Below are 72,089 nucleotides of genomic sequence, written 5' to 3'. Positions count from 1 at the left end.
ATATAGTTATATTGATACTGAAGAGGGACAGAAACTGTTGTGTTCCCTTTAAGAAACTGTATTTCCTCTTGTTCTGTGATCCCTTTGGAGTCTCAGCCCCTCAGGAGGAAGGCATATTCTCGCAGATAAGTTTTCTTTCCGGGATGCCAGAGCCTTTGATTCAATTAGAAATCCTGGTCAAAAAGAACCTCTTTGAAGTGTGGTTAATTCCAATAGGAGATCCAGGCTGAAAACTGATAAGAATATAAGACTGGGAACCTCAGCTCCTGAAGCCTCAAGACTCCTTAAAAAGGGCAGTATCTGGACTAGCTCCTTGCAGATGGCCCAAAGTAGTTTGCTCAGCTGCCAGGACCCTTCTGCCCGCTGAGAAAGTATTCTCAGTGCCAAATTCCATTTCCCTAATAGGTCTTTGTCACTATAGAAGTCAGTCCCTTAGCAAACTGATTTCTATCCAACAATAAACTTTCATTTTGCAATTAATAATTCGGGAATAAGTGAATTCTTTCACTTTAAACCTGCAGCCAATTAAAGGGGATTTTAAACAACTTTCTTATTGCTACTAACCTCATGACCACCAGGAATTGAGGTCATTAATACCACATCAATACTAATTATAATTATATTAATATTAATTAAATCATATGTTACCAAAATATTTTTTAATTCAAATTCATGGATTCAAGTCAAGCTAAAGTGAAAATTCAGCTTTGGCAAAGAAGCTAAATATAACTATAGAGTACTGTTCCAACTCTGAGAGACTATGAATCACTGAATCTATTAATTAGTAGTCTTAAATATTATTAAATCTAATCTACATAGATCAACTAGAGAATTTTATCTAAATTGAACACAAGGTGCTTCTTTAAGGTGTTGCAGTGACCTTAAACTTCCATTGCTTGCTGCTATTTAATGGATTATAAAGCAATTAACATTAATATGATGGTAGGTCACAGACATTATTATTATTATTATGGCATTAACATGAGCAGATATTATCACTCTTGTATGATAGGTACTAGCAGCCATTGTTGGAGGAAATAATATTCTTGGAGAAATGACTGATAATAACTAAAAGTGTTAAGAATGAGGAGCTATCTAATAGTTAGTTCATTGAGTGTCATTTAGCTCCTTCAGAATTCTTGGCCTGCCATTCCACCTACTGATATAATCTAATGTCCTCTGAGACTTGCTGTTTGCCTTACTACTTATAGGGCAATGCCTTACCGTAATGTCTAAAAAATCCCAGGCTTTTACATTTGCTTTGAAATTGCCCTTTCTGTTATGTGTTATTTTAATAATAATGATGATGATAATAGCTGGCATTTACATGGTGCTTTGTATTTTGCTAAAACTATTTTGTTTTTATGATCATCCTATTAGTATACCTATTTTACAAATGAGAAAAAATTAGTTATACAGAGTTTAAGTAACTTTTCCAAGGTCACACAACTAGGAAATGTCTGAGGCAAAATTTAAACTCCCATATTCTAGATTTTAAGTCTTTTGCTTCATTCAGTGCACTACTCAATGAAAGTGTGAACATCTTAGGAGCAAAGATTGCCTTCTGTATAAAAGCTTTTTTACTTAATTCACTGATTAACTTAATTCACTCATTCATTGATTCCCATTCTGCATTATAATCCAAGCAATATGAAGAAAAACAAAGGAAAACACAGGGATGTTTGGTGGACCTGCTGTGGAAAATTTAAGGAAGGTCATAGTACAAGAATGGTACAGGATAGGGAAGAAAATGTGTGTTGTGATTTGCATTGTTGGAACTACCCATATAAATAAGATTAACGATTTGTAAAGGTATTGAAGGACCTCTGGGATATCTATCATTGTAGTATATCACAGACACTGTCATCTGGCATTCCATGACTATATATTATTACCTTTATTCAGAATGGTTGATTCACTTGAAAGAATACTAGAGTTAGGAGTCTGGAGACCTGGATTTGAATTCTGTTTTGGATGGCTTCTAACTTCAGAGCTTCAGTTTCTTCATCAACAAAATTGGAATAGTAGATCTTACAAAACCTGCCTCCTAGGGTTGTTGGGAGGAAAATACTTTGCAAACCTCAAGATAGCACATTTGTGCAAATTCTTAATATAGTTATATAGTACTGATAGTTGGGTTTTTTATTGTATGCCACAGATACTAATGCAACATTATATAAATTACAAATGGTGCTTTAGCATATTACTGATGGCCACTATTGTTATAGTGAGCTTCTATCAAACATATGATTATGTTACAAAATCTGACAAAGCATTATTATTGCATTATTGACAAACACTATTTGTACAGGACACTAGCTGACAGATATATAATTATACTATACCTTTGATATATGTCTAGGATCCCAGTTTACTCTATTGATTTTTAAAATATCATTTATTTTATTGTTGAAAATTGTCAAGTTGCATTTGAAATGGTAGGGTCCTGATGGTAGGGACACCAGATATAAAACAAGCTAGGGAAGGGGTCTATGGAAAATTTCAGAGCCTCAAAATGGGTATTTGTGATGCCATGTCTCAATGCATTCTCTGATATTCAGAAAGTTGACTGGAATGAAAAACTTGGTAAGGAATCTTGTAAATTCTTCCCTGATAGATAAATTCCTTGCATGATTAGTGCTTCTTTGATGCTACTATATTCACAAATTCTTCTATTGACCTTTGGAAACTAGACAGTGAAAATAGGAAAATACATTAGCTAATCTGACTATGTGAAGTCCTCTAATTTTTGGAAGGATTACTATGATAATAGGTTACCACACAATAGAATAACTATAACTATAATCTCACATTTGAATTGGTAAATAAGTGTCCTGTTTCACTATTTCCCAGAAATAAAAGAATGAGAAAACAAACTGTATTTCATTTTATGCTTGGTCTTAAATGCTCCCCAGTTTATCAGAAAATTGTTCAGAGTTGTGGATGAGGTTCATTGTGCTTTAAAGAAACACTTTTGGATTTGTTAAATGAAACAAATCCTTAATTGGGGGTGGGGGAACAGCATTAGAAGTGTAGGTTGGAGGAATCAAAGTGATTCCATGCAGGAAATTTTTGATTAATTGATTGAGGGACAGCTATAATGATCATATTGTCTTTAAGTGAGGCAGATATCTGCATTACCTTCACTCTGTCTTCATAGTCATCAAATTCCAGTGGCAAGAAAAGAATCAGTATGAATGGTGATGATCCAAGATACAGACTTTGGTGTTTTTGATGTCTGACCAAGCTCTAAGTACTTTATTTTGTCTGCTTTACTCACTTTCATGGCCACTGGAACAAATTGTTCTTTTCCACCTAGCCCTTCATAACCTGGGGTAGATATCCCTCCTTACCAACTCACCTATGGGTTGAGGCCCATCAAATATCCTCAACTAGTTTTAACCTGTCTGCAGAGACAATTGTGTGTCCCTGCACACGCTACAGTTTTTTGGAGTCCCAATTGAGAGCTGGGGCATAGGTGGCAACCAAATGTGGGCGAGCAGCCCTGAAAAGGACTCAACAAGCTCTCATATCAGTGTTAGTCCTCTCTTAATAAACCATACACCCTTATAAAAACAAGCTAGATATATTCTAAGAGCTTTTGGAAACTTGCTCTGACATTTCCCTTGTACCTTGAAGCAGAAGGTAAGGAATGGGGATTTATTTTCTTTAACCACCAGCCAGAAGCTAAAGTGCAAGTTGCTTCAGGTATATGTGGTATTTTTAGTTCAGTTAAAATCTATCCTCTGCAAAAAAATAAAGCAAAAAAACAAAATAAAACAAACAAAAAACACTTTTCCCGATGGCCCTAAATGCTAGTGCTTTCCCTCTGTTGACAATCTCCCATATATCTTGCATATATTTTTGTTTATTTGAATATGTTTACATCATTATGAGTTCTATTACAATGGGGGACCTTTTTTCCTGAATAGCCCCAGAACCTAGTACAATGTCTGATATATAATAGGTGGTTAATAAATGTTTGTGCAGAAGTTATTTATATGAAATTGTAGGTTCAGTTAGTCAGCAAACAGTAATGAGCTTATTCAATGCAATTTATAAGCATTTATTGAGAATCAACTCTATATAAGTTGATAAATCTCCATAATTTGGGGAGATAAAAAGGAGATTATATTCAAGAAAGAAACTAACAAGCAATTAAAGTCAAAAAATAAATATTTAGGATATTTGCCAAGACAAGGGACAAGATATGAAGTAGCAGAATAAAATTATAAAGACAATTTAACTAGGCATGCCATCTCTCTGGTTCTATATTATTGGAATCCCTGATTTAAGTCTTTTTCTGCTTCTTAAGTGTACTATCTATCTTTCTAAAGCATGGGTCAGATGATGTCACTTCCTCCCCTCCTAGACATTCCCTTTGTATTCTAGTGACTCCCTGTCATCTCCAAGATCAAATATAAAGTCCTTTGTTTGATTTTCCAAGTTATTTACAACCTGGCTTCCTCCTACTTTCTAGTTTTCCTATACCTTACTTATCTCCATGTATTCTGTGATTCAATGACATTGACATCTATGATTCCTAGCATATGACACTCCATTGTGCTGACTCCAGGCATTTTCACTGACTGTACTCTGTGACTCATTTCTCATCACTGCCTCTTATCTTCTCTTGAAACCCAGCTTAGATCCCATCTCTTTCAAGAAGCCATCCCGGGTTTCCCCTTACTGCTGCTCTTTTTTGTTTTGCTTTGCTTTTTGGTGGGCATTTGAAATTTATCCTTTATATATCTTGTTTGTACACAATTATTTTCATGTTGTCTCTCCCATTAGATTGAAACATTTTTGAAAGCAAATATTGTCTTTTGTCTTTTTTGTATCTCTATTTTTTAATACTATGCCTAGAGTAGGGGCTTAACAAATGCTTGTTGATTACTGACTGCTAGGAGCAAGTATCAGAGGAGAAATTCTCAATTTATTTGACTGATGCTTTTATTCTTTACAAGATAAAAGAAACAATGAAAGGAATGACTAAGTTAGATTTGATTATAAGGGCAAAAATGCCAAATAAGAAATAAAGTGAGACTTAGGAGAGAGTAGCAACTCCATCATAGAATTTGAAGTAGTTAAGAACAGGGAAGATAAATAGAGCATGGCATATACCCTAGACTTTGTGAGAGACTTTTATATTTGAGTTCAGAAAAAGGTTAGGTGGAATCCCATGGCTTAAGATTCTGTAGGGAAGTTAGCCCATGCCAGATGGGAGAGTCTCAAGAATGAATTCTGATGACACAAATACAAACAATTCTAAAGTTGGGATAGTTTATTGCCTGGCTGGCCCATTTCTCTAGGGAGTAGAACCAGCTGTTGAGAGATATAGCACTGCTTCTAGCTGTTCCCTAAACCAGTTCTTTTTCACTTTCAAGGTGGAAGCCTACCCCTGGAAAGATGCTTTTTCTATTGGTCTGTGCAGCTGTTATCACAACTCTGTTCAGGGCATGTACTTTTGACATCAGTTACTGAAGAACCACTAGGTTTGCTGTCAGATGGCCTATGGCCTGGGGCAGCAGGTACTGAAATATGAATGCACTTTCCCATCCAGCTGCCCTTCATTTCAGGGTTGATCTCAGCATGTGTGAGAGGAGAGCTAGATAGAGGAGCAAAGCTTACCAATACATGGATCCATGGATCTAAATATACTGTCCCCCTCTCAACGACAACAGCAACAAACTCCACAAAGATAAAATGATCACTGGCAGGATTAGAGAGAGGCTTTCTACTTAGCTTTTTATTTGGATCCTAGAAAATGAGGACTGCTGGCCACTATACTAGTTGTGAACCCCTTCCTTGTATATAAATATATTCAACTTCATGATGACTCAGCTATTTTTATTTTAACAGAAATATTCTTCTCTTTTTTATTAGTGAAGCTTTTTTTCATAACATATGCATAGATGATTTTCAAATTCACCCTTGCAAAATATTGTATTCCAAATTTCCCCCCTTCTTCCCATGCTCTCCCCTAGAATCAAGTAATACAATATATGTTAAACATGTGCAATTTTTTATACATGTTTCCACAATTATCATGCTGCACAAGAAAAAAAAGAAAACAGATCAAAAAAGGAGAAAGAAAATGAGAAAGAACACAAAGTGCAAGCAAACAACAACAAGAAGAATGAAAATACTATGTTGTAATCCACACTCAATTCTCACATTCCTTTTTCTGGGTGAAGATGACTCTCTTAATCGCAAGACTATTGGAACTGGCCTGAATCATCTCATTGTTGAAAAGAGTCACATCCATCATAATTGATCACTAAAAAAATCTTTCTATTGCTGCGTACAGTGTTCTCCTGGTTCTACTCATTTCACTCCACATCAGTTCATTTAAGGCCTCTTTGAAGTCATCCTGCTGATTATTTCTTGTAGAGGGCCACAGATAGTGGGGGAACTCTGCATAAGGTATAAGACCCTTCAGCCTAGAAAATATCTGATTTGGCTCCCCATTTTCCTTAGGTGCCCACATCCCTTTCTGAGACTTCAAGGAGGGTTTGATGCAAGGGATACTTATAGCAGGGTGCTTATAATTAACAGTTACTCAGTGTGATTGATGGTTCTCTAGTTTGCACACGCTTAGTGTACTATAATGATATAAATACTGAAGTATTTAAGGGCTGAGAGGACTAGAAATGACACACTCCATTTTCAACCATCCTTTTGGCTCTCCTGCTTCATTCACTCCTCCACTAAGACTAAGGCTGGTCCTGAGATCCTCTACAAAGCTAGTCTAGACACTACATTTTGGGGTCCAATGTGGGGCTTCCAGAAAGACACTACAGTTTGGCAACAAGACAAGGACTTCCAGAAGGACACTACAGTTTCTTATAAAACAATACAATTCCATAACATTCAAATTCCATAACTTATTCAGCCATTCTCCAACTGATATGCATCCACTCAGTTTCCAGTTTCCAGGGAAAGGGCTGTTTCATCTTTATTATTTAAATTATTGCAAGGTATAAGAATATGGTTGTACCTATTGGTATTTATGTATTTTACTTATCATTGTGAGGATGAAAATTTAGATAATAGATGATTATTAAGAAATATAGGTGAAGTACAATGTATCCACTTTATTTTCAGACTTTCTTGTTATTGGAGCATACACCTGTGATTATAGAAAGGTATAGGGCTTCCAACGTCAGTATGTCCAGATCGATAAATCCAGTTATAGGTATTGGTTATATTTAAGATATGGTCGTTCACTCAAATTTTTGAAGTACAGAGATGTCCATTAAAATGTGAGCTTCTTGAGAGCAGGGACTATTTTTTGCCTTTCTTTTTATTCCTAATACTTTCCACAGTTCCTGGTATCTAATAAATACTTGCTGATTGATTTTTTTTTTTTTTGAGAAGATCATGAAATTTTAGAAGACTGAATAACTCTCAGGCCAGAATGATTGTTTTCCCACAGGAATACTACAATGGCCATGTATAATAATAGGTAACAGAATGAGGAATAAATCATGATTTAATTGCTAAAGTCATTAAGGAAGTCAGTACAATGTACTGGAGTTCAGAGATGATGGTGACAATATTTGGGAGAGGTTGCCATTGACCTCAAAGGAATTAAGGTTATTGAATGATGGTAGGAGTGGGTGGAGGGGACCTAATTTTATCATTGAGAAACAAGGACAATGCCAACTCATCCTTTTTGGCCTTGTGAATTAGGAGCATAATTATGAATGTCTTGTAAAAGATTATACAAATGAAGTTTGAATTCTTAATTATTGTAGGTAATCTACGGCATAGCTTCTGACATCATTGATGATAATTTCATTCAAATCATTAATGGAATTAGATATTCAGCTGTTTTTATTTCCTTTTTTCCTTAAAAGATTAATTAATTTAGACCATCAGAGAGGTATTAACTATTACAATAAAATATAAAACACAAACACTTGAAAAAATTGTCTTGATCTATCTATTATTTAGTAAAATTACATAGTTAACTTTGCCATTAAATTTTGTTTTGCAAATTTGAGATTATATATTTAAATCCAAGAATCAAAAAGACCACACATTAAGAGGATTGTTGGCTTTGGAAAAAAAAAAAAAAAAAACTACTTTGCACTAGGCTGCCATATATGTGTCAAAGTTACAAGGTTATAATGCATCTGGCATTTCTTTCAAGATCATCTCAACATCACTTCCTACATACAATATGGTTGACATTTGGAAACCTGAATGTTATGTGGTATCCTGAATAATATCCCTCTGTCTGCTATTTTCTTTCATTGAATAATGTTGGTAAAATGAAATAATTAGTAACAGAGAGGCTTTATTGTGCATATTCTTCAATTAATTCTTACTTCATCTAATTCATTTCTTTATTTCCTTTCCATTTTGTCAGGTTAGTAGCAAAAACCAAAAGATTAAAATAAGAGCCATTTGTGTAGGGGCATGTTCACACATGTTTACATGAATATATACAAATTCATTCAATTCAGTAGTTATTTATAATTGCCTATTTTCAGAAAAAAACATTGTTCCAGGTGCTGGACACAATGCAAGGTTCAAGAAAAAATATGATACTTTGTCAACATGGAATTTATGAAAATAATATTATACATAAATTGATATTTCAATATTTCCAGGAGCCATAATTTCATCTGTGTGGGCCATCCTTTTACATCCTATTGTTAACTCTTTATATTCTAGAATTTTATCTTTTTAAAAGCTTGTGTGGCCTGACTCATTCATCATGATTTACAATTTTTACCTCCTATCCGAAACATTTCCCATTTACCCAAGTTGTTAGCATTTTCTCTCCCTTGAAATTCTTTTTGTATTGTTTCATATATATCCCATAGAAGAAGGTAAATTTCTTGAATGCAAAGACTTATTTTTTTACTTTATTTTTTCATTTTATCTGGCATGGGGTCTTGTAAGTAGCAAGGTCTGAGCAATGGTATAGGTACTAGAATTGAATATCCTGGTGTAGCTGTCAAGACCCAATGCCCTAGTGTTGTGGCTATGGCTCAGTGATTTCTGGGAAAGACACAACCAAGAGAATAGGAAAGGATTAAGAAGGATGATGTCAGAGAAGTGACTATTGATTACTTTGTTACACAACATCATCATTGCTAAAGATAGAACTCTAAAGAAATAATCCACTGACAAGAAGACTCTCTAGGGACACAAACCACAATGAGACAGAAGTGTATATAGGGAAAACCTCCAAGATAAAATGACTTCTCAATGTGGTACCAATTTTCTAAAACCTGATTCTCTTTTCACTTCTGAAAATCATCAATTCTGAAATGAGAGCTACTTGAGAAACATCAGCTCAGAATGATGGGCCAAGTTAAATCTGCCCTCATAAGACTTTAAGGGAAACCAAATATATTGAAAGATGTACTTTTTCCAATCCAAATTCACAGATTTTGGGGGGTTTGGGGATCACAACAATATCACAGTGAAGTTTAGAGGAATTTTAAAAGGATTTGGATATAATATATTATTGACATTATTATGAAATGATATTCATTAGAAGCAATAGTCCTCAGATTTCACATAATCTAACTATTTATCATCTACTCACCTAGCAACATGTATATGTATATTTATCTTCTCCTTAAGTATTGGTTCAGTACTATTGATGATGGTTAAGAGGTAAACTTGATTTCTACCAGATTCTGCTAGAAGGCATGAATTCTGGTGGGTCCCACTGATTTGGAACGACTAAATGAGATGTGGCATATGATAGTGATAGAGAATGATGGAGGACACTGAATAATATCTGGCATTTGTATTTAGCTAAGTACAGAGAGGCTCATTACCAGAGGGTTGAATCCTGATGATAAATTTTCTGGATGAAGAAATTAATGAAAAAAAATATATATGGCATTAAGGGGTCAGTGGATGGAATTAATACACTGAATACACATGCTATTTGAATGGAAAGTACTTTGTTTTAAATTTCCATAAGGCAGAAATAAAAGAAAAGGGAAATCCCACAGATGAAATATAATGCAAAATTTGATTAAAAATAGATTTAGAACAAAATATGTGGCAGTAAATGACCTAGTTTAATTAGTCCTGGATATTACTTATCTTAATATAATCTCATGCAAAGAAAATTTATGAGTGCTGAAAATTGACTAGTTATATAAAAGATAATTCTCCCAATTGTTAAAAGGAATGAAGTGACTATATGACTATATTACATGTTTTGCCATATTTTAAATTCATAAATTTCTGATGATAATTTTGGTGCTCATATTATTATTTTCTTACAGTATGGTTTCTTATTATCTAATTATATATAGAGGTTATACATTATCTATCTTATGCTAACTACATTAGTGTCTTCTGTGGAAATTCTACCTTCATGGATTCTACCTCTGTAATCTACCTTCTCCTTTGTATCCCCATGATAAATACCTTAATTCAAGTCCTATTATCTATTGAATGGATTGTAATAGCATCCTAATTGGTATCACTTGGCTTCTTTTTTTAAATTTTTTTCTTAAATGTTGCTAAAATTATTTCCTTAAAATAAATGTCCAACTTCACTCCTTTATGTCAAAGCCTTTAATACCTTCCCATTGACTACATGATAAAATACATTCTCCCTAATCTGCCAGTCAAGATTGTCAACAATCTAATTCTAAGCTGCTTTAAAACTCTGATATTTTTGGTGGAATATCACTTCCAAATAAATTAATTGTGTGACATGGCAGCCCCTAAAGCTAATATTCTCTGAAACCATGTTATGAGAGATGTAGTATCCAGAGCCAGGGAGTGATTTTAAGTTCAGTTATCATCTGAACATATTTGCGATATTGTGTTGATTTCTGGATTTCAAAATTGTTGCTCATCCAAAGGAAGACCATCAGAATGATGAGAAGATTTGAAATCATGTTATTTAACAAATGAAAAAAGAAAACTGACACAAGATGGTGAGACAGGATTTCTGATTTCAGGTATTAAAGGGCTATCATGTGAAAAAGGGACTAGATTTATTATTCTTGCTTCCATAGGGCAGGACAGGATCAATAAGTGGAAGTTAATGAGCAAGAAATTTTGGTTCCATTCAGGGAATTAATCTGGGCATCTGTGCAACAATGCATAAAAATTTATCAATGACTTGAATAAAAGAATAAATGATGTACATGTCATATTTGCAGATGATTGCAGGAAGGTTGGAAGAAAATAGCTAGCACAATAGATAACAGAATCAGCATCCAAAAATATTGAAGGAGTATAATTATTTAATCTTATTAGATTGTATCTAATGAGATGCACTTCTATAGGGATATGTTATATTATTTGGTACCCAAAGAAACCTCACAAGAGGGAGTAGAATGGAATAAGCATTTATTAAGCACCTGGTATATTTCAGGTACTTATGGTAAGGATTTTTTGAGTCCTAAGCACTTTTACAAATATTATCTCATTTCAACTTTAAAACAGCCTTGAGAGATATGTGCTAATTGTATGTTCTTATTTTTTATATTGAGAAAACTGATGACACAAAAAGAAGTTAAATGACTTTCCTCTGTCACACAGCTAGTAAGTTTTTGAGGTCACATTTAATTCAGATTTTTCTAACTCTGGAACCAGAACTCTATTAATCAATCAGTCACTAATCATTTATGAAGTCCTTAATATGTACCAGGTACAATGCTAAGCAATGGGGATGTAAGATGAGACAAAACTTAAGATCTGTCCTTAAGGAACTTATATGGTGAAATAGCAGTATTGTAGAAAATAAAGATGGTGGTTTTTAGTTGACTATGTGAAATATGAGTCAGTGGTATGTTTAATTCTATCTTGGGCTGCCTTTAAAAGAAGACATAGCTTCTAGGAACAGAGAGGTGATGATGATAAATTTTCTGGATGAAGAAATTAATGAAAAAAAATATATATGGCATTAAGGGGTCAGTGGATGGAATTAATACACTGAATATACATGCTATTTGAATGGAAAGTACTTTGTTTTAAATTTCCATAAATTTCCTCTTTTTTCCACCCTGGTGCAGTCTTCCTTCTTGTGTTTTGTTAATTCTGAACACTATAGTTCAAGGAAAACAGTGATAGAATGAAGAATATTCAAAGGAGGGCAGCCAGGATAGTGAAGGGACTTAAATCCACTACATGTAAAGATCAGTTAAAGGAACTGAGGATAATTACCTTAGAAAAAGAGAAGAGGAATAGGGGGCTATAGTAGATATCTTTAAATATTTGGAGAGCTATCATGTAGAGAAAGATTTATACATTTTCTTTGTCCCCAGAGGGAAAAATCAAAGGAAAAAGTTACAAAGAGGAAAATTTAACTTTGATTTTTTATGGGAAAAAAACAAAACAAAAACAAAACTTCCTAATAATTAAAATTGTTCAAGGATGTTGGAAATGATTGAAGCTAAAAGGAAAAGTGATGAAGAGATAGTTTCATGGAAATAATGACATTGAATGTGGAGGAACTTGGATATATAGTGAACAATAAAAAGGTCTCTGGCCAGCTATGGTCCATGGGAACATAAAGACTGGGACAGGACTGAATGACTAAATAATAAGAATGAAATGCTTTGCCCCAGTGGGAAATGGATTCTCTTCCTTGGAAGTCTTCAAGCAAAGACTGAATAATCTATGTTCAGTTATCTCATAATATAGATTCCTTTTGAATATGAATTCGTCTAAATGATTTTTTTCAGTTCCTAAATTCTGTGATTTTGAAGGTAGTTCCTTAGATGTATGTATCGCCATAATTCATCAGAATGACTTTATTGCAATTAATTCCAGCAGATTTTTTTTGGGAAAGGCCTAGAGGTTGAATCAAAAAAATTTAATGTGACTGAAGGCAAGACCTAAACAACATACCTTATTAAATAAGTGGGTGTTTGGGTGGTGACTATGTTAATCTGAACTGTTTGAAAGATAGGCATGGCCATACTGATCTATCATTTTGGAAGATTTCATGCCAAGAATTTAAGATCCAACAAAAGTTGATCTATTCTAGTATGGCACTTTGCCTCTGCTGAAGCCAGAAGAATATGCTAGCTAATATATTTCATTTTAAGGGAAATGTCAAAAATCTTTGTGAGTTTCTAAAGAAACCTTTTTTTCTTCTCTCCAGATATAATTGTCATACTTTCCTATCAGAGTTTTGGAATTCTTTCTCATGGGCTCTGGTCTTGCCAAGTAAGCTTCTGCTTTATATTGCAGGGTCAAAATTTCTTTATCACTCCATTTTCATGTCTTCTCAGAATTCACACCTCCCTTTCTAATCTTTCTCTGCCTATTGTCTTTCCCTCCCCACTATAATGTGTGCTTCTACCAGACAAAGACCATTCTTTCATTTGTTGTATTTCTATCCTCAAAGCTTAGCACAGACCCTTGCACAAAGTAAGCATAATAAATAATCTATATATTTTATAATCTATATACCTAGTAAGCTTAATAAATGCTATATTTTTATCTTTCATGAAAGTATTTTTTTTAGTGGGAAGAGGTAACCTTTCTTGCCTGGTGGTCTACCAAAAAGACCATGTGATTTAGTCCATGAAGAATCCCTGCAGATCAAGAAAAAACAATATTCCTATTCCCATAATCTTGGAATGTTCTGTTTGGAACCAGAGTTTGTACCTACAAGTACTATGTAAGCTAGAAGCTTGCAGCCTTCCTTAAGATATTGTTAGGTTTTTAGAGTATATAGGAATGAATGAATGCAGGTGAATGAAAAGGGGACAAGAAGAGAATAAAGGAGAAAGCACATAGTCAACAGAAATATGCTTCCATTGCATAATGTGGGTAACCCTTCACCCTAGGTGTACTATTCCTGAATTGTAATGGCCAAGTCTACTCAAAGATTGCTCTAAGTGCCTGAATTATGTACTACATTTCTTGATAGAACTCCTCTCTATATTCTCCAGCAGAAGTAATTTTATACCCCAGGGATTCTTTTACAATTGGCATCAGTGTGCTTTGGCAAGTTCCACCCAATACATTGTGCACATACACAGATTTTCTTCTTAAAAACAGTGCTGTATGTTTATTGAGCACACAAGACTAAAATATAAATTCATAACAGGAATTTTGGTGAAAACACATATCTGAAAAAAGTAGTTATATTGGGAAATATTAGCTCAAATGAAAAATATTAAGTATTCATTTGTACAATGTGCAGAAAAAAGATGAAGTGGAATGTCATTATGTCTTTAAATATTATTGATACACTGAAATCAGGTTTCTGGATCCAAGGACCAAGAATCCAAAATTAGGAAGTTGGCTGCCAAGTTACAGTAGTCTCATATTCCAAGAAGAAGCTCTTCACCAATGACAAAGCTCTTGGGTGCAAAGTGAAGCAAGTCTTATCTCTTTTCATCAGCATTATATTAACATTCCTATTCTACCTAGCTTTTAGGTCAAAAACTCAAGTTCTTTTAATCATTTCATGAGGTTACCAAAAAAGCAATTAAGTGTTACAGTAACTAGAATGGTAACACTAGAGTCAGACAGATTTATCTTCCTGAAGTAAAATCCAGTATCAAGACACTTGCTAAATGTGTAACCCTAGGCTTTGTTCACCTCAGTTTTCTCATAGTGTGTTGATAGATTTGATCAGTGAATATAGTACATAATTTACTTTCATTAGATTTACTTCCCTAGCTATGTTTTCTTAGGCTAACTTTAAAATAGTATGCTATTTAAGAAGGAAGAAATCAGCTCATATAAAATATTCTCTGGATTTATGTGGTCTACAATGTCTTAGTCCTTTTGGGTTTATGACCTATAATTCAGTATTATTACTAGATTATATAAGCTCTAAATGTAAGTCTATATAGGTAGCCTAAGACTGTTACTTGTTGAGTATTATGCTGGAGGACAGTGGTAGTGGTTAGCTTTCCCCAACTCTGTATCCACCTGTAGTGACACCACATAAAAACTAGATTCTTTTCCTGTGTTACCTGTTTATGTATTCCTATGGTGTGTGGATCCACAAAGTAAAGGCTAGGCCAATTTTTCCATCCTCTAGATAATTCTTTGTTGCAAAATTGAATTAGGCCAAGGAAAATTTTATTTCTGTTTTGGTTTCAGTAAGATATAGTTTATGCACATAAATTACTTTGCAGATTGAATGCCCCTCATATAAAAGAGAACACTTATTTCTGAGACATATGCTAAACCCACATGAAGGCCGTAATGCATGCATTTCTTCAACAATTTTGGAAAACATCAAAGTATATGACAGGTACTGCTCAATATCTTTCAGCTATGATTATGCAGACCTGTCTCCCCAAACATCCATTTTCATATATATAAGTCAAATGATTTGCCTAAGTTAAGCTGTCTGTTACCTCTTTCAGGGATGGAGAACATCTTTTAAAAAAATTCAATATTGAGGAACAGTGATCTATAATTTTTCTAAATTGCTATTTTGGAATATTCTCTTTGAAAATGCATTTTAGGTACCAGTTCAAATAATAAGCATGATGTAGACAGACTAATTGAAATAGATCCATATGGTACACAAGGATAGGGACTGGATCTGTAATTCTATTGGCATTTGATACTCCCAGGTGAGGAAACTTCCTTCACTAATGCAGGTGAACATTTTTTTCTTCCATTTAAAGTACAGAACACTAAGACATTTAGTGACTTGATTAGATTCACATGGTCAGTGTGTATAGGTCCAAATGTTGGTCACACTCTTACTTGGAATCTGGGTTGTATAAAACCAAATAGAAGTTAGGTGGCCTAGTGGATAGAATCTAAATCTGGAGTTAGGAGGAATTGAATTTAAATTTGATCTTTGATATTTAGTTGTTGTATGACCCTGAACAAGTCACTTAATTGCTATATACCTTAATTTCCTAATTTTTAAAACAAAAATAACAATAAAATATAAGTCCCAAGGTTGTTGAAAAATAAAAAGGGGTTGCTATTTGTAAAGCCCTCTCTAAGTCTTAAAGCTCTATATAAATGCTAATTATCATCATCATTACCCAATTACCCATATTTCACAGCAGAGAAAAAAGACACCTAAATAGGAAAAGTGGATTTGTCCAAAATAATAATGTTAGTGCCAAAGCTAGCATTAACACATGTCTCCTAATTCATAGACTACTTTTTGGTAATCCACATGCCATTTCTTTGGACAAATCAGAGATATTTTTTTAAAAAAGATATAAATGAACATTTTACGTTGAATTTTGTTGCTTCTACAATTTGATAACATGATGGTCATTATGTCATATATGAAAAAAATGTTGGTATATAGTTGAGAAGACTTGTGAATTTAGTCCTAGATTTATCACTAATTAGCTACATGTCACTGGGTACATTAAATTACCTATGTGGACTTTATTTATAAAATGACTTGTTTATAAATTTCCTTATTTATAAAATGATAGGTTTGGGCTTGGTGATTTCTAATGGCCTTCCTAGGTCTGATATTGATTCTATGGCTTATATTTCTGGAAGCTGAAATATAATTTGGCATTTTAGTTGTAGATGTACTGAAGTATTTTTTTGGGCAAAACCTTGAGGCTTATGATAAACTTCCTAGAAAAAGGACTCCAAATGCTTGATTTAAAAGACAAATGTTGAGGAATTCAAAGTATTGAAAATTTTGGAAAATAACCTGTAATAATACATGTATAATAGATAGAAACAAAATGGAAACAGTTTAAAATCATTGTAAACCATTAGAATATTTGTGATGTGACCATTGAATTTCCACAGGTATTAATTATTAGAATGTATAATTTTATCTATCCAAAGTATCATTTCTAAACAGTAGAAGCTAGTGATAAAAATGTCATTGAGTGTTATCATAAATGGCTTTGTTTTGATCTTTTTTAAGGAGTTGGTCCTTTGAAGTCTAGGACCTAATTATGGGACAAAAACTAATAATAAGAATAGTAGCTAGCTTTAAGGTTTTCAAGATGTTTTATGTATGTTATTTCATTTGGTATTTACAATAATCTTGTGAGGTAGATGCTATAATAATCCACATTTTACAAATGAGAAAACAGACTGGGAGAGACAAAATGACCTGCCCATTATCACACAGCAAGTGGCTGAATCTAGCCCCAGGGCTTTATACACTGCACCACCCAGAGGCCCAGCAAGCATTAAATACTTACTCTGATGAATCCTAAGGACACTAAGAAAATCAAAACCACCATTCTTCCCCCAAAAGGCCCCTCATTCTAATGGGAGAAGAGATAATGTGCAAACAACTGTCTTTTTTGGCTTCCTTCAAGTTTGACCTAAAATCTCAACTTCTATAAGATGAGTATAGTTCATGTGGGTGCCTTCCCATCTCCTCTCCCTCCCTTCTTCCTTCCATTCTTCCATTACTCTCCTGCCCCTTGATGTAAATAATGAGCTCACTGGATAGTGTGGTTACATATGAAGACCTGAGCTATAGAAAAAAGCACCTTGGAAATAGGATGGAGGATAAATTGGAGTGGGAAGAAATTTGAGCAAAGGAGATTAACCAGAAAGTTATTGCAATAGAACAGGAAAGAGAGATGATGAGGTCCTGAACCAGGGTTATGGCTATGAATATGGAGGAAAAGGGAAAAAGTAATATGGAAAAATGTAAATGAGAGATATTGTGAAGGTGATTGCAATAGATTGGACATGTGGGATGATTGTGAGTAATAGGTTGAACTTTGATTGACTGGGAGGATGGTAGTGCTTTCATTAGTAATAGGAAAGTTGGGAAGAAGAGAATCTTTAATCTTTATTAGAGAGGAGAGATGAGATCTCTCTCTCTCTCTCTCTCTCTCTCTCTCTCTCTTTTTAGCAATTTGAAGTTTGTGATATCCCATTCAAGACATGCAAAATTCAGCTAGTAGTGTGAGATTGGAGATATGCATGTATACACAAACATAAGTATACACACATATATATGCAACACATATATGTACATCTATGCATTTACATTTATACATATATATATATATATACATGTGGATTTTAGCCATATGTAATATGAACTGTAAATTTTATATATGTAGGCCTACATATCTATCTGAGAAACATTTGCTTAGTTTAATAGTGTTAAAGATAGCAGAGAGGTCAATAAGAATAAAGTTTGAGAAAAAGCCATTAGATCTGACAATTAAGACATTATTGGGGGTTATCAGCTTTAGTTGAACAACAGTTGGAAATCAGATTTCAGAGTGTAGGAGTTTGTGTGTGTGTGTGTGTGTGTTTGTGTGTGTGTGTGTGTGTGTGTGTGTGAGAGAGAGAGAGAGAGAGAGAGAGAGAGAGACAGAGAGACAGAGAGAGAGACAGAGACAGAGAGAGACAGAGACAAACAGAAACAGAGATAGAGAGACAGAGAAACATAGAGACAGAGACAGAGACTCAGAGACAGAAAGATATAGAGAAAAGAACAAAATGAAAACATCTCATGTAAATACCTTTCTCAAGGAATTTCACTCTGTGAAAGAGTGAAGAAATATTGAATGATAGTGGGGATGGGGGGATTGAGTCAATTTTTTATGAGTAGGGGAAACAAGAACATGTTTGTAGTCATGAGAGAAGGAGGTAGGAGGTAGGGGGAAATTGAATATAAAATGGAGTGGGAGTGATAGTGGAGGCAATGAGATTGGTGATGGGAAAGGGATGGAATCCAGAGTCCATTTGGAGGGATTGACTTTTACAAAGAGAAGAGCCATGTGTTATTTTAAGGATGGAGTAAACTAAGAAACAAGAGTGAGCTTATGTGAAATGAAGAGTAAGTAAAAATGGGCTGCTTTTAGTAAATGACATCAATTTTTTGTGAAGTAAAGGGCCTTCATTGAGAAATGGTGGCAGAGAGGGTGTCATAGGAAGTTTGAAGAGAGATGAGAAGGTTTGGAGCAGATGGATAGTGAAATGATATATTGACTGGGTGGGGATAGGAATATTTAGTTAGTTTAGTTCAATTAGGGCCTAATTGAACTTAGATAACATAAATCTGTAGTGGACTTGGTAGGGAAGACAGATTCCAAGTTCTACAAATAGCCTATGAGGAAAACCTATCAGCTTGCAAGCACCAGCAAAAGGACTTTTGTGAGCTATAATCTACCTTCTTGACAAAGGCTGTCTTTAAGCTTATATGTACTTTCTCTTGATCTCCTTATGTTCTGATGGAAAAGTGTGTCATCATTAAATAACTATTTATAAAGCTAATTAAATCTGGCTGAACAATTGATATTGCCTCATAATCTTGGGGAAAAGTATACTGGTTGGGGCAGAGAAAAGGCATCCCAAAATCTCTCAAAGTTAACCCTAGAGAACTGAGAAGAGATGTAGAAAGTGTTACTGTGAGGAACAGTCTTATTTGTGCATGTGGGAATTGAGATAAGTATCTCTAGAGCCTTATGTACTACACCAAGATTATATCTTTCATTTTACATTTCATCTTTTACATGCTAAGATCCACATGCAGTATCGGCCCATCTGTAAACTGACAGATGGAGAATACTCAAGAAGGGGAAAAGGGCTTTATTCAGAATTAAAAAAAAAAAAACCTGAAATTATTTTAGAAAAAGGAAAACCTTTTGAGTTCAAAAATTAAAAATTTAAAAGCATTAATTCTTAATTTTATAGATTAATGTAGAAAATTATAGTGCCTTTTAAAAAGTTACTTTGAAACAAAGTTATAAATTTTACCCCTTGTCTTTTTAAATTTTTTTTTTATTTTAATAGTTTTTATTTACCAGATATTTGCATGGGTAAATTTTGCAACATTGACAATTGCCAAACCTTTTGTTTTAATTTTCTCCCTTCTTCCCCTCCTCAGATAGCAGGTTGACCAATACATGTTAAATATGATAGAGTATAAGTCAAATATAATACATGTATACATGACCAAACAGTTGTTTTGCTGTACAAAAAGAATCGGACTTTGAAATAGTGTAAAATTAACCTGTGAAGGAAATCCAAAATGCAGGTGGACATAATTAGAGGGATTGGGAATTCTATGTAATGGTTCATAATCATCTCCCAGAGTTCTTTCACTGGGTGTAGCTGGATCAGTTCATTACTGCTCTATTGGAACTGATTTGGTTCATCTCATTGTTGAAGAGGGCCACGTCCATCAGAATTGATCATCATATAGTATTGTTGTTGAAGTATACAACGATCTCCTGGTCCTGCTCATTTCGCTCAGCATCAGTTCATATAAGTCTCTCCAGGTCTTTCTGAAATCATCCTGTTGGTCATTTCTTACAGAACAATAATGTTCTATAACATTCATATACCACAATTTATTCAGCCAATCTCCAATTGATGGGAATTCACTCAGTTTCCGGTTTCTGGCCACTACAAAGAGGGCTGCCACAAACATTTTTGTACGTACAGGTCCCTTTCCCTTTTTTAAAATCTCTTTGGGATACAAACCCAGTAACAATACTTCTGTGTCAAAGGGTATGCAGATTTTGATAACTCTTTGAGCATAGTTCCAAATTGCTCTCCAGAATGGCTAGATGTATTCACAATTCCACCAACAATGTATCAATGTCCCTGTTTTCCCACATCCCCTCCAACATTCCCCATTATCTTTCCCTGTCATTCTAGCCAATCTGACAGGTGTGTAGTGGTATCTCAGAGTTGTCTTAGTTTGCATTTCTCTGATTAATAATGATTTGGAGCATCCTTACATATGACTAGAAATAGTTTCAATTTCTTTATCTGAGAATTATCTGTTCATATCCTTTGACCATTTATCAATTGGAGATTGGCTTGATTTCTTATATATTAGAGTCAATTCTCTATATATTTTGGAAATTAGGCCTTTATCTGAACCTTTTACTGTAAAAAATGTTTTCTCAATTTATTGTTTCCCTTCTAATCTTATCTGCATTAGTTTTGTTTGTACAAAAACTTTTCAATTTGATATAATCAAAGTTTTCTACTTTGTGATCAATAATGATCTCTAGTTATTCTTTGGACATAAATTTATTCCTCTTCCACAGGTCTGAGAGGTAAACTATCCTATGTTCCTTTAATTTATTTATAATCTCATTCTTTATTCCTAGGTCATGAACCCATTTTGACATGACCTTGGTGTACAGTGTTAAATGTGGGTCAATGCCTAGTTTCTGCCATATTAATTTCTAATTTTCCCAGCAATTTTTGTCAAACATTGAGTTCTTATCCCAAAGGCTGTGGTCCTTGGGTTTGTCAAACACTAGGTTAACACTTTGTCTTTAAAAATAGCTATCATAGTACTTTCTTCCATAAAATGATCCACAAAAATTTTTAGTTCATCTTTTACATAAAAATTAAAAATTTATTCTGAATTTTATAACAACATGCAAAAAAATCTCATCTGTGCCATGTGCCCACACCTATTTATGGTGATGCTAGCAGATTATGACTTCATTGAGATTTAACATAGGCTGACTCAAATTTGATTTTATTTGTGCAAACCACATTAATCAATGGGCTTTATTCACTGTCAATTGAAGCAAATTGATCATATTAGTCTCACTTTTTAAACTTAGAACTTTGTTTTAGTTAAAAGTAGATAGATGCATGAGTGATTTGTACCAGAAATTATCTATTAATTGTGGTTATTCTTTTATTGGTTCACCCCTTCTAGAGTTTCCTACCTGAGAGTTGGAGTGGGGAGGTGCAATGTGCCATAGATTGGAAAAAATCTGTCTTAAGGCATCATCAAAGATATGTATCACCTAAAAAGAAAATAGTGTCGCATATAGAAAAAGTAAGCATCTGACAAACAGTCTCATTTCTATTTTGGTATCCCTGAGATAATAAAAACTCTGGAAAGACTAAAACATATTGGATGGATCTGATGAGAAGAACTTATGAAAGATATAAACAGAAATTCTATGAGATGTGAATGCAAGAAGGGGCTGAAATAAACATCTGTGGAGGGAATAATGCCATCAGGGAAATTAAAGATTCCTCAAAATAACCACATTGAGCTAAATGAAAATCGCAAAAGTCTCATTCAATATAAGTTTTTTTTTAAATGAAGAAGATGCTTTTTCATTTGTCAGATTTCTATAGGACCTTTCCTACAAAAGTGTTAGGGAATTGCTTTAGTATCTGAGTAAAACCAGTCCTTTTGGCTAGAAATATTAGCTTTAGGTCCTTATAAACTGGGAATAGTGATCAGGGACTTGAGAATTCTTTGCATTTATAAAGAAGGTAGAACTGCTTGTATTTGGAACAGTTACATTTCCAAAGTCACACTAGTGCAGTGAAACATGTTCTAGAATATGTTTCAACTCCAGATTGGAAACAACTTCTAGCAATGGTAAACTACAACCATTTAGAAATCTGGACCTAGTGGCTTCCAGCTCTGAGCTGAAAGACTCATTAAGAAAAACACACAAACTTTCCAAATAAACTTCCAAAATAACAACACCACAAATACAGTATGATTTAGAGAACTCTGAAGCTGTTTGGTTTTGAATGCAAAAGAAAAATGAATAAATTCATAGATGTAATGGGAAAGTTTTGTGGCAAGTACAACAAACTGGTTGTGAGGCATCCTTAGTTAAACATAGTTCGAGAAGGATGAGAGATAGAGACACCAGAAAGACAGCTTATATGTAGGGTGAGATGGAGGGGAAAAAAATCAAGATGGCAAGGTACTTATTGTAGCTTGCATATATGGTTTCAAACTTAATTAACTATTGTTTTTTACTAGGTACTAAATTCTGTTTTAGGTCACTGAAGGACTGATTGTAAGTGGTCTCTTGTTCTCTAAATATGTCAATCTGAGAAAAGCTCTAATTGCCTCCACTCTAGGTATTCCTCAAGATGAGTGAACTATTCTCTTTAAGCAGCTCATCAATTGCCAACAGGAAGAAAGGCATGATGGAAGAGACAGTTATCCCACACTATCAAGCATTTACACAATTATTGATGTGAGCCTGCCCCACAGTGCTCAACCTGTAGCAATAAAATAGTATAACAGTACCAGAAAGATATTTCCTACATAAGGCACACAATCCTACAGGTTACTACACTTGTGAGGGAGAGGAGTGTTCCTTATGTATTTAAAGAACATTCATGATCAGGGACTAGAAATGAAGGGCACACACATAAAATAAATATGAGGGCAGATAGCTTATATCTCTTGTGTTGCAGAATTATTTATGACTTTCACTCACTTCATCATGATGTTTTCTGTGGATTGTTATTCTGTTATATCATCAAAATAATATTTATCCATGGCTTTGTACTGAGCATCTCTTCTGGGAGTGTGATTATCAACCTTTTCTACATTGCTAGCTTCTATTATATCATTTTTGAGGCTATTTTCTTCTTATCTTGACCTACATCTGCTAGAATGTAATGACTAGAATGTCTCACTTTAATAAGGGAAGACTAAAAGCTCCTTTTTCATAGGCAAAATTATGTACTATTACATCAAGTTAAGGGACGGTGGAACAAAAGTCAAGAAAAAGTTCCCTTAGCTTAAGATAAATCAATTTTTTTAAACTTTGATGATCAAGAGTGAATCATAGTCCATTTCTCCAGACAAATATTTGACATAGTGTCAAAAATTCCTAATAAAACCAGATTAATGTTTATAGAGATCTTCTGTCTACAAATCCAACATGAGAAGGTGGGGTCTGCAAAACAATAACAAAAACTAAACTAAACTAAAAAACACAAACAAAACAAAAAAAGGGGGAGCTTTACTATTAAGTCTACTTCACTCCCAAGATGCTTTTCAACTTCACATTTAAATGAATTAGAATCAGAACAAGAGTGAAGTGGTAGAAGCAATGTCAAGGAAAACTTCATCTTCTTGTTCGCATTGTGGCTAGGAGACTGAGTAGCAGTTTGCTTCAGTAGGCTAGCTATTAGGGGATGAGGTTCTATACTATACAAAGAGGGGTTACAGTATCATAATATATAAAGGGATTTAAACAACAACTATTAAAAGATAAAATCAACAGGATTTGGTACCAAATTGCATATGGGGAATAAGAAGGAACAAAGATGATACCTAAATTTTGAGTTTGCATAATTGGGAGGACAGTGATAATAATAGAGATGTTTAGAAGGGGGGGGTTAGTGGAAAATAATGAGTTTAATTTTATATTTGTTTTGTTTTTTTTTTACATTTCATTTTAAAACTTTTATCTCCAGATTCTCTTCCTCCCTCTCTCCTTCCTGCCCCTATTGAGAAGGCACATTTAAAGTTATGCAAAACATTTCCAGAAAAGCCATGATGCAAAAGAAAACATAGATCTTCCCCTCTCTTTCCCCCCAAAACATAAGAAAAATAAAGTAAAAAACAAATGTGCTTCAATCTCTTTTCAGACACAAGTAGTTCTTCCTCTCGTTATAGGTAGAATTTTTTATTATAAGTTCTTCAGAGTAGTCTTGGATTATTGTATTGCTGAAAATACCAAAGTCATTCACAGTTGATCACCCCCCCCCCCAACATTGCTTTTAGTTTGTACATAGTACACTTCATTTTATATGAATTCATGGAGGAGTTTTTTGGATTTATATTTTAAGATGTCTATTTAACCTCCAATTTGAGATGCCTAATAAATGGTTGGAGATGTGAGCCTAGAAGTCAGGAGACAGGTTAGAATTGGGTAAAGTAAGTATATTAGAAGATTATCAGTTACATTGTTGGTGGAATTGTGAATTCATCCAGCTATTCTGGAAAGCAATTTGGAAGTATGCTCAAAAAGTTATCCAACTGTGCATACCCTTTGACCCAGTAGTGTTACTACTGGGCTTATATCCCAAAGAGATCTTAAAGAAGGGAAAGGGACATGTATGTGCCAAAATGTTTGTGGCAGCCCTCTTTTTGGCCAGAAACTGGAATTGAATGGATGCCCATCAATTGGAGAATGGTTGAATAAATTATGGTATATGGATGTTATGGAATATTATTGTTCTGTAAGAAATTACCAGCAGGATGCTGAGTGAAATGAGCAGAACCAGAAGATCACTATACACTTCAACAACAATACTGTATGAGGATGTATTCTGATGGAAGTGGAAATCTTCAACATAAAGAAGATCCAACTCACTTCCAGTTGATCAATGATGGACAGAGGTAGCTACACCCAGAGAAGGAACACTGGGAAGTGAATGTAAATTGTTAGCACTACTGTCTGTCTGCCCAGGTTACTTGTACCTTCGGAATCTAATGCTTATTGTGCAACAAGAAAATGGTATTTATACACATGTATTGTATCTAGGTTATATTGTAACACATGTAAAATGTATGGGATTGCCTGTCATCGGGGGGAGGGAGTAGAGGGAGGGGGAGATAATTTGGAAAAATGAATACAAGGGATAATATTATAAAAAAAAAAAGAAATTACCAGCAGGATGATTTTAGAAAGGCCTGGAGAGACTTACATAATCTGATATTGAGTGAAATGAGCAGGACCAGGAGATTATTATATACTTCAACAACAATACTGTATGAGGATGTATTCTGATGGAAGTGGCCCTCTTCAACAATGAGATGAATCAAATCAGTTCCAATAGAGCAGTAATGAACTGATCCAGCGACACCCAGTGAAAGAACTCTGGGAGATGACTGTGACCCACTACATGGAATTCCCAGTCCCTCTGTTTTTGTTTGCCTGCATTTTGGATTTTCTTCACAGGCTAATTGTACACTATTTCAAAGTCTGATTCTTTTTGTACAGCAAAATATCTGTATGGACATGCATACATATATTGTATTTAATTTAAACTTTAACATATTTAACATGTATCGGTCAACCTGCCATCTTGGGGGGGTGGAAAGAGGGGAAAAGTTGGAACAAAAGATTTGGCAATTGTCAATGTTGTAAAATTACCCATGCATATATCTGGTAAATAAAAACTATTAAATAAAAAAAGATTATCATTTATCAACGTATCATGTCTAATATCCTCTCAGACTCTTTCAGGGCTAGCCAGGTAGCCTACTTATTAATGTACTGATTCTAGCAAGTCTCAACCTAGTCTATTTGTCTCACTTTCATAATTACTTTATATTTGAAATAGTATTCCTTTGTGTGGAAAACATTCTGAAGGCTTTTCTTCTCTCCTTTCTCCCCTCCTTCTCTTTCTCCTCTTTCTTTTCTTCTGGTTTTTGTTCTTGGCTCTCCCCATATTCTTCAATTGCCTTTCTAGATTTCAGAGTCTTTCCATTCTTTAAGTTCACAATAATATGACTTCATGCCATCATAAGATCAAATATAAATACCTTGAAATTTTCCATTAGTCATTTTTGCTTATCTATCTCTATTATTCTTTATCATTCCTGTAAAGATTTAGTGGCATGTTCTATCAATGTCTGCAATATCTTCTCCCCAGAGGAGTATGTATATATATCAGAAGCTTCTTAATTTGGGGTAAGTAGCTACTTGAATGTGTTCTCAGAATTATACTTCTGGCTGCCTTTAATGTAGTCTTTCCATTATTTATCTCACTGAATCTTCAATCAGTCTCTTCAATGCTAGGAAGTCTTGAGTTTTATTTCTATTTCTTCATTTTACCAGATCATGTGAAGGGAGGAAAATGTCTAATGACAAATTTCCAAATATTGTTGCATGTATGACTGTGGGAATGTAATTTCACCTCTATGAACCTTAATTTCCTTATCTATAAAATGAAAGGAAGGTTACACTAGGGGACTTCTGAAGGCACTTTCAGTTCTACATCTATGGTTCCACATTCAAATCTCAATTTGCAGCTCTGCAGGGATGTTGGGATATATATGATTGGCTCAGGCCGTGTCCATAACACAGGTCATTTTTTTTTTCATCTTCTTGTCTACTATAGCAAATACTTTCCATCTTTTTCAATTGTCCATAGAATGCTCAAAGAGCACTTTCACTACCCTTTTCTTATTCTGTATTAGACACATTCAATATGAGGAGTCCCTCGTGAGGATCTAAATTATTCATTTCACAACATTCCAATGACCTATATACATAGTTCTAATTTGATCTTAAATTGTTCAAAACTGTCGATACTTATGAAAATATAGTTAGAGCAGAATTCTTATAGGGATGGCTTGTAAAAATCAAATTGGAAAACCTTGCTATGCATTAACAACATAGAAAAGGGGTAAAATGTATAAAAAATGGAGGAAAAAACCCTCTCACTTTAGTGGATACATTTAAGGATAGGGTATGAAGGTTTGATATCCTGGAGAAGTCCCTAAATTGTAACTCCTGGGAAATGATGACCAAGTGGTTAAATCTTTTTTTTTTTTAATTCCCTAAAAGTAATTTCCCTGCAAACTGGTTTAAAGAAGTTGCATTTATTTAAATTACATTATGCATGAGTCACTGAAAAGCATCTGATTCTGAAACAAAATAAAATGTTAACCTTTCCAAAATTGCCATGAGGAGAGCTTAGGTGTTGTGGGAGGGAGACAAGTGTTATTTTCCTGATTTACACCAGGCTTTATATTAGCTGGCTATCACACAGAAGAACAAGCCTGAGAGAGTTTACCCCTCCCCAACTCCCACATAAAAATGTTCAAACCAAGATACCTACTAAGCTACACAATGGCTCTTTCCCAGAAAAATCCATCAATTTATATAGAATAACACAGCTTATTATTAAGTATTTTTTTTCAAACTAAGCACCTATTATATGAACACTTAGTAAATGATGATGATGAATATTCTGAATAATAATAATAATCTGAAGAACTATAATTAGTCAAGTTAGTAGTTTTTAAATGCTGCCATTTGAGAACTCAAAGAGAGGTAGCAAATTCTGAAACTTGAACGTTTTAGAACCCATTTTCCTCATTGTTTTAGCAATTTGCATATATATATACATATATGCATATATAAATAATTCTAACAGCAGGAAATAAATGTTGGTGGAAACTTTGCATTGTTTTGAACATTATTAAGCAATGTAGCACTTTCATCTTAGGCAGGACAAAAAGGATTATCTTCCTCTTTAAAGTGTATCATGTTTGTCTCCCTATGAGATCTGACCCCTGCAAACATTAGTGCCTCATATTTAGGTGTATAATGGAGCTAGCCCTTGTTGAGGAGGGGAGAGACAGTTTTGAAATTTTGTATCCAGGATGCCCGAGAATGCAGAAATGAATATTTTTGTATCCTCTAAGGCTGTCCTAAATCTATTGAAGGCTGAAATAAAATAAGTGTTTGGACAATCAGACTATTTCAAAAGAAGGTCGAAATAGATCTCCCCTTCTGTTTACCTTACCACATACGAATTGTCACAAACTAGCAGAAGGATGCTAATACTTCATATTTAATGCTGATAGGAATTGGAAAGATCATTGAGTATAACATGAAGAAACTGAGGCTTAGAAAGGGTTAGATAACTTACCCAATGGTATATTGCTAGGAAGTATGTTTTAAGTGGGATTTAAATCCACATCATCCTAAAGCTAAGGTGTTGACTCAACCATACTTTCTATCTATGCAGAGGTTGTTCTTTATATGTTTTCACTAGACACCTAATTTTCTGGTGATCTAATAGTTCTAACAAAGGAGCATATTTCTTAGAGGTATGAAATATGACTGTGGAATTTAGGACCAATAGGTCCAATGTATTTCAAGAAATCATTGTTTCATTAGCATGGCTTGACACAATTTACAAACTTTCTATATTTTAATAATTTGGTCTTCATCATCTGGTGGCTAAACTTTTGGTGATGAACCCTGATGCATTAAATAAAGCTGGCCTTGGGCAACAGAAGTACTCAATTACAAGCCTTCACTTGAAGCCTTTACAGTTAATTAGGACCTGTGAAGTTATGCAAAACATCTTCATAAAAGTCAAGTTGTGAAAGAAAATATAAATCTCCCACCTTCTTTGGCTTCCTTCAAGTTTCTGTGAAAAGTCTCACCTTCCACAAATTGCCTTTCCTCAAACTTTGCCTCTCTTTTCTAGAATATCTTCATTTATCCTGCATTTATGTAAATTGCACATGATGGTTTGCTTATTGTCTTCACCTTTAGATTGTGAGCTCCTTGAGAGCAGGGACTGTTTTGGGACCTCCTTTGTATTCTAAATGCTTAACACAACTGTAGGTCCTTAATAAATGCTTGTGGACTAGACAACTCTTATCTTCTTTATTTTTACCATTTCATCCTTTTTAATAAAGTCTATCTTTATCAAACTTCTTCTTATGTATAAATGATTCAAGTGTGATTTGACTCTTTTCTTGCATTTGTCTCATCAGAGAAAGTGCTGTACTCTATGAGCAAAGCAGAATGAAATTATCTCTGAAGAAATATGAGATGATCAAATTAGAGAGTCTTCCCCAAATGTTCATAAGAACTATTTGTATCTGACCTGTGGCAGAACATTCTGACCTCTTACTGGTCTGATCAGTCACAGTCAGACACACTGTAATTTGACTGTGACAGTGATGTCATTTGGTTTTATTCCAGAATGGACAACAACTCATTACTCTGAATACTCCTTCCCTCTCCTCCTTCCCCCAACAAGCAAGCCCTTTGTTGTTTTATTTTTTCTTTCCTTCTCTTATAATATTCATATGTTTAATTATGTAAAAGTCTTTTTCTTGTTTCTGATGTCAGTACCTAGATTAAGTTGTATAGTATTCTTTCATGATTCTTCTGTTCTTGTTATCTGAGTACAGAGAAAGAATTATTAGAAATACACACGCACACACACACACATACACACACACACACACACACACACACATATATATATATATATATATATATGCAAAGGGGGAGGAGAAAAAAAGGAAAAATAAATATATGAGGTAACTTTATTATATATTTAGAAGGGATAGCAAGTTATACATAATAGATTAGCAGTTTCATGTACAATCATCTTTTTAAAATTTTACTATGCTATGGAAATGCTTGTTTTATTTCATAAATTAAAAATAAAATAAATACAATAAAACAATTCTTGTATCTTTTGGTGTTTTAGGTCCTCTCCATATTTGAAGATATGCAAATTTTATACAGATCTAGAAACTAGTGGAAGCATAAGTTTGCAGGAATCATCAATATACTCATAATAATCAAATGTAAAAGAGGAAATGTCTTGTATGAGAAACATTGCTAGTATAATCAGAACCCTTAAGTCTCAGTCAACTTTGTTATTTCTTAGCTGGAACATTAGTATAGTCCTTTCAATTCTCCCAGCCTCACTTTTTTCATCAATATAATGAATGGGCCCAACAAGTTGATCTCAAAGATTCCATTTAGTTTTTCTATTTTTTGTAGGATAGATTTTTGAGGACCCATTAGCCAAGAAGAAATGAGGATATTTGGAATCATTTCAAATGAAGCAAATTAATAAATGAAAATATTCCTTTTAAAAAGACTATCATTTTCTATCTATCTATCTATCTCTCTGTCTATCTATCTTCAAAATCCAATATATCCTCTTAGTTTCAAATCTATTTGTTTTCCCTAGGATTTTTCTTTATTAACATTCTAAAAATAATTCTCTTGTTTTTCTAAGTGAATGCTTTAATGAAAGGAAAGTGCTTTATGGGCAAAATTCATATTACCCAAACAATTGGATTTACAATTTGTTTTTATTACCACTTAAGGAGCACTAATTTAAGCTATGGCTGCAGCATCATACCACAGAACAGTGATAATCTCATTTTTATAGCTTTGTACATGTTAAAAAGCTGATTCTTCCTTAGCTCCTTGATAGCTAGCTCAAGTATCATTACACATTGAAAAATGGAGCTGACACTTATCATTCTCTTTTCAATGATAACTTTCCATGCTTCCATTTAACTCTAACTAGCTTTGCTCAACATTGATGCTGTGTTTTTGAAGATGAACAACATCTCCATCATTCTTAGAGTCAAGTGTGGGATCATGTAACAGTAGAAACATGGATTATTTTAATGGAAAATTTGGGACTAAATTTTCCACATAATCTTCAGTAGAATTAAGCTTTGGAGTTTAAATTCTCACTCAATCCAGGCAAAGTTCACTTAAAAAATAAATTCTCTCCTATCTCAATCACCTCAATATATCAAATCTAAGTGTCTGAGTGACCACTGGCTAAAATTATATATTCTTCTCAATTGCTGAGAGGTGGCAAATATTTTAATATAAATGTGGAGTTGTTAGTATTAAATGTCAAGACAATGGTTGGTTGCAACATTATGTTTTATGTGTTGCTTAAGCAGTGACATTCATCTCATTGCTGATAGAGCCATGAATACCATTTATAACCATAAGCAACTTAAGAAAGTAGAGGTAGCAAATAGTCTGTTTATAAAAGAAGGATAGGAAAAACATGGATTAGAGTGCAGAGAAGAGAAGGAGAGTGAATATGAGGTTCTCAGAAAGTCCAGGTACCATTTTCATTACAAGAACAACCTGGGTCAGCTTTTGGGCAAGATTGCCTATTGGCAGTCATTGTCAATGTATGTTTTAAAATTAATTCAGTATAGTATGAAAAATAAGACAGCTTTCATTTGGAAGCTGACAATGAATAGGTACAGGATGGTTAGATGGGACAGTGGAAAGAGTGTTGGGCCTGGATTCAAGAAAACTCATCTTCCTGAGGTCAAACCTGGCCACATACAGTTACTGGTTCTGTGATCCTGAGCAAAAGTCACACCTTGCTTATCTCAGCTTCTACATCTGAAGACCATCTGGAAAAGTAAATGGCAAACCATTCCAGTATCTTTGTTAAGAAAAACCCAATTGAAGTCACACACATAATTTTAAAAAAAGATATAATTTAAATGCCTGAGCAACAAAATGAATATGTAGAGTCTATAGAGGCTTTCAAATACTCAAGCCTCAGATCTTACTATGGAGACCAAAGAGAACCATATCTTTTTTAAAAGACCTGATAAGACAAGTACACAGAGTTTCTGGTGGGAAGGCCCTCAGCAAGCAAATAATCCAATACATACTAGTTAAAGGATGTTCCTGAAACCATCTATGATAAATAGATATCCTATTTCCTTATTCCATTCATTTTTTTTTTCTGGCTATTGCCCAGTATCGGAAGTTATCTCCTTTTTATTTATTTTCATCTCTTGGTTTCCTTCATGTGCTAGCTAAGAAACTACCTACTCCAAGAACCCTTTTTCTGATTTACCTTAATATTAAGCTCTTTGATCGAAGATTATCTCTAATTCATCCAGTCTATCTAGTTAGTATATAATTGATTTGTTGTCTCCCCTATTAGATTGTGAGTCATTGAAATCAGAGATTGAGTTTTGCCCCTATTTTTTATCTCTAGCCCTTAGTTCAATGCCTACCACAGATAAATATATATAATTAATGGTTGTTGACTTGACTTGATATGACTCTTTGAAGGCTTCCAGTGATGCTGCATAAAATTTAGTTGCTTTTCAGATTGCCCCTTGAACTTTTGGACAGATCTCATTAGGTAGAATTTTCCCCTTCTTTGTTTAGTTGAGAGCCAATTGAATTTGATACTGAGAAACAAACAGAAATATTTATAATGATTCTTAGGAAACCAAGTTTATACACCATCACATATCACAGAGCAGTTGACATTGATTCATTAACAAATCATGTGGGCATATATATTTTTTTCAGCCAGTTTGGAATAATTGTAACAAACTGTAAAATCCTCTAATCCACATATTTTTGACCTTGCCTACAAAAATAGAGAGACCTTTTCAAAATCCTTATTGAAATCCAGACATACAATATCTGTGGCATTTCCCTGACCTTCTAGTCTAGCAATACTGTTAAAGGGGAAAATGAGTTTGGTTTCTCATGACTTGTTCTTAATGAACCAGATGTATTTCCTAGTAATCACTGCTTGCCTTTTGATGTGCTCAGAAAAACACCTATTCAATGATCCCTTCTAGAATTTTATGAAGATTTTCATCACATTCATGAACTTATAATTTGCACAATTCACCTTCTTTTTTTTAGAAATCATGACATTATTTTCTTGCCTATCATCAGAACTATAAATTGAATGAGAAGACTGGAGCTTTAAGCTTCTAGGAGTAACATTTTGTTCAATGCTTCATTGACCTCTGCCACATTTTATGACAGAGCATCCTTCATTTAGTTCTAGTTTACCGCTGCCAGGGTCTAGTTGCCATAATGCCCATTTCCCAGGGTTCATCTTCTTTATGCTCTCCAGAAGCACTGATTAAACTCTCTAGAATAAACTACTCCTTCTACTGGTGTGATGACTCCTAGATAGGAATGTCTTTTGCATTGCCCTTATGCCTTCTGATTTTCCCCTGTACTACTATAGCATACCCATTCCCTATATCAACTAGTTTTTGCTTCAACTCCCACAAAAATGCTACTTTTGTTTCTGCTTCTAGTCCTATAGTATTTCTTCATGATTTCTCAAGGATGAACAAGAGTGTTTTATCAGTGATTTCTGAATTTTTTTTGTCATCCTAGAAAATAATTGATCTAGGCCAAAAAAAAATTAAACTTGTTTAGAGTTGATGGTTTTCTCTGGCTACGTATTTATGTTTTTTGGTTGTTTTTCATTTTTATTTAAATGAAGATAATTTTTCATGGAACAGAAAATAGATGCTAAATGTAGGTTTAGTAACTTCGTTTTCTACATTGTCCATTATTCTTCAACCCTATTCAAATAGGGACTTTTCTTTTGCTTATTCTTTTTGCCCTCTAACATAACCTTAAAAAAAACCTTTATCCTTAGATTTTTTGTTTATTTGGCAAGCCTCAGCATATTCTGGGATTTAGCTTTCCCCATATTATTCTGGCAGAGATGGGACACTCTTCTGTTTTTTGTTCTAGTTACTCTTTCTATTTCAAGCTTTCATATGTGTTCTTTTAAAATAGCAGATTCAGGGGAAGCTAGGTAGTGCAGTGGATAGAACACAACCCCTGAAGTTAGGAGGACCTGAGTTCAAATGTGATCTCAGACACATAATATTTTCTAGCTAGGTGATCCTGAGCAAGTCACTTAACTCATCTAGAGATGCCTCTCTAATCAAAGCAGTCTCTCTAGATATCATCCTACTTTTTATTCTTCATCAATATTACTTTATATTGCATCATAAAAATTATTTTTAATCATCACCCACCTTTCTAAAGTCAAATTCCTTTTAGAGTAGTGTAGCTATCATTTCTTTAAATTTTCTGAAGTCTGCTCTCTAAAGTTTCAAAATCTCAAATAAGGTTATTCAATAATTTTTGTTATTTCCATTTTACCAAGCCCATCTCAATTAGTGAGACTGAGGTTTGTGAATTTCATAATCTCTGATTTCAAAATGACAAACTAATTAACAAATCAATCAAATAAGCCACTTGTACAAAAGAAACATCTAATAGATGTCTGATTAATTGGATTTCCCCTAAGACAAATATATTATCACTCCAATATCATTTGTTAGAAACTCATCCATTTCCTTCATTTGGCTTAGTGGTCTATAGCCTACTCCAATTGTGATATAACATATATTCCTCTTTATTTTAGCCTCATCTAAATGTTTTCACTATGCTTCTCCATTTATGTCTATAGATTTTTACAAAGACACATATCCTTTTGATATGTGTTACTCATGGAATAAATAAACCAGAATTGTCTACATATTCACATTGATGTTCTTCTTGGCTAATAACAGATGGATAGTGCAGCTATTATGAATTAAATATGAAAACATGAATTAAATATGATAACATTAATTATAATTTTTCTTCAGCTAATTACTAGCTATGTGAAGTTTAATAAATAAACTAACCTCTCTTGATTTCAATTTCTTCAACTTTAACATAAGGCTAATAATAGCAATTGCATTCTGGGATTATTTTGGGGATCAAATGGGATGGTATTTGTATAGTGCTCTGAAACCATAAATATATAAATATTAGCTATTTTTATGGGCTTTGAAACAAGATACGATGTGTTATGGAGAAAGAAAATGTATGTTGTGTATGATTTTTTTCTTTTAAGTTCTATTTGTGTTAAGTGGCCTGAAGACAATAACACACTGTCACTACTGAGAAATGGAGTATTCTGATTACAACTGTAAAATTTCTAACTTGGTAGATTGTCTATATATATAGAAAACAAATATGAGTTGTCTGGGTAGGCTCAACTTTTTCCTTTCCTCTTTAGAATTATTTACTTTTTTCCAGTTGAAAATGAACATATTCCATCAGTGCAGCAACCCCAGAGTGCAAATGTAATTTCCCACAGCGAGAGCAGAAACTCTATAAAGTCACTTATGCCGATCATTCTCAGCCACTAAAATTGTTTCTCAACGGCATTAATAAGAATGACATGTGGAGCATTTGCTCAAGTGGTAAAATGGGACGTTCTTGTATATAACCTTTGTTTAATTCATTCTTCTTTTATATTTTATCCTTTCAGATCAAGATGAAATTAACATACCTGTATGCAGGAGGGACAGGGTTGCCAAAACAGATCACAGACCTGAGTGGTATTTTGAGCTTTAAGACTTTCTATGTAAATGAAAAACTCCCTCAGATAACACTATTATACTTGCTGGAATGCAGTAGTACTGTGAATTCTTTATGTCTGCCTTGGTCCTGATTATAGCTAGGAGAAATGGAGACTAAAATCCAGGTCAGACAGTGATAACCAAATTGAAACTCCTCTTCTATTTAACTTGGAAATGGGCATTCCTTCTGAAAATAGCATGGGAACAAATGATGCTTGAGAGAGCTCCAATGCAGTGGAAACACCTTGAAGGGTTAGTAAATCAGAGAATTTTACCTACACCATAAAATTTTCTTAAAAATTCATCTTTAAGCACACCCTGCTACTTTGGCACTGTTAGGTATCTGCTATAGGAGACTTGAACCCTGCACTGGTTTTCATATTAAAATAAAATAAAGTGGCATTTACATATAATCCATGGGTTCGATAAAAATGGATGTTTTTAAAAAGATTCATGCTTTAGGTAGTCAAAGAACATGTCTTATATTAAGGACTGATATTCTTCTTCTTATTATTATTATTATTGTCATGGTGAGTTCTGAGTTATGTATTAGAGCTGAATCTAATAGATTAATATATTCAACTCCAGTGCTGTACTTTTGAATACTTGAATAGTATTTAAGGTATATTTGAACATGCATGAGATCTATAATTCCTTTCTTAGGGGCTCTAATTGTGAGAGTTTTTCCCTTCCCCCCAAAAAATCAGTCTATGTTTGAATATGTATTTCAGACTTGTTTGAGCTTAAGTGACTTTCCACATTGTTAATAAGTAGCAGAGTGAGGATTTCAATCCAGGTCTTCCTGGCTCTTCTATATTGTACTGCTTAATTAGCATTTACAAAATTTAAGGGAAAATGATAATGGCAGTGGTAATAATAAATTCGGTCATGCTAGAACTCAGGATTTTGTATTTTTCTAGCTTAAAAACATCCTTTGATATACTCAATTTTTGGAGACATTTGACATTCATTTGGAGATAGTTTCTCTCATAAAATATCTTCTAAGAAATGAATGAAATTATACATTTACATGGAGATTTAATGTTTACAACTGGAGAAAGAAATGATAAACCACTCCAATGCCAAGAAAACTCCAAATGGATCCATGAAGAGTTTGACACAACGGAAGCAACTTAACAACAAAAAATGTTTACATACTGTTTTTAGACATCAATTCCATGAAGTAGAAAACATAAGGATTATCTTCATTTTCAGATGATGAAAATGAGGCTTTAAGTAGTGTGAATGATTTACCTGTGATCACTTAGTGATCATTAAGAAAACTTGAGTCTGGTTCTGATCTGAACTGATCTGATCTGTACTTGAACCCAGTCCCAATACTACTTCTACATATATATGATACTTTTCTTCAGATAAATATTTTATAGCTATGTATTTATGTATTATATATATCGAGATATATATCCACACAAGTACATATCTGATAAAGTCATAAGGAAATTAGCTTAGATATATCTTTTTTTCTTCCCTTTCATGAAGTGGGTGCTACCTATGTTAATGGTATAGTCAATCATAAAAAAATACCATATTCATAAAGTAATACCACTCTGGAGATTTTTTTCTAGAGCTGATTCCATCATAGAATCGTAAGATGAGAGTAGAAAGAGGGCTCAGAAATTATTTAGTCTCACTTTTTTATTTCAGAGATGAAGAGGTTGAAATCCAGAGAGAGAGATGATTTTGCAGATAGAGACAGGATTCAATTCCAGACTTTTGATTCCAAAGCCAGTGTTTTTTCCACTATACTATACTTATTTTCCTGGTATGGGAGTTAAATAAATGTGATTTTTGGAAAGATTTCTCTTTTTTACTCCTATATCTATATTTGACTTTCTTTTCTATCTAGAAGAGCTCAGGGCCAAAATATTGCTTATTGTATGTGGCTGTCCTTATAGTTTTCATGCTTGGAATGTCTCTTTTCCTATCTTTCCACCCCTGTCTGCTTTTAGTCTTTTTATTCAAACACCAGTCACCTAGAATTGATTCTTTGGAATCCATTTCTTGTAGGATTTTCTTCTTTGCAAAATTTTCAGTTGGCAATTGCCTTTTCTTCTCAGGATTCTACAGGAGCCTTTTGAAGACAAATTAAACTAGCCCAATGAAAAGATTCTCAAATGGGGCATGTTAAGTCCAATAATAAACTAGAAGAAGAGAATTTATAGCCTAGGCTCACATAATTTAGGCATTATGTAATAACAATGATAATCATATTTTAAATAGTACTTTATGTTTGACAAGATACCTCATATCTATTGTCTTTGTTGGTCACAACAACATTGGGATATGAATGGTATTTTCAATCCCTATTTTATAGATAAAGAACTGGCTTGTGTAGGTTTACACAGTTCACAAGTATTTGAGGCAGAATTTGAAACTGGGTCTTTCTGACTGATTGCATCATCATGCTAACTAATTCACTGATATGGAGAAAAAGAAGTGTTATGACAATGTAGCACTAAGGAGGCAAATGCCAGCTCAGTGCTAGTATATATCCAATTTATTATGGTTCTTTGTATACAGGTAATCATTCCCATCTCTTGTATTAACACAATCTATGTACTCAGATGCCTTCTTGAATGTGAGAATATAAATGACTGGAAGATAAACTGAGGCAAAGTACTGGGGTAGAAGGAGGATCTTTTTGCCTGTTGGACAAGGTTCACATTGAAGCTTCCTAAGGAAAAGAACTTCATAGATTGAGATGGATATATAAAGAAATAAAGGGCAAAATGGGAACATTTTGTATTCCTTATAATAGTCCTCCCCAAAAATGAAGAGCCAAGTGAAAGAAGGCAGAGTTAATTTCCATATTTTGTTCAGAGGAAGTATCAGGAAGATAAAGACAGAAAAGCTAACTATGGTTTTCTCCACATTTAGTCTGTGAAAAAGAAAATATTCATATGAGGAACAAACAAAACCAAACAGAAATTCAAACACTTTGTGACTGCTAATAGCTTGGACACTTTTCAGTATAATATTTCCTCATTTTTTTTTCTTCTCTAAATATCTTCCTTCCATAATTTTCTTCCATTAAAAGCAATGTTGAATAAACACTATTGAAGGAAGAACTCATGCTAACTATTTCTAGCCTTAGAATTAGTTTTTCTCTTTGTATATTTCTTTGCTTGTTATATATGAATCTACTAGCTGCAATGTTTGAATAGCTTCAAATCACAATAGTTTCTATAAACAAAAGCAATTTGCTCAGATGATATATCTGTAGTTAAATCTAAAAGAAACATTCAATCAGTGAGACAACTCCTAGAGGTGTGGTTATTATGAGAGGCTCTTCATTTATAGGAAACTGACAGAAACAGCTAGTCTTTATGGATCAAAACACCCTTGGGATATTACTGTTTCTTGATAATCACATACCATGCTGTGTCTTATTGCTTAGAATTTGCACTTTCTTAGAATAGAAAGACAGCATCTTATGATAACCTTGCTACTAATGAAAAGCATATCCTGTAGGTGATCCTGAGTCATGCAGGTCCTAGCTTTCAAATAAATTTCTTAAGAAGACTACAGAACCAACAGAACAGCACATATGGGTAATATTGGATCATGGGGCATGGAACAAAAAGGGACTTTAGGGATCTACTAGTCCTAAGGTGTCAAACTCAAAAATGAAAATGAATCCCTGGTGCCAAATGTTGAGTTGCAAAATCTTAACTTTATTAACCTTGTCTTTGTTGTAATTTATTTTCATTTATTTTGTTAAATATTTTCAAATTTTATTTTAAATCTGTTTCAGGCAGCACTTGAGAGTTTTTTGAGTCTCTAGTTAGACACTCCTGCTCTAGTCCAACACTTTCATTTCACAGATGAGGAAATAGAGATTCAGAGTCAAGAAGTGTTTTGCACAAGGTCACACAAAAAGGTCATAACTGGCATCACATGGGGACAGGCAACCCGGCAACTGGTGCTGAAAGGTAGACTTTGAGGGGATGGATATAATCATGAACTTCCCTAGTGCTTCTGTTTCAGTCTTGGCTCAGTGGAGAGGGGGCTAGGTACTTTCTAAAGTACAGTGAAAAGCTCATGTGCTAATTTTTACTATACCCACACTATATCTGCTTTTGATTAGGATCAAGGTAGTTTCCCTCCAGTGCAGTTGCAGATATTGGGATAGATAGTTATTGGTGTTTCTAAAGACTTATTCTAGCAATGAGAATCTCCTTTATGGCTGTTCAGTGTCCTACCATGGGGGAACTAGGCAGTGCAGTGGATAGAATGCTGGGCCTAAAGTCAGAAAGACTCATCTTCCTAAGTTCAAATCTGGCCTCAGGTACTTACTAATCATGGAGCCTGGATAAGTCACTTCACCAGTTTGCCTCAGTTTCCTCATCTGTAAAATGAGCTGGAGAAAAAATGGCAAGTCACTATAAGATTTTAGGCAGAAAAACCCTAAATGGAGTCATAAAGAGTAGGACACAGCCACAAATGTTGAACAACACCAACAAAAACGTGCTACCATGGTTGTATTAGTTCCTATTCATTGTCATGGAGCCATATGAACATGTAAGGTGTGTACTTTCTGTGCTGGGAACACTCATACTTTATTTTTCCTTCCCTTCCACATAAATAGACACTAGTAAAATTTTCATACAGATGTATCAGCCCTTTTCATATTGCAGTGACTATAGCATAAAGAACCATTTGTCCAAAATTTTTTAAATAGTCAATCAATAAATATTTATTAAACATCTACTATGTATCTTGAACACTGTACTCAACACTGGGGAAATTAAAAAAAAGACAAAAGACAGTCCCTGATCTCAATTATCTTACAATCTAATGGGGAAGAAAATATGAGAACCCAAATATATATGAATTCCTCCTGGTTCTCCTTTTCCAGTAAGGTACTTGCAACTCTGCAGAATTTAAAAATTTGTCCCTCTCTGGAACAATTATGTATAATCTAAGCAGTAGGCCACTATTTCTGTGCGATTTCATCTGCTGCTCATCTTTAATTATTATGTCTATCGGAACAATCCAAAGCCCAGATCCACACTTTCCCCTATGTTTTGGTCTGTTAAGGTTGCATCTGAGGTATTGTATTTAGCCATATATTAGAAAGAAAAATAATAAGCTGGGGAAGAACTAAAAGGATAGCCACAAAGATGCTGAAGGGATACAATTCTATTTCTTGTCCCTGGGTTTCTGTTCAGAAAAAGACTCTCTGGTATTGCATATATAGTAGCCTAGGCCAGAGCAAAAGTTCTAAAAGAAGAGAGCCTAAGTTATAGGAGATCAGGAAGATAGCTTTCCATTTGATATGAACCCATATCTTTCTAGTCCCAACTAGGTATATATTTTGAGGGAGGAAGATCCGTGTCATAGAACTTGGATCATATCTTTAAGTAATGGGAAATCTCACCTCAAAGTTTCAAAAAGAAGTGAAAAATAACTATAAGCTCCAGATAGGAAGAAGTAATGAGATTATAATAGTGACTATGTAATTCTAGTCTTGTCAGAATTAAGAGATAAGAATAAATAAACGACTATGGATAATTAGTTTGTGTTTCTTTTTTGGGAACTTTTTGAATCCCTGGCTGCAAACACACACGCGCACCCCCCCCAATATATATATATATATATATATATATATATATATATATATATATATATATATATATATATATATATATATATATATATATATATATACACCTTACTTTGAGGATATGGCAGTTATTTTTAATATTCCAGAAGGATCTCCTTTATTCTTGTTATAAAACAAAATATCTTACATTTCTCTTTCTCTTCCTTCTGTATTATTCTTAGGAATGGCATCCTAAAGAGCAGAATAATATTTCATATGCCCTTATTTTCCCTGTCAAAATGCAACCCTCTGGTGGTCTAAGCCAGATATAATAAAAGAGCTTATCTCTTCTTCCAGCCTGGTTGTTGGCTGGAAGTCCTTAAGGTCAGGAGTTCTTTTCCTGCAGACACACTTTTAAAATTTATTTAAATTCTTATCACTTTGTCAAGTTCCATTTTTAATATGTAACAAGGTTTTTAGGTCCATCATTTATACTTTTAGTCTATTAATGTCATTTCATAGCCTATTTGACTTATTACCATATTTATTCTATCATCCTAAATGCAAAGGTAACTCAGCAGATGCTCATTAATTACAAAAAAATACTTATCACTCTCAAATAATCAACTAACTTAGAGCCCCCACAATATTAAATAATGTCTATTTAATAAAAGATAGAAAACTTTCTAAAAAGCAGTTGCCAAAACTTAAACTTGAATAAGTTACTGTCTATATAACTTATTAATAAAGGTACCCATAATAACAGAAAAACATAAATTGTTATTTGTAATGGAAAATCTGTGATAAAATCATAATCCAAAAATTTTTTTGTTTTGGATATTCTTTTTTTATTAATTTTATAATTATAAACTTTTTTTGACAGTACATATGCATGAGCAATTTTTAAATAACATTATCCCGTGTATTCATTTTTCCAAATTTTCCCCTCTCTCCCTCTCCTCCCTCCTCTAGATGACAGGCAATCCTATACATTTTACATGTGTTACAATATAACCTAGATACAATATATGTGTGTAAACCCAATTTTCTTGTTGCACATTAAGTATTAGATTCTGAAGGTATAAGTAACCTGGGTAGATAGACAGTAGTACTAACAATTTATATTCACTTCCCAGTGTTCCTTCTCTGGGTATAGTTGTTTCTGTCCATCATTGATCAACTGGAACTTTATGTTGAAGACATCCACTTCCATCAGAATATATCTTCATACAGCATTGTTGTTGAAATGTATAGTGATCTTCTGGTTCTGCTCATTTCACTCAGCATCAGTTCATGTAAGTCTCTCCAAACCTTTCTGTATTCCTCCTGCTGGTCATTTCTTACAGAGCAATAATATTCCATAACATTCATATACCATAATTTATCCAAACATTCTCCAATTGATGGGCATCCATTCATTCTCCAGTTTCTAGACACTACAAAAAGAGCTGCCACAAACATTTTGGCAAATACAGTTCCCTTTCCCCTCCTCAGTATTTCTTTGGGATATAAGTCCAATAGCAGCAATGCTGGATCAAAGGGTATGCACAGTTTCATAACGTTTTGGGCATAATTCCAAATTGCTCTCCAGAATGGCTGGATTCTTTCACAACTCCACCAACAATGCATTAGTGTCCCAGTTTTCCCACATCCCCTCCAACATTCATCATTATTTGTTCCTGTCATCTTAGCCAACCTGACAAGTGTCTAGTGGTATCTCAGAGTTGTCTTAATTTGCATTTCTCTGATCAGTAGTGATTTGGAACAGTCTTTCAAATGAGTGGATATAGTTTCAATTTCATCATCTGAAAATTGTCTGTTCATATCCTTTGACCATTTATCAATTGGAGAATGGTTTGATTTCTTATAAATTAGGGTCAGTTCTCTATATATTTTGGAAATGAGACCTTTGTCAAAACCTTTAGCTGTAAAAATATTTTCCCAATTTGTTACTTCCCTTCTAATCTTGTTTGTATTAGTTTTGTTTGTACAGAAAACTTTTAGTTTGATGTAATCAAAATCTTCTATTTTGTGATCAATAATGATCTCTAGTTCTCATCTGGTCACAAATTCCTTCCTCCTCCACAGGTCTGAGAGGTAGACTATTCTCTGTTCCTCTAATCTATTTATGATCTCATTCTTTATGCCTAAATCATGGACCCATTTTGATCTTATTTTGTTATATGGTGTTAAGTGTGGATCCATATCTAATTTCTGCCATACTAATTTCCAGTTTTCCCAACAGTTTTTTTCAAATAATGAATTTTTATCCCAAATATTGGTATCTTTTGGTTTGTCAAACATTAGATTCCTATAGTTGCATTCTTTTTTGTCCTTTGTACCTAATCTGTTCCACTGATCGACTGGTCTATTTCTTAGCCAATACCAAATGGTTTTGGTGACTTCTACTTTATAATATAGCTTTAGATCAGGTACACCTAGACCACCTTCATTTGACTTTTTTTTTTCATTAAATCCCTTGAAATTCTCGACCTTTTATTCTTCCATATGAATTTTGTTGTTATTTTTTCTAGGTCATTAAAATAGTTTCTTGGGAGTCTGATTGGTATAGCACTAAATAAATAGATTAGTTTGGGGAGTATTGTCATATGTATTATATTCGCTCGGCCTATGCACGAGCACTGAATGTGTTTCCAATTATTTAAATATGAATTTATTTTTGTGGCAAGTGTTTTATAATTTTGTTCATATAATTCCTGGCTTTTCTTTGGTAGATGGATTCCCAAATATTTTATACTCTTGACATCTGTTTTGAATGGAATTTCTCTTTATATCTCTTGTTGTTGCATTTTATTGGTGATATATAAAAATGCTGAGGATTTATGTGGATTTATTTTGTATCCAGCAACTTTGCTAAAGTTGAGAATTATTTCTAATAACCTTTTATTAGAATCTCTGGGGTTCTCTAAGTATACTATCATATCATCTGCAAAGAGTGACAGTTTGATTTCCTCATTACCTACTCTTATTCCTTTAATCTCTTTCTTGACTCTTATTGCCGAGGCTAGCATTTCTAATACAATATTGAATAGTAATGGTGATAGTGGGCAGCCTTGTTTCACTCCTGATCTTACTGGGAACGGCTCCAGTTTATCTCCATTACATTTTATGCTTACTGACAGTCTTAAATATATGCTCCTGACTATTTTAAGGAATAGTCCATTTATTCCTATGCTCTCAAGCATTTTTAGTAGGAATGGATGTTGGGTTTTTGCAACCCAAATCATTTTTAACTATCATGACAACTCTTGACTTGTTACTTATATAATACAATCCTATCATTCAGTAATCTTAAAATAGCAAGTGTAGCCTTCTTTCAATAATTGTTCATCTTCATCAGAAGATAAAGGTTAAAATAGTTCTCTAAAGAATGAAATCCTCTTTATACTTCACTCAGTTTCTTCACAGAAGACTTCTTACAGAAAGTTAGTTAATTGTCACTTCAAGAATATATAACTTGTTCTATAAGACAACCAGATCTTTAAAACTTATACTGTTATGTATATTAATCTCATACAACATGAGAGAGGCTATCAAAGCTGCTATACAAGTGATTGACATTGGAGGCAACTAGGTGGCTCAGTGGATAGAATACCACCCCTGAAGTAAGGAGAACCTGAGTTCAAATTTGGTCTCATGCCTAGATGTGTGATCCTGGGCAAATCAATTAACCCCAATTGCTTTAACAAAAAAAATATATATATTAAAAATAAAATTCCCTTTCTCTTGACAGTACTTTTTTAGATTTATATATAATAGTCAGGTAATAAGTGTATTTTAAGGTTTCAAACTGTTTTCTATCCATTAAACCATATAGCTATATAACTAGGGGTGTGTTGGTAAATGTAGAACAAGCAGCTCTCCAAAAATGAATATATAACATACTTTTAAATTTAATCTGCATAATTCTTCATCCCTTTCTTAAGCCCAACCAATAATACCCCATTAAACTTAACCCTGATTTTTATCAATTTCTGATTTCTAGAGTGTAAATGCTCACACTGAAACATTTAACAATCAGCTCTTATGAACTCCTTCAAGGTGGCTCCAGCATACTCTGCACCAAAGCTTTATGCTGTAGGTGTTATTATCACTAGTTTATAATGATGATAGAACTGAGACTGAAAGGGGTTAAATGATCTGTTAAGGGTTATACAGCTACTAGGTATCTGAGTTAGAATTTGAACTCACATCTTTCTAAAAGTCTAGTATTCTTTCCACTGCAAAATAGTGAATTTACTTTCTGGCATATATTTCATATGATGGAAATGTTGTCTATTGTGTTATAATTTTTAAAAATTATTACAGAAAATCATGAACTTATGAAATTAAGAAATTTAAGGACTATAAGATGAAGTTTTTGTTCAGTGAAGGTTTTGCTCATATCAATGAAATAATAGATGCTGGAAAATGAAAATGAAAAAATAGTTCTGTAAGCAGCTCTTATCTTTTCAAGAAATTTGTGTAGGCATATAATTTACAGTGTGTAGGAGAGAGTGAGTTGGGACAAGGTATAGATTGTCAATGAAAACATGCTTTTTACATCATTTACTGGATCAGTTCTGAAGAAGGAAATTAGAACCTAGCTATAGAGAGATTTTTGTATTTTTGATTGAATATTTCCATTTTGATCAATCCTTGTTCATCATCAGAATATGATATCTAATATGGTATGTACATAAGATAGAGTGAATGGACCCAAGACAAGAAAGATATAAGTTTAGAGAGCAAAGTTTATTAGTTTCATTTCAGAAAAGTTGGTTTTAAGCTGTCTACTGCTCTGAAATATCTTAAGTGGAATAGGAGAAATGAGATGGGAGATCAGCAGAGGCCAAAACAAGATAGATTTGAAAATTGTCACCAGAGTTAATTAAATCCATGAGATCTGATGAGATTAAGTAAAGTAGTATATAGAGAAAGGGTAAAAGAGATAAGAACAGAACTTTGAGGGACACTTAAAGTTAGAAAATGTGACCTAAATGAGTATCTTTCAAAGTTGACTGAGTAGAGGTCAGAGAGGTAGGAGAACATCCAAGAGAATGGTATTTCAAAAACCTAGAAGATAAGAGAATCTCAAAGAGAGTGTGATGAACAGTGTCAAAGTCATCAAAGAGGTTGAGGAAATTTAGGATTGAGAATATTTCATTGTAATTGGCAAGTAAAAGATTCAAGTAAAAGATTATACTTGATTTCTCAACAAGAGGGTAGATCTCACATCAAGATAAAGTGTTAGAAGATTTGAGGAGGCATGAAAGTATTTGTAAGAGACTCTGAAGAATGGGAGAGTGATCTGGTAAGGAAAATATAGTATAATTGCTTCAGTTGACATTGTGCAACAAAAATTTGTTCAGACCCAAGGCTGAGCTTTAGCAGAATGCAAAAAGGACTAGGAACTCAAAAAAGGAGGACAGTGTAGAATTGAATTGGTTCATCAAGGAGTCAAGATTGGTAAGAGGACAGAATGGTTAGGGCACAGGAGATGGCCTGGGAGAGAACTGAGGAATCAAAGAATTGAAAGTTACAGTGTGGATAAAGAGCAGAATTTGGTAAGGCAGATAGAGGAGTGAAAAGCCAATCGATTATGGTCAAATAAGAAGATTTTGAAATTCTTGAAATGGAGGCAGTACATTTGTGTGTGTTGGAGAAGATCAAGGGTATGAATATTTTTGTGTTTGGCTGAAATGGAATGGAGGGGAACCAAGGTATGGGAAATAAATAGGTTGAGGAACTGGATGGTTAGAGTGTTTGAAGGATAGTAAATAGGTTTGATAAAATCCTCTAGTATGGGGTCAATAGCTGGAAAAGAGATGAATTTTTGATCCATGTACCAAATTCATTGAAGAATAAAGGTAGAGATATGTGCATCTATAGATAATAGGTGCCAAGATTTTCATTGAGTGATAGATATGAATAGAAAGAACCTCAAAGGAAGAGAGGTGATTGAGTGATGGTTCTAGAAAGAGAACCTGAAAATGGTAATGGTTAAGAAAGAGTAATCCTTTTCCTGCCTTGGCCAGTGATATGATAGAAATGAGGGAAGACACAGCCAGTACTGGCAAGGATGGGTAGGAAGTTGTGTCATGAGGGGAAAGCAGGTTTCACTATTAACTAATAGTTGAAAGAATGGGAGAGAAACAGATTTAGGATGAAGGCAAGTTTGTTGCCTAAAGACTAGATATTCTAGAGGGCACAGTGTTTGAAACTTTGGGATAGAAAGAATGAAGGGCATAGAGAAAAGAACAGGTGAATGGGGAATGGTAAATGCAAATTTGATATGACCTCCAGGGATTCAGAATCACTGAGATGTATATATAATATGTGACCAGAGTGAAAGTGTTCATAAGTGAATGGAAAGGATCATTCATCTTCCCAAAGGAAATTGGAGATTGGGCTGGAATTAAGTACCATAGAGGATCAAAGTTGTGTGGGCAGATGGTAGACTGTGCTTCACTATTCCTTACTTCTAAAGGGTGAAGATTAACACAGTAAAAGGTGAAGCAGGAGATGGAAATTGAATCTATACCGTAGGAAGTGAAGCCCAGTTTTCCAAACTTTACTCTCTTTCCTTTTTTAAGGAACTGGTATAGCAGGAGCTGGAAGGCTGAAGGAAAATGAAAGCTTGTTTCTCTTTCCACTAAATTTTCTCTACATTTCAGTTAAGAGATGGCAGCAGGAGGTGAAGGTTTTCTTGTGCTGACATAGATGGAAGTCATTGTTGGGGATAGTAGAATCACTTTGGGGCAGATGGAAGAAGCTTTGTCCCCTTCTACATTCCCTCAGAGGAAATGCCAGTGATAGTACTAACCCAGAGGTGTGACCCTGGACCAGACAGTTATCTCATTGAGCCCCAATTTTCTCATCTAAGCAAAGTAGGAAGTTCAAATAGATATCCTATAATGTCCCTCTCTAAATCTACAACTTAAAAATCATGTGATCTTTTCTAATTGTCAAAAGGTTAAAAAATACTGGCATTGAAAATAACTAGCAACAAAATTGTATTTATATTTGGACCAAAATTCCTGTGAACCCTAAATATAGTTCAATATATAAAACCAGAGTGAATTACCTTGTAAAGAGATCTTTTACTTGAAACTAAAGAGACCTTTAAGCCCAAATTACACCTCCTATATTTAAGAGTTTTCTTATAAGAGGTAAGTCACTTAACCTCTTAGAGGTTATTTTGTCTTTTGTAAAAGGTAGATAGCAAAATCTATGCTTCCCATCTTGCTGAATCATTGTGAGATCCAAATGAGTTAGTCAATGCTTTGCAAACCTTGAAGTCCCACATAAATGTGAATTCTTATTTTAAGATAAATTGGAGATAGGTAGCATTAGTCATTACAAAAATAGTTGCTTAAAAATAAAAATATATTGAAGATAGAGATGGAACAGCTCTAACAATATTCCATTGATTCAGGTTCAATGTTGGGATGAGATGAAGTACTCACAAGCAATTGAAGAGTGAATGCAAGGAGGGATGTCCTAGTACAGCAAAGATATGAAACAAGGTTACATTGAAACTTAGGTTGCTTGTTGGTCTTAGCCTCCTTTATGACTATTTGGAAATGGGTCTGGTCATCCTGTTAACGGTGATTTGTGGGGTCTTTAGAAATCTAGACAAGTCTAAAGGGTTCTAAGTGATTGTAGCTTGAGTTTTTGTGCATTTAGGTGATCAGGAAGCTGCATGGGGCCAAGGGGTCAATCAGTACGAATGATAGCTTTATAAAGCTAATCTCTAAAGATTAGGGAACCTCATGTTGGGGTGGGTATGGGGAAAGAAGGTGCTTTACCGAAATTCTGATAAATATTAGTCATATCTCAATTTATTTAGGACATTATAATTTTTCAAGTACATATGTATCCACAAAAATATTAAATATGTAGAACTATGAATTAGATATATAAATGAGATATATAGGATGTTCAGGGAGGACAAACATATCTGACATGAGGGCTTGCTGAGGCTTTTGGGGAACTGCTTATAAGCTTTTATGTCCACTTTTTCATCTTACCTGTGACCTATATAACATGAGTGGCAGCCAAACTAAAGAATAAACCAGATTGAAGGTAACTGACAAGTCCCAAACTGCAAGTTATAGGAGGATGTCTACTCCAAGACATTCCCCAGCATAATGGGCAGATGGAAGAATTTGTTCAATGGCACCTGAAGCAAGCTTAGAACTTGGTCAGACATCAAAGACACCAAAATCATCCACTGCATGAATTTTGTCCTGTTTTGATGACTCAGGAAGAGAGTTCAAGGCTAATGATTTTGTTCAACTTTGCCTCACTTAAATCTAACTCATGTACAAATTAAGGCATCACCCTGTGATGTCATTGATCCTTTTGAAAAGAAAGGACAAGCAGCTACAAGAAGGTACATTACTGTAAATAAGCAGTAATAATGTTACCAATTTTTTTTAATTGCTAAATCCAATGACCATTGCCAATCTTCATCTTTCTTGACCTTTGTGGAATATTTGAAATTATTGAGCATCTTGTCCTTGGGAATAGTTTCTGTTCTCTTAACTTTTATGTCATCAATTTTCCTCTTAGTACTCTGCTTAACTGACTATCTGATCTTCTTTGCCAGATCATCATCCATATTCTTCTCCTGTAATTAAAGATATAAACAAATGTACTGTCCTGGGTCACTACTCTGTTTATATTTTCTCCCTTGGTGACTTCACATCATTAGCTGCTGTTTTCAAATTTCTCTATGCCGGTAACTTCCAGAACTATATATTAAGCTCTAGTCTTCTATCGATCTCTAGATCTGTGTCATCAGCTATTTATTGGATTTTTTGAACTAAAAGTCTTCTAGGCATCTCAAATTCAATATTTTGAAATCATAACATGTTTTCCTTCAAATTAATCCTTTTTCAAACTTCTCTATGTCACTGACACCATTATTCTTACAGTCATGTAGATTCACTACCATTGTGTTTTCTTCCATTATTCATTATCCTTAAATCCATATATCCAATCAACCAATATGCCTTTTTTTTTTTTAAAGATTCTACCTCCATAACATCACTGTTATCTATTCCCTCTTCTCTCTATTCCCATTGTGACCACTTAGTTCAAGCCCGCATAACTTCTTACCTTGACAATGATGTTCTTTTTGTACCTATGAGGATCCACAATGGGTAGAAGTTGAAAACATACAAATTTAGATGATGTAAGGAAAAGCGTAAAACTATCCAAACAGGGAAATGGGCTAACTTGAGAAGTTGACCCCTCTTTGTAAATCTGTATTCAGAGGTTGGATAAATAATTGGCAAGTAGAAGATTTCTATTTGTATAAAAGTTGAACTGGATGTACTTTTAGGTACATTTCAACTCTAGGATTCTTTATTCACTCCTTTTCATTATATATACTTAAGAAACAACAATGCTTCCAGATATCAACTTTGAAGTAAATTGCTTCTATCCAAAACCAGATTATTTTCTTGTGGATTTTTACAATGACTAATTATATGGCAGGGAAAGTTATATTTACAATTTTTCCACCAAATGTTGTTGAAAATGTTTGTTAGTGATACATTTTCTTGTTATCATAATACTCAATTATCTATATTTCTTTAGTGCTGATATTAAATATGAGGATTTGTTTACATGGCTCATTGATGGGTTTCTCAAAAATAGGTTGAGAAAATTGAAAACATTTATCCTAAACCTCTAGATTTCACCACCATACTTCAACTGCCTTGTTACTCTGGAACTTTTCTCAGTTTGTGGTGTCTTTACCCTGGAACATTCTTCTGTCATGGTAATACATTTTTCTTCCATGAGTGAGGCCTTTTTGACACCTCCATTTTAGGAATAGACTAAGGCATGCTAAGAGAAAGTAGCTGTCAGAATGGGTAAAAACAAATAAAAAGAAGTAATAAGTATGTTTACCTGTTACATTTAGTGAGATTCATATATATATATATATATATATATGTATATATATATATATATATATAATATACATACATATTTTAAATTTTTCCATCAATAAAAGCACCAGTAATAAGTAAAACAGAGGCTCTGATGTAAGTTGAAATAAAATTTCATCCTTAGTTATATTGCAAGAAAAATTCTTGTAAGATTTAGGTTTAAGGAAATGATTGTTGAACTTATTTTTTTGTACATTTATCATGCAAGTTATTGTAAGACTTGTAATTTATAAATTCACCTTACAGTTGTGAATTAGAATATTCTATATCAATGAGAACACCTGCTTTATAAGCTAATCATAGAAATGTCAGCTTTTTCCTCTGATTGGTTTTAAAGCAATTGCCATTGATTAGAAAAATGTAAATTTAAACCATTATCTAAAACAGAATGAATAGAGGGACATGGTTGAGTCTCTAAATAATTCATTCAACAATTCAGTGGTGGTTAGTTTAGTTTAAACCATTTGTTATTTTCTGTTAATTGAATGTCTAGTTTCTCATAGGTCATGTTTATATAGTAGACATTGAATTGGAAAAAAAATTGAAAAAAATAGATTAGTCTGATTCTTCAGCTCAAGAAGCCAAGCTGTCAGTTAGGTAGAATTATGCCGTTTTTAAAAAAATGGATTATGGTTTTTATAAGTTCCATTAAGAATACTCTGGCTCCAGAATGACTGTGCACCAATGAACAATACAATTATTTAAAGAAAGAGTCCTATGGTAAACTTTGTTTAGAAAAGGAGGAAATAACGAGAAAAGCTTCCTTTTTTACTCAAATTCAATGAAGCTTCAAATCATAATAGCTCTGTGGGTTTACTTCCTTGTTTGTGTTCCAACATTACAATAAGGTTGTAATAGCCTTCAGCAAGGGATCAGCATGCTCTGCATAGCAAAGTTGTCTCCTGCAAATTTGAAAAAAAAACAAAAAAAATAAAAAACAAAACTGTATTCATATACTGGTTATTCTATGCCAGGCACTGTTCTAAGTGTTTTTACAATTACTATCTCATTGGATCCTCACATATACCCAGTGAAGTAGGTGCTGTTATTATCCCCATTTACAGATGAAGAAACTGAGGCAGACAGAGATCAATGACTTATCCAGGATCACATATTTAGCATATATCTGAGACTGGATTTCAACCCAGGTTTTCCTAATCCTAGGTCCAGCATTACATCTATTACATCACCTTGATGTAAACTGTGTCCCTTTTAATCTTTGGGGGGAAGGGTCTGAAAGGAACCTTTGGGGGAAGAGTGCTCCTGACTCCCAAACCCTCCTAGCCTCTGGGAGGGGCCACACTCATTCATAATAAGTAATCTCATTCAATTGGAGATCTTGGCCAGGGGCATAATCACCACCCTCTATTGAATCGAAAAATTAGACCTTGATCTCCTTAGTCTCAAACCTCAGAAGACTAATAAAAGGCCACTGAACCCCAAATTTTTGCCAAATGCCCTTCTGGACAGACCACTGATGAATACATTTTCTACTCAGTGTAAATACGTCTTTACAATAGTTTTAACCGGAACTTGCCCACTAAGAAATCTGTCTTCTTAGTGTATCGTTTTTTTTAGAGTAAATAAACCATTCTTTGTCACAAACCTTGTGCTTATATTTATTGGGATTTGCAATTCTTTCACAAAACCTGCAACCAGCCAAGGGATTCACATTGCTGAAAGGGGATCTCTTATCCTCAATTCTCATACCTCATCAACTTGGCCACCAATAATATAAATGATATAAATAAAATATATATGATGCTTCCCTTTCCCCACTAGCTCAGGAATATAGCTATAATTCCTCATATTCCATGGAAACTTCACATTCAAGGACTAACAATGAAACCTAATCACAAAATTATATCATTCTATTTAAACTCTTTAATTGTTCTTTATTCCTTAGTAAAGATTCAACTCCCTAAACTATCTTCCAAGAAAATATACTATGCGGCACCACTTGATCTTTTTAGCTTCTTTTATGACACTCTCTTCCATTACTTTACTCCAGCCAAACTGAAGAAATTGCTCTTCATAGACAACACTCTTTTCACTTTCTCTTTGCCTTTGCTTATACTATTTCTTGTTCTGTGAATGCTCTTCCTTTCATTTGATGCTAATTAAATTCCTAACCATTTAAAATCCAACTCAAATTCTATCTTTTACAGAATATTCTCCAGTCCTTAGTGATGAAATTTTACTTAAGATCCATGTCCTTAGAAACCCCATTGCATTATTTCATTCAGTTGGTTCAACTATTCAATAAACTCTAGTGACTTCTTACTGACACTAGGATCAAATACACAATCTTATGTTTTGATTTCATAGTCCTTATTTATCTAGCCTCACTCCTACATTTTCATTCTTCTACTTTACTCCCAACCATGTATTCTTTGAGCCAATAAATAGCCAATTTTTTGTTTCTTTCTTAGTGGTTATAATGGTATGTTATACACAGTAACTGCTGCATAAATATTTTATGAATTTAAACCTGTTCAATTTGGCAGGGCACATTAGAGCTAGAGCTATTTTGCAATAGTCTTTGAGAACCACAGTGGTACATTGGAGCAAAACTCTGGTGGAAACTTTAAACTTTATTAATCAATCAATCTATCAAGAAGCATTTGTTAAGCACTCAATTTGGGAAATGTTTGAGAGGAAACTTAAATCAGATATTCTGAAGGGAGAGATCAGGAAATTAGTTCATTCCCAATCCTGAAAGACAGTCAATGCAAACACTTAGAGACCAGAGATAGTATAGGCAAGTGTGAAAGACAACAAGTAGCCCAGCATGATTGGCTTATAGACTAAATGAAGGAGGAGTAAGATAACACATGAGAAGACCAGGAAAGTAGGAAGAGACAAACTAGTGAAGCGTTTTAAATACCAAAGAAAGTTCATATTTTATCCTAAAGGTAAATTCACAAATGACAGATAGGTACATGGAAAAGTTGAATAACTGCACAGAACCATCAGTAGTGATTGTTGTAGAGATTTTCATGTTTAAATGTCAAATGAATGCTACAGAAAATAAAAGCTATGAACTCAGAGAAGAGAGAAGAGTGTGACATTGGGAATTTAACTTTTTGCCATAAGTTAACTTTAAATGATGGCTGGGATTTGAACTGCTGAAGGGACAAGGACATTCCAGGTGTAGGAAAGTGAACTATACATACACACACACACACACACACACACACATATATATATATGTGTGTGTGTGTGTGTGTGTGTGTAATGTATGTGTTTGTGTTTATGTAAGATGTTGAGTAATGCCTTTCTAAAGCAGAATACAGGGAAATTATTAGAATTTAGAAAGGGGGTTGCTTTGCAAATCGTTAGAAAGATAGATTAGAAAATTGATTGCCATTCAGAGAATACAATTTTTCTTCTGTCATTCTGTCCCGAATATCTGTGAAGTCAAAGGAAGGAATCCTCTTCTGTGTATAGGTAGGATACCTTTTCATAATTCCCACCAAGAATAGAAACTTTCCCTTTTTTTTAGACAGGAGGCTAAAAAAAGCACACAGATCCATGAGCAAAATGTATATGACATGATAAAACTACAGACTGCCGTTAAATTTGCAAACATAATCTTGTCACAATAGATTATCAAATGATTGGAGCAGTGGAAAAATGAATTGGGGTTTACATTTTTATGAAAAAGCACTTATATTGTGGAATAAGACTTTTTAATGGACTGCAGGCATTAAACAGACCTTGTATTAGGCTTTGAAATTAATGGGTCACTGTATAACATTCCAGTTTTCATAGCTTGATAAGATTAATGCTTGCTTATATAGCAAATTCAATGGCTCATTTAATTTCATATGAATGTTTAAAGTTAAATTGCTTTTGGATTAAGTCTAAACTCATTATTCATTTTAATGTCTGAAAGAACTTTCATTTTTCTTTCATTTTATTTAATCAAGTGCATCATCATTAAGTAAGGGCTAAGGACTTAGATAGCTAAGAAATACTATAAAAAAGGGGGAATTTATTAATTTAGTTTGAAAAGAGTCTTATTTGTCATAAACTTTATTTAATGCTATGCCCCATTTAAGTTTAATGCTGCAGGGGTAGGGGCTAGTCGAGGGGAAGAGATTTATGGCTATTTGTCTTGTTTTAAAAATAATATATTACTAAGCAGCACATTATGCTATCCAAAATAACCCATGTTTTATAGAATTTAAATATGGAATAGACATCAAATTATTTCCAATTATTTTACACATGGAGAAATTGAGGTACAGAGAATAGAAGTGATTCAACTGTCCTAAAGTGATAAAACTTGTAACTAAACCGAATTATCCTGACTAAACCCAGGCAGTGCTCTTTCTAGTATATCACTGTTTGAGAACAACATGATATCTTGGGCTGAGGATTTTCATGAAGGCTTTTCTTATTTAAGTCCATCACTTTGTTCATTGTTGCATTAATAAAGTTCTAAGCAAGATATAAAAATATATAATACATATAAAACCCTGGAGCAGGAGGACCTGAGTTCAAATCTGGCCTCAGACACTTAATACTTCCCAGCCATGTGACCCTGGCCAAGTCACTTAACCCCAATTGTCTCAGCGCAAAAAAAAAAAAAAAAAAAAAAAAAAGTATAATAAATAATCCCTGTCCTATGATAGAATTTACTAGTAGGATAAATAAGGCATGTGGGATGATGACTACAGTACCTGTTAGAAAATGTCCTCATGAAGAGATATAAAATGCTTTATATAAATTCATAGGGAGAGAATTGGGAATGACTTTGTATAGAGATGCCATGTGAACTTGAGAACTTCAACAAAATGGAGAATAAGGTATGGGATTAGCATGAACAAAGTAGTTTTCCTATACTAGAAGATGTGTGATATGTGTTTAGAAAAGGAATAGTCAAAGATAGAGCCTCAGGGTATAGAGATAAGGTAGTACTTGTAGTTTGGTGTTAAATTATTCAATACATTTTCAGTCCTTTCCAAATGCTAAAATAAATATATTTCTCTGGATTTATCTGGGAGTGAGATGGGATTTTAGATGAGACTTAAAGGAAATCAGGAAGGTCAGTAGTTAGAAGAAAGTAAGGAGAGTGTTCCTATATGGTGGGCAGTCAGAGAAAATTCTAACTCAATTACTTTTAAATAAAAATATTTGAAAGTGCCCAATTATATTTAAGTCTACTCCCCATCCTACTGAAGGATTATATTCATCTTTCTCTTAGTTGTGTCTATATTTTTGCCATTTTGTATTTCAAGATTTTTTCTCTTTAATAATGAAAACCATGAAGTATCAAATTTTACATTATTTTAACCATAGTTCCTTGCCAGGTGAACTCCTTTGGGGCTGCTGGAATATATTTTTCCTTTGGTGTTGAAGCTCTAGATTTCAGAAATTGACTTTACTGGAACTTTTCTTTTTAAAGTTTTAATTTTTTCCAATAGAGGATAGATTCTATTTTTATTTTTATTTATTTTTTTTTATCTAGTTGTGAAAGAGCTAGGCATTTCATTTAAGATTTCTTGAAATAGATTGGGCTTTTTAAAAAATGTAGGTCTAAGTTCTCTCATTTTAAAATTCTCTCTCACTGATTAGTTTTTTAGATCAGTTCCTTTTGATAGCAGATAATTTATATATTCTTTTTTTCAATCATTTTATTTTGTTCTAATATGTCTTGCCTTCTCATGGAATCATTTATTTCTATTAATTGTCATATTCTAATTGTCAAATTATACTGCATTAGTGAGGTTTGCTGTTTTTTATACTAATCTGCTTATTCTCCTTCTGATTCTTTTCTTCAGAATTGTTATTTCATTCCCATCTATTGTTTTATTTCTCAAAATTTTTCATATAGTTCTTATGGAAGCTACATTTTTGTCTTTGAATCTCTGAAGTTGTAGTGAAATTATTTACTTCTTGGTTGAATTTTTAAGTATCTCTGGAACTATAATAGCACTATAATAGTGCTTTATAAAACCATTATTTTCCTCTACTTATTTTCATTTATTTATTTATTTTGCGGAGGCAATTTGGGTAAGTGACTTGTCCAGGATCACACAGCTAGGAAGTGTTACATGTCTGAGACCAGATTTGAACTCAGCTCCTCCTGACTTCAGGGCTAGTGCTCTATCCACTGTATCACCTAGCTACCCTCTACTTACTTTTTTGATCTTAGTTCCTGAATTGTTAGGTAACTACTCCACTTCCTTCTATACTGTTGAGTTAGTTATTGGCACTGCTTGGTCTAGACATGGTCACCTGTGTTCAAGCATTGATTTTACATCCTTGTGTATGTTCATGCCAAGATCTTTGATTTAAAACACTCTGATCTTTGAAGTTCAGAGCAAAGGATCTTCTGGGTGTCTCTGGGATTCTCTAGGATGTCTTAGAAAAGATGCTTCATTACTTATATACTCATGGGTCTGGGGTGCCCCAGCCTGAGCATTTCCATGGTCATTATGGTTGGTGATGCTCCCAATTGTTTCTAAAGTCCACACTGTAGGTTTCTGACCCTTTTTGTAACAGAATCTGGCCCCTTCTTTAAGACTTTTCTTATGGTGTTTCCTAAGAAAATCACTTCAACATTGCTGCCTCCAGATAAGGAGTCATAAAGATTACAGATCAACTCTGACCATCTTTATTTGTACTGGGGAGGTTCTCATCCTTCTGGCACTGCTTTTACTATTGTGGCCCCTATCCTATTTTCTCATATTACAAATATATGCATGAAGAATAGGTAATTTTGGACTAACAGCAGGGTTATTTAATTGATTCATATAATACAAAATAGAACAATAATAACAAAAGAAGTCCATTTGACTTTGTGGAAAACAACAAAACATTAAAGCTTATCTTCCACCCAATTGTCTTTGATACTTATATTAAGACTACCTGCTATCTAGGGGAGGGGGTGGAGGGAAGGAGGGGAAAATTTGGAACAGAAGGTTTTTCAAGAATCAATGCTGAAAAATTACCCAAGCATATGTTTTATAAATAAAAAGCTATAATAAAATATTTTTTAAAAAATACATGATACCTTGATGCATGCAAGCACAGAGATGATCCTTTAAGAAATCCCACAATGATTAGTATAAAGTAAAACAAAACATAGAAACATGCTCAACTAAAATTTGCCACTGTCATGGGATATTTCATATTAATATCAAATGGAGGAGGGGTCTCAAATAGGTGATCTTCTTCAGAGGCTGATGTTTTTCAAAGATTCAATTTGAATCTTCTATGGAGAGTCCAGAATAATATATGGCTTCTTTATTAAGGTTTATAAACATTTAAGAGAGCTAAATGTAGATATCCACAAAAACTAAATGAATCATTCATCACCTCCTAAGTGCCAGACACTTTATTAACCAATAGGGATATAAAATGAAGCCATTTATATCTATCTATCTATCATCTATCTATCTATCTATCTATCTATCTATCTATCTATCATCTATCTATCTATCTATCTATCTATCTATCTATCTATCTATCTATCTATCTATCTATCTATCTATCTATAAAACAATGGAAGCACACTAAAATTTAAAGGAGTTGAGGAAGACTTCATGTAAAAGATTGGAATTTTAGTTGGGAATTTAAAAAAGCAACAGAGGTCAGTAGTCAGAATGGAGGAGGGAGAATGTTTCAGGTGTGGGGGACAGCCAGAGATAATGCTTGTAGCTGATATATGAAGTGTCTCATTTGTGAAGAAGCTATGAAGTATGCTTCTGAACTGAATTGTACATGCCAGAGAATAAGATGTATAAATTTTGGAAAGATAGGAGAAGGCCAGGTTATGAAGGTGTCTGAATGGTAAACAGAATTTTGTATATGATGCTGGAGGCAAGAAGTCACTGGAGTTTGAGTAGAGTGCAGAGAGTAGATTCATGATTGTATCTACAATTTAGGAAAATCACTTTAGTGACTTAATGGAAAATAGATTGGACTAGGGAGAGAATTGAAGCAGCTAGATCCTGAATGGAAAGTCCATGTAATTAGTCCATCAATGCATATATTTTGGACAGATACTAAACAAAAACAATGAGCTGCACCTAGAATAAGAGAAAAAGAGCAATCCAGACTTAATTGGAAAATTTGTGTTGCACTTTCAAAAATCCTTAATTTTTCCTTTCCCTTAAAATCCATCTTTATTAAAAGCACCAAGTTAGAAATATCAACTTTGCAAATATTTCCTACTTAAATACTTTTCTGAATTCAATAAATGAACACATAATTTTGGGAATAGTTATGCCCCAGGTAAACAATCATTGCAAGTTCATCTGATAAATATACTTCCAAAAAAGAGCACATAAATTTGGTTAAAAAAATCTACCTTGATTTTCCATATAAAAATTCACACAGGCCCATCTGTGTGTGTTCTGAAAAGATTACAAAGTTGGTCTTTACCTGGGGAGAACTAAGTTGAAGTGTGTTAGATAATGAATTATTCAACGTGATTTCACAGCCTGTAGGGGTCCTGCACCTGTCTGGAATGCATGTAGACCTGATTAGATAACATTTGTCAGCTGTGTCAGCTACAGGTAACTCCCTGGCTAGAATTCTGTTTCTTTCTTGAAAGTAGAACCAAGTAATGTTCCACGTTTCATGGCGTTGTAGAGGATGTTGTATGAGTGTCACGGTTAGATATTATATGGCTGTTGCCAAGATAATAAACTATTTTCAACACCTCTGCCTGCCATCTTTCCCTACACTGATAATGAACGGGAAAAATAAAATAAGATAGTTAGGAATATTTTTCTTATTTAAAGGCCATTTGAGATGAAATGTAATAGATTTGTATTTTAGTTATGGAATTCACATTAGCAATGCAATTTTCTTCAACCTGTCTTATTCTTTTGGATTTTACATATATACCTTATCTATTTTTCTCTTGCTCAGATCTCCCCTTCAGATACGAATACAAGAAAGATCTTGTGATAAGATTTTTAGTTTGACTTAAATACCTTTATATTACTTATATACTTATATATCATTTTGTAGACTGATGCAAAGACCAGAAGCATCAAATAGGTCTTTTATGAAGAGTCTTTTTTCTGCTTAGGATATGAACCCTTTTGGCAGGGCAAGATACATTGAATTTTCCTACCTAGTCATGAATCTCCAAGGTCTTTGGATTAGCAGATCATTAGGGACAACATTAGCAACTAATCGAGAAGTTGCACCAGGACTCATTGAAGGAATGATAGAACATAAAATAAACTGATAAATATATTCATATTCAAAGTGACTATAACAAGTTCAGGACTTTGCCTTTTATTTGTTTGTTGACTTTATGTTATTAAGGTAATGCCAATAGAATTATAATAAAAATAGCAGAGACAACTATCTGTAAATAGACATAAATGACTATATTTATACATACATATGTATATATTTGTATATATGTATGTATGTATGTATCCATCTAATCTATCAATATATCATATACAAGGTAACCCTATGGGAGTTAGAAGTGGGAATTTGGAGTTACATGACTGAACATTAGTAGCTAAAGCCTCATTCAGAGGATGAGCTCAATACTGAGTTTCAACCTGGAGTTTTTCTTATGTAATGCTAAAAATATTGAACATTTGTTCAATCAATCCTTTGTAAGTAGTGATTTGGATGAAAGTATAGATGACATGGTAATTAAATGTGAAGATGTTGTGAAGCTGAGATCTAGAGGATATATACTGGAAATCAAAAATGGGATCCAAAAAGATCTCATCAAGGTCATACAATGGATTCAATTTAATGAAAGAGAATTAAATAGAAGATAAATGTAAAGCTCTGAATTTTTGTTCAAAAAATCAATGGCACAGATATAGGCTGGGTGAAATAGCAACTCATTTGAGAAAAATTGGAAGTTTTAATGTCATGCAACCTTAATATGTCAACAATTTGACATAACAGATAAGAAGACTGAAGTAATCCTAATCTGTATTCATAAAAGCAATTTATCTGTTTGAGGTAAGTTACAGAGTGTCTTAAATCAACAAGCATTTATTAAGCACCCACTCTGTATCAGAAACTGTACTAAGTGATGAGGGTACAGAGAAAGGCAAACAAACACGAATCCTTGCTTTCAAGGAGCATCCTAGCCTAATATGAAAGACAACATTCAAACACACATACATACATACACACACATATGCATTCACACACATGTGATAAATAAGATAATTAACAGAAAGTAGGCAATAGCATAAAGGGACCTGGGCTTCTTGATTGCAATATTACCTGGTCAGACAACTCCTAAGATACTCCCTTCAGCTTGGGGTTTCACAATTTAGGAAAGTTGATGATAAGGCTAGAGCACATATACAAAAGATGATATTAATATAATAAAGGAACACAAATACTATGCCATCTGAAGATAATCTAAATGAACTGAGATATACCAGTTATAGAATAGTAGGCTTAAGTAAGAAATGATAGCTCTCTGAGTATTTAGAGGGCTAATTTTACCTGTTTTCCTTAGTCCCAGGAAATAAGAATTAAGAGTAAGAATACAAGTTTACAGAAAGGCAGGTTCATGTGTTTGAGTATTTGAAAAAATTTTCCTAAGAGATTTGAAAGTGAGTAGTGAGAGACTTCCACCATAGGCTTCATGCAAAAGCTGGATGATCATTTGGAAAGGGCAACCATTTTCAGGCATAAGTTTAACTAGATGAAGTTTCTTCCTGAAATTCTATGTTTCTGAAATAGCTGAAATAAATATTCTTTTTTTTTTTTTTCAGTCAGGAAATAATCTTGATATGGCTCACTATTTCTGAGCAATCAAATAAATGCCTATCTTTAAAACATTTTTGTGGTCAAATTTGAGCCCTAGCTTTGAGTAAATTAAAAAGAAAATTAAATAGCAATTCAAAGAAAAGTATTTCAAAATATTGCTCTAGTCTTAATAAAGCTGACTTTTCTCTAATCTAGAAGAGAATTATATCCCATGTATAAGATTTCTAAATAGTACAGCTTTATAACAGTACCAAAAGCAAACCTTATAAAATAATGAACTGTAGAATATACACATTGTATGCTTTTTAAAGAACTAACATTGCTGGAAACCTTAAACATTCCATCTGAGTTATTTATCAAAAAATCTCTTAAAAGGAACAAATATAAATATTTCAATTTTTCATTTTTCTCTGCTCTTCTCTTTTTTCCTCTCTCTGCTTCTTTGAAGGAAAATTGTTTTTCTATGTGCCTTTCTTGAAATAGTAGTTTATACCTTCTTTAAGCACATAACTGTAGCATCAAATCCAATAACTTTAAGTGTCTATGATTGGGATCATTTATTGTGTTTCCAAGAGTGAGAGATCTCTAAAATAGAAAAAGGAAAGTGTTTAAATAAGTCTTTGGGGGCTTGGAAAATCTAAATAAAATTTGATATTTATTAATTTGAACAAGAAATATGCAGTGTTGTCCTGGCCTACCAGGTATGTGACTCAATATTTGGACATGGAGATAATGTATTCCTACCATTTTGTGGCCAGTTTCTGAAAAGATTGGGCATTTTGGTATGAAGTGATAATCTTTGGTAAAGCTTTAACTGAATTCTAGGCAGGAGTCAGGATTCTTTGTAAATAAAAAGGAGATAATTTCATTTCTGATTCCAAACTTTCTTTTGACTCTCTTGAGTTGTCTCTACCTCTAAACTACCTATAGATATGGGAGGATGGATTGTATTCTTTCCCTCCCCTCTATAGCAGTTTATTATTTTGAAGATGGACTCAACTAGGTGAGCTTGCTCCTTGGCCATTGGCTGCCTTTTCTATTGTTTTATTTCCTGAGTAGGTGACAGAACCTTATTCTTGAGATAAATGTGTCCAGTTTTGGAGATGGTCTTGTGAGTTAGAGGTACAGGACCCACTGAATGGATCTATCTTGCACAAAGGGAGAGTTTTCACCAGAAAGGATAGCTAACAGCAAGAAAAATGTCTAGGAGATGTTTGGACAGACAGAACTGAGGGTAATATGACCAAATAGATTAGATGGTATGGGAATTGCTTCAAATTCTGTTTGTGACTCAGTCTTCTGACTGAGAGTAGCAGCAGAGTAATTATTAATTTACGCATTGTGCAAATCTTATTAATGTACACTGTATCCATTAGGTCTTTTGGCATTTCTTTTGAATGTAGGAAATAAAATACCAGTTAGCTTCATATCTGAATCATATAGCATACATAGTGAGAATCTTTATATTACCTCTTCTTTTTGAGAGATCCTCTAATCAAGCTGAAATATGAGCATAAATCAATTTTCCCCCTAAGACGTTGAGAAGAGGAGTATATGAATGCCCTTCAGAAGAGAACAATGACCCCTATTAAAGGTTGGGCTCCTCTAGAACTAAGCCTATTATTGACTACTTATACAAATCTAGAAGGGTGAGGTGTATCTTAGGGGAAGAATGAATAAGTAAAGCACCCGAGCCCATAGTCCTAGTAGTATTTCTCATTTTTAAATAAGACAATCGGGTCTTTCCAACATATAATAAAAGTGTTGTGGAGAGCCATACCATTTCTTCTGTGTGTGCATGTGTATGTGTGCATGCACATATGTGTGTAGGTCACAGAAAAGGGGAAAGTTAAATTTGTATGTTCTTTCCCCCCTCTTATCCTAATACTGTCTAATACACACACACACACACACACACACACATACAATTTATGTTCATTTAATCACTACCCTATGTAATGCAGGAAATCAGGGTGATATGCATCTGAAGAAATATAGATATTGACAGAACTTTGAAAATAGCATGTAAGTAACATGCCATCTATCTTGACAGAATGGGAAAAAGACCTAATTAACTGGCTTAGTATTTTATTTTTTTCTAGTAGGAGGAAAGGGTAGCAGGATGCAACTTGAATGTTAGTTGTAAGTAAAATTAGTCAAAAGTTCTGCTGGTCAAAGTATCAGTTCACCTAGTTTAACCTGTTTTCCACATGGAAGCTACTCATGACTTTTGCCAGTGAGGGGTAAGATTTCTTTCCCGGGCCTATTGGAAAATTGTGGCAGATACTAATAAAATACAATTTTTAAAGAGCCAATGATCATGTTTATCACCACTTTCTGATGTTCTGTTACCTCTGGTATATGCCATAATTTTCATCTATGACTCTTCAAAGCATATGTAATATTTTATTGACAATTTTTCTGGAATGATATAAAATAGCAAAATGATTCCAAGGTTATGATTGAGTATTAAAAAGGAAACAAGGCAATATTTGTCCTAACATATGGAAGTTTAGAATAGAATTAAAACAATGAGTCCATTAAACAGATCACTGAAGACTGAATACATTATCAGGGCAGAATATAAATGTTTAAGAAACATAAGAGTTGCAGTTACAGATAATGAAAATAGAATAGAGTAATGGAAATGCTGAAAAAGTGGGTTTGTTTTCTATGTCTGAAATTTACTAAAAAGGCGACTTTGGGTATATCATTTTACCTTTACATCTCATTTTCCTGATCTAGAAAATGGAATGTTTGTAGGATCTTAGGAACTTGGTTTTAGTGATGGAAGCGATATTAAGGGTCATCTAGGCCATCCTCCTTTTCTTATATATGAGAAAACTGAGGTCCATAAATGTTAAGTGAATTGCCCAAAATTACACAGTTTATAAGGAACAAAATTATGATTTGAACCCTTTATACTTCAGCAGCAAATTCAATGACTTTCAACTATATTAGCTCATATTTACATTATCAATCCACAAGATTATTGTGAAAAAAGTTATATATAACTGAAAGTTATTATTATTATTATTAATTTTTCAAATATTTCATAATTATCACCATAATCTTACAACCATCTAAAATTGAAATAAACTGCTTCATGAGGTAATACATTCCTCCATATATGGAAAACCACTTGTCTGCAATATCTGAGATAGAATTAATATACTGCAAAGATGCACTAGCGTGATAGAAAGAACTAACATTTGGAGTGGTAGGTATTAATTTATCTTGAAGTCAGGTGGACCTGAGTTCAAATGTGACCTCAGACACTTAACACTTCCTAGTTGTATGGCCCTAGGCAAGTCACTTAACCCCAATTCCTTCAGCAATAAATAAATGAACATATAAATAAATAAAGTAAATGACAACAATGAGATAGCATGTCAAAATTTTGCAGATGCAATTGAAGTAGTCATTAGTGGAAAATCCATATCTCTAAGACATTTTTTTTTAATTTTTCTTCAAAAATACTTTCATTGACAAAAGAACTAAAGAAAAGATTAATAAGTTGGGCATAAACAAAGAAATAGAAAATTAATCAATTAAACTTGATATTTGACTCAGGAAGGGTAGGTATCTTGATCATTCCAGATGAAGTAGAGGAAAGAATTGTTGAATGAGATGTCAAGAAACTTAAAATGGAGGTATTGATCATTTTGGACACCTATGTTGTGCAATGGATAGAGTGCTGTGCCTGGAGTCAGGAAGACTCATCTTTATGAGATCAAATCAGGACTTAGATAATGTAGCCATATAACGTCCCTTAACATTATTTGCCTCAGTTCCTCATCTGAAAATGAATGGGAGCCAGAAATGGCAAACCAGTCCAATATCTTTGCCAAGAAAATGCAATGTGAATGAACAACAATAATAATACTGATAATTTTGTAACCATTCTTGAGATAATTTGTTGTTTTTTTTTGGGGGGGAAGGGGGATGTGAATAAGTGATTCAAGGAAAACCAAAGATAACAGTAAACACATATAGAATCCTTTGAGATTTAAAATGTTTCAATACATTATAAGGACCAATTTAATCATTGAATCTCTCTGAAATTTAGTTCTTCACAACAGAGTAGGGTAGGCTAATGACTCAAATCTTCTCCTGTCCTTGAGAGAGTAGATTGAAAACTGAAATTATCTATATTCATCTCCACCCTCAATAATGCTAGTCTAACAGAAATGATTTTTAAGTTCATATCATTTTCCTAATCATTTTGGCTTATTTTGAAAGAAATGTTTCAAGCTATTTAAAAGGTTTTACACTCTTACCTAATACTAATTACACAGAGATCATTTCAGTAGTACATAGTGAACAAACCTATTTATCTAAGCCAAAAGCAAATGTAAATCAAAGAAGTTATAGAAATTAGAATATATGACAAAATATAAAGTGAATATTTCTCCCACTGGGAGAAAAATATTTCAGCTTAATTCAAAAACATTTTGATCTTACCCAGGGGGAAATTCCCTGAAGTCTCTAGTGTGGCAAGCTGGAAATAGGAACATACTTGAGATGCCAGCCTCTCTACATGTTGCTTTCTCCACAAAGTCTTTCCCTCTAGAGGCTTCTCTCTGAAAAGAGTCTGCAGCTGTGTCTTTTCTTGAAGCTGGAAACCAGAAGGACTTTTCTCTCTCAAGTTCTTGCTAACTCCAATTCTCTATGCAGGCTTAGTGTCAAATATTCCCTGAGTTACAAAATGTAAACTGCAGATTTTCTTCAGAAATGGAAAACACAAAAACATATCAGTCAAGCTGTGCCCTCTCTAGCCAAAAACAAAAACAAAACAAAAACCTAAGAAAGAGAAGAACCACTGTGCACAATTATTACCCAACATCTTTTAAAGAAAAAATACTTCATAAATTTTAGTCAGGGGTATGTATATTGGAGTCAGATTGAACTAACTTGTGAAAACTGATTGCTAAATTTTCAATGTGAGCATTTCCTACTTGCAAATAGGCAAATGTTACAAATCAAACCTATTATTTTATTTGTTTTACTATTTTATTGCCTTTCCAAGCTTAAGAAAATAAAAAAAAAATAATATTACAGATTAACCATAAAATTAAATTGTATCTATCTTTTTCCCTCTGAGTTTGCTATTAAACATTTACCAGAATACCATTATGGAATAGAAGGATATGTTGTTTGAGTTTCGTTTATAATTCACATAAATGTTTTTTTTTTTAAAGCTTCTTTTTTCAAGTGCCTCCTAACTATTCAAAATTGCCCCTCCCTCTCTCCTTTGAATTTTACATAGCTAGTAATGGATTTGCCTTACATACATAAAGTGCAATCATGAGGACCTTGACAAGGGGACAGATATTACATTGATCATTTGTCTCACTGACTACTTTCATTCTTCTTGATGTGGCCCTGGGTGGCCACTTTGTTAGTTCTAGCAACAGCTGCTACACTTATAGAACTCCATTCAATCATTATGACACATATGATATAATTTTTATTTTATTTTTGCACATTGATGAGATTTTTAGAGGAATATGTTATAGGATATGAGGAAAAAACACAACCTGAAAAACAGAATAAAGGATTTTGTCACTTGGGAACAACTGGTTAAAGAAAAGTAGGGCTTCTGTGGGTTATATGCAACTACTATGATTCATTTTTTTAAGAAAAAAACTACTACTAAATGTTGCCTATATGAAACTTGAAATGGCAAGGACTAAGATTGCTTTCTATTAGATGGTAATTTAGTTAGTACTATGAGTTAAGCTTCTGAATATTCTTCAGCTTCTACTTTGTCAGTAGAAATGTAGTTGAGATATGATGGATTTTTATTTCTATACAATGACAAGCAGCTTAAAGTGTGTATTGTATATAAAAGGGTTTGATAACCCAAATATCTATATCTGTACTCAGAAGAATGTGTCTCTGGATAATATGTTCCTGAGTGAGCAATCTAAATTTATTGGGGTTTAAAAAATCTATGCATTTAGAGAGAATTATGATAAATAGTATTTCAGATTCAAATTTTATTTGAAATTTAGTTATTTGTGGAATTTAATGTATATGGTAAATAGGTGGGCCTATTAGATATCTGTGAATGTATTTTGAGACAAGGAATTAAGGAATCAATATTTCAACTTGCTATAAAATGTTGGGAAGCACACAAATGATTTTATCCTCTGGTGAAGTATAAAAAAGTACATACTTTACCTTCTAAGTCTACCTCCTAAACCATAATGTTAGTCTTCCTATTCATTTATTAAAATTGTAGGATGTTATTTCCTTGAGGGAGGGATTTTTGGGTGTGTTTTTTTATCTTAAATGCCTTGTACATAGTTGGGGAGTAAAGGTTTACAGATCTAAAATATTGAAGGTGAGAAACAAGTAGAAATGTACAAAGTTTCTCAATGACCCAGTTATTACATTATATATGATATTTCTGAGAATAGAATAGACCACGCAGAATAGTGCTCTTTGATTTTATGTAAATGTGGACACAGTATAATTGTTTGCCATTTTTTTGAGGCAATGGGTTTGTAAACTAGTTTTTTAATCGTTTATTCCCATGATCTACTTAAGAGGTTTCTGGTAGTGGTAGGGAACATCCATCATGGCAGCCAATACTCAAACTTACATAAAGCCTAGAGAGCTATGTCCAGTTTTTTATCACCTTGAAAATGGAAAGGGGAAAAATATCATCTCCAAACAGCCATTTTTTTTTTTGGTAATTATGTTTCCATAAGAACCTCATGATCTCCCTTGTAAAACTTACCATGGACATTATGTTCTAGAATAGACACAGTTATATATCTATATATCTATATCTATCTATCTATCTATCTATCTATCTATCTATCTATATACATAAATATGCAACAGCACTGGGCTATTTCTTAAAAGTGTCATCTGTTTTACCTGTACCTCTTCTGTAAGAGCCTCATCTTTTAACTAGATGATTCTAAACTATTCTGAAGATGTTAGCAAAATTGACAGGATGGTTGTGTGATTTGTAAATGAAACACTGCGTGCTAAAGTCAAAACAGCCCTCAGGCTGCCTGTCTTTTAGTCCCTGAAGATGTGTGTCTCCTGTCAGGAATTTTATCAATAAAGTATTATTATCAACCACAAATGAAATTATTGTTTTTAGAATTTTTTTTCTCTTTGGATTAAATTCAGCACTCTTTCCCTCACTCAATCCAGGTCTACCTTAACAAATACATAAATAAATAGAATGTGAACCATATGTAAATAAACTTGAAAAGTGATTTATAATTGAAGAGAATTTATTGAGTGCTCATTATGTATTATGTACTGTTACTAAATAGGCATACAAATTTATAGGACAATAATTAAACTAAAAACTTCAGATTCAAATTATGAGAGAAAACACAGATAAGAAGGGCCAGTTTCATGACAGATATAAAGACTTGATAGTCGCTATGATATGACAGCAGGCAGTATGATTAAAAGTCAGGAGTCCTTGGAATATTTGGCAGGTCAAATGACAACAAATGGGTATCTGGAATCCATAATGGCAGAACAGAGATAAAATCCCAGTGGAATCTATTTAGCAATGACAATGACAGGGATAAGACCATTATCTTATATTGGTGATTGTATACTCATTTAAGTGGTTTTCGTGGTCATTTGCCTATCTAAGGACAGTTATGAAGGGAGTTATAATCTTAAGTATTGTAGTGGAGTAGGACTCTTGCTTTATCCTGGATGAGTTAGGGATAGAATAGCGTGATTGGATAGACAGGGAAAACTTTGAGAGAAGGTTTGTTTGAAAGGAACTCTAGGATTCTGAAATACAGAGATTATTATACTATCTTCCCCAGCTTAAAGTGCCTCCACTATTCCCCAGACTCATCTTATCTATGCACTATTTTGTATATATCTATATGTGTAATTGCTGTCTCACCTGGCTAGAAAGATAATCTTTGAATCTAAGGTTTATTTTCACTTCTCTTTGTTTGAACCTATATCTTTTAGTACTACATTTAACACTAGGCAATTAAATGCTTGTTGACTGGTTGATTGATTGAGAAGAAAGTACATTAGAAGGATGGTTTGGGAAAATGAATAAATGCAGGAGAGGATATGTTAGATTTAAGGAACAGTACTCTTTGGTTCAAACTTTGTCTCCTGTAGGTCAAGTTAGGCTGGATATTATGAAATAAGACTGGTGATGCAGCTTCAAACTAAATTGTGGAAAATAAAAGTTGAATATTATTCTAAGTGGCTAGTTTGATTAGCTGGAAGGAGAGTGGTCTCTTCTACAGAAATTGCAATGTAGAGGGTTGGGATTTGGGAATTTGTTGATTTTCCAGTGCTTTTATATCATAAAGGTAATAGGGAACAACTGAAGGTGTTTGAACAGATGAGAGCAATAGTCAGACCTCTTTTTTTTAAATTTTTTTATGAGTAGCAGTGCAAATATTGTGTTATAATTGGAAAGGGAAAATCACTTACGAGGCTATCACATTTACTGTACCACTCTATAGTGTTCTATATGGCAGATTGGATTGAAAGTGGGATGGGTTGCCCTTATATAGAAAATATAGTCCCCCTTTTTGTTCATTTTTGCAACTAGATTGTGGAAAATATTATATTATATAATGTTTATCTCATGCACAAATGTGGAAAAAATTATCTTTTAAAAATATTTCAAGTTTGCCTATCATATATTGCCAGCTGGTGGGTTATAGAAGTGATCAACCATTCCTCAATAGGGAAAGCCCTGTTCTTTACTTGTTCCATCTGGTTGTGTGGTAACAGGTGCATATCCATATATTCCTTCTGCACTTGATGCACCACCAAGGGGAAATAAAAATTCCACAGTAATTCTAATCAGTCAATCAATGAACAAAAGTTTATTACACTCCTGCTGTTAAGCAGACACTGTATTAGTCACTGGAGAAAAAAACAAAAAACAAACAAACAAACAAAAAAAAAAAACCATGAGTCTGTAAGGAAGCAAACACTTTATATGTTTAAGTAAATAATAAATTAATAGTATATATCCCCAAATTACTTAAAATTACTTACAATCACTATATATGCAATTATATTTCATATAATGCATATACTGGTAATATACATTATATATAATATTGGAGTAAGTTAGAGTCAAAATGCAAAGGCAGAAGTCTTTCAGTGCCAGTTTTGCACTTGATTCAAAAGACAATAGGGAGATATTGGAAATTTCTGAACAAATGAGTAATATAGTCAAGTTTGTGTTTTAGGAATATCATTCTAGCAGTTGTGTGAAGATTGAGTGAAAAAGGTTTGGATACAAGGAGATCAAAGAATAGGCTACTGTTATGGCCATGCAATAGGAAATAAGGGTTGAAACTAGGATAATGGCTCTGAAAGGAGAGGAAACAAGATGAAGAATGTGGAGGAATAATTGATAAAATTCAGCAAGTCAGCAGACATATATAAAGTACCTACTATATGCTGGAATTTTTCTAAGTGCTTGGCAACTGATTATGTATGGGATATATGAGAAAATAAAGATTTAAATATGATTCTGCGATTGCTATACTGGACTTGGGAACTCCACTACACTTGTCCAGGGAGACGATTATATAGTCTATCGGATCTCTATTAAGTTATATTCCCTTCCACGTCTCTGATAATTTTTCCATCTTTACCCACAGGCCAAGTCTACCAGAACAAACAAACAAACAAATAAATAAATAATGCTTATTACCCACCCAGAATTGGCCGAAGGAGTAATTTGAACTCATGTCTGCTATCTATACAGACAGCTGTCAACTGAAGGTACTGAAAAGCATCTTTCCTCCATTACACTGTGAACTCCTTGAAAGCAGGACTGTTTTTGACTGCTGGCTTTACCTTTTTTTGTATCTCTAGCATTTAACACAATGCATAGCACAAAATAGGTGCTTAACAAATGTTTACTGACCCAATGAAAACCTGATATATAAACATCCCTACTTCCTGAGTATATGAAAACATCCTTCCCTGTCATGGATATGATCTCATTGCCACATCAAACAATTCTGTTTTCTCTTCAGACTCCATGCCTGTCAAAATTATGTACATACCCATATACATTTATTTATTTGCAACATGTTTATGCTGGTTCCTCCTCATAAAGGGTATGCTTCTTGAGATCTGAGACTGTCACTTTTTGTATTTATATCATTTATATTTGCAGTGTCTGGCAAATAGTATATGATGAATAATTGCTTGTTGAATGAAATAAAAATGAATTGAATTGAATTCTACTAATAATGAAGCAGTATCTCTTGCAAGCATTGACATATATCATTTCTGTTCTCCCTATACTTTTACATAAACTCTGCTCGCTCACTAGGAATTACCTGAACAAGTCTATGATATTTTAAATCTAAGAGCTTTATGTATTCCTTATTCTGGATTGTATTTCAAAAGTCTGGAAAATAGTCCTTTACTCCTGGGAAACCATATCGCCCATGGAAACTTA

This window comes from Sminthopsis crassicaudata, chromosome 2, assembly GCF_048593235.1.
Source record: "Sminthopsis crassicaudata isolate SCR6 chromosome 2, ASM4859323v1, whole genome shotgun sequence".
Taxonomy (NCBI): Eukaryota; Metazoa; Chordata; class Mammalia; order Dasyuromorphia; family Dasyuridae; genus Sminthopsis; species Sminthopsis crassicaudata.
This window is presented reverse-complemented; position numbering follows the sequence as displayed.